This window comes from Phocoena sinus, chromosome 1 (genome assembly GCF_008692025.1).
Source record: "Phocoena sinus isolate mPhoSin1 chromosome 1, mPhoSin1.pri, whole genome shotgun sequence".
Lineage (NCBI taxonomy): Eukaryota > Metazoa > Chordata > Mammalia > Artiodactyla > Phocoenidae > Phocoena > Phocoena sinus.
This window is the reverse complement of record NC_045763.1, coordinates 151,639,392-151,707,487: the sequence shown is the minus strand read 5'-3', so window position 1 is coordinate 151,707,487 and position 68,096 is coordinate 151,639,392. Positions and strand designations below refer to the sequence as shown.

Below are 68,096 nucleotides of genomic sequence, written 5' to 3'. Positions count from 1 at the left end.
GGGCCTTGGAGCTCCCACCCCTATGCCCCTCCTGCCTCTGGGAGGTGCCAAGTGGAGAGTGTGTGAGTGAGAATGTGGGTGTGTGTGTCTGTCTGTGATGTGGGTGTATGTGTCCGTGATGTGGGTGCTGAACAAGAACAGGGATGCTTTCCTGAAAGGGAGTGGGACTCGGGGCATGTACACACCCTTGCTTTTGCTCCCTCCTCATCCCACACGTTCCCCAATGACCCTCTGCCTGTGGTGCTTTGCCTCGCCCTGCTGTAGCTGAGGGAGGGTGGGCTGGAGTGAGTCCCCTCACCCTCTGGGTCCCGGAGCCCTCCTGCCTAAGGAATAAACCAGACTCTCTAGGGCTGAACTGCACTAGGTGTGGGCAGCCCTTGCAAGAACAGAGTCTTGCAGCTGGGACTCCCCTCAGTTCATGTTGGAGAGAAGGGATGGTGGAGGGGAAGGTGTCTACCCTGAGTTTTTCCCCAGGGGCTGTGTTTGGAGGACAAGTCCAGAAAATTATCCCCAAAGTAAGCCTCTTTTGCTGTGATTTTTTTCAACCCTCCAAGGTCAGGGCACCCAGCACCCTGATTCCTCCCTCTCCGTCCCCAGAACCACTCACAACAGGCTCAGGCAGAGGTAGGAGCATGGTCAGGGGTAGGTTTTCAGCCCTAAAGAAAGGGCTTGTCCATTCTGGGTGGGGGATTGGGACCAAGTCAGGGCTTCAGCCTGGGACACATTCGGGGTTTCTCAGCCTGGTCAGTCCTGACCAGCCTGAACCCCATTCTTCCTCTGGGAGTCAGGGGGGTGTGGAGACGTTCATGGAGTTCCCTGGGAATGTGGCCCCAGTGTGACGGTGCAGGAGGGGACCAGGGGCCAGCCCGCTGGGACCTCAGCTGGGGGCACTTCTCTGGGTCTCCCAGCTTAACAGGCAGAGGTGGGTATGACGGAGGGTGGCTGAGTGGCTCTGGGGTCCAAGGCTCAAGAAGAACGCATTGTAGCCCTGGAGTGCAGGGAACAGGCCACAGCGTGAACGGGTTCTGTGGAGTCCTCAGGACAACTCAGTTGGCTGGGGCTAGTTCCTGTCAGCCCTCCAGGGCTGCGCTCCGGCCTGGGCTGCTCACAGAGCCTCATTGTTCTCCGGGAGCCTCTTGAGCATTTAGCTTGTTTTGTCCTGCTGGTACATTCGTTGGCTGTGATTCCCACTGAAGACATCTTCAGGGGCAGGGAGGGCACCAGGCTTGCGGGCAGGACCTGGACTGCTCCACTGAGAAGGGAGCTCAGAGCAGTGGGGCCTCGTCGGCCTTCGATGTGACCCTTGGGGCTGTTTGCCAAGAGCAGCAGCAAGTCCGCCTGGATGTTCTGACGCCACTGCTGGCCCTGGCAAGGAGGCTGAGAGCAGACTCTGCCACCAGAGTGGCCTGGGATTGGCTCTGGCTCCCTAGGAATAAGCGGTGTGATTATGGGCAAGTTACGGAACCTCTCTGAGCTCTCAGTTTCCTCATCTTCAGAATGCGAGGAATAACAGCATCTACCTCAGAGTGATATCGGGAAGATTAAACAAGGTAACGCACGAAGTGCACTTAGCACAGGGTCTGGCAATTTCCAGAGGGCCCCCCCCACCTTGTCCTTTCTCTTGTACGCTGTCCCCATCCAGCTTGAAATGTTCTCTCTTCCCTTCTCAGTTCTCCAGGTCTTTCGGCTCAGACCACATCTCCTCCGTGAAGCCAGCCCTGTCTGCTCTGATTGCACTCACACTCCTGTAGTTCTCTCAGGTGATAACCGCAACTAGACACTCGACCACTTGACCAGGTGCTCTTAGGGATTTGGCTCTAATGGCTCACAAGAGGCTACCTTCCTGGAGCGTAGGATTTGGGTGTTTTGCTTCTCTTGTGTCCTTCACAGACCAAAATCTACTAAGCCTATTAAAATGAGCGTTTACCTATTGACTGAGAGCCCATCCTGGGTCCTGCCCCGGGCACTTAGAGAAGAACCATCATTTATTGTGGTTTCAGCCTTGCCCTGTGAAGGTCCAAGGGTTCCAAAGAGGTGCTTCACTTGCAGCCACACCCACCAGCTGGTGAGCCCATAATATTGTGACTTACCCACATTTTGCCTGCTTGAACCCCCTCCCTCTGACTCAGGGCCTGAATCCCCTCCTGGGCTGCAGTTTCCTGCGGGTAGGCTTGGGAGTCTCCGGGGGATCTCTGGGTGGCTTTTTCTGCTCCAAACTCATCCCTGCTGTCTGTTGCCCCCTCACCATGGAGAGATGGCTCCTCCGGGGAGTTCTGCTCTGCGGCTTCCCGGAGCTCCTGCCTTCGAGGCTCCAATGTCTCAGTGCACGCTGTGTCTGGCAGCCACTCCATGGGTCCCACAGGAGCATGGGTGGTGGCTTCTCTCCAGTCTGTGTCACATTGTGTTGGCCCAACCCCGGTGATGCCGTGGTGCAGACTGTTAGCCCTCTACCATCAGAGTCAGCATTACTGTGAGGCACACAGCAGGAATCTGGACTCTATTTCCCAGCCTCCCTCACCACGTGACTGAGCCCTCACAGACGCAGCCTAGAATGAGGTGAGCGCCTTCCAGGTCTGGGCCTTAAGGTGCTGGGCGTGTCTTCTCCACGCTCTTTCCTCCACCAGCCATACTGGTGACCTAGCACCTACCACGCATGATGATAAAGGCCTGGCAAGTGGGGAAGGAACAGACGGAAGGGATCTGAGCTCAGGTATGACCTCGTGAAGCTGAGGGCTCCAGTAGCCTGCTCACCTTGAGACTGCTGTAGGAGAGAAGAACTCCTATATTCTGCCATCCACTGTGCTGGGGTTCTCTCTCCATTGCATGGCAGTTTGGTCTTTAACATACACATAGGCCCCGAGTGTGATGAGAACACAGCCCCTTCAGCCTCTGCTTGGAGTCCCGCACCCTGTCTGTGTAAGGGCTGGATTGATCCCCAGGGCTTGTCTCAGAAGAGAGGATGTAGAGGCCCATTTCCTGGGTTCTCCTTCTCTGCCCCAGAGACTTGACCAAAGGAACTCTTCCTCTCCTGTAAATAGAGGACTGGAGGGCCTCTGATTCACCAGCTCATCAGACACACCCAGTCTCTGGATCCCAGTTTGGGGCAGCTGGGACTCCCAGCCCTGTGTTTCACCGACAGCAGAATCTTTTTTTCCCTCTCCCTTTCTCTCTTTTTTGAAAAAAAAAAGTATTGAATTATAGTTGATTTACAATGCTGTGTTAATTTCTGCTATACAGCAAAGTGATTCAGTTATATATATATATATATATTCTTTTTTATTTTCTTTTCCATTATGGTTTATCATAGGATATTGAATATAGTTCCCTGTGCTGTACAGTAGGACCTTGTTGTTTACCAATCCTATCTATAATAGTTTGCATTTGCTAATCCTAAACTCCCAATCCTTCCTTCCCCACCCCACCTCCCCCTTGGCAACCATATGTCGGTTCTCTATGTCTCCAACAGCAGAATCTTTATAATTGATATCCCCAGTTAAGGAGAGCCTCCTTGGACGAGGGCTCAGCCCTCCTGCTTGCCTCACCTCTGTCTCCTGCTTAGAATGAGAAGATAGGGGAAGGGTTGGGAGTCTTTAGGGTCGAGAAAGAACCCTGTGGGTTGGTAGCTTCTAGTCTTGTAGTCTCCCTGGGACTAGCAAGTAGGTGAGAAATGGAGTTGTGTTACTAACTGAGATTAGGAAGAAATGGTGCTCGGGACTTCCCTGGTGGTGCAGTGGTTAAGAACCCGCCTGCCAATGCAGGGGACACGGGTTTGAGCCCTGGTCCAGGAAGATCCCTCATGCCACGGAGCCACTAAGCCCATGAGCCACAACTACTGAGCCTGCACTCTAGAGCCCGCCAGCCACAACTACTGAGCCCATGTGCCACAACTACTGAAGCCCACACGCCTAAAGCCTGTGCTCCGCCACAAGAGAAGCCACGGCAATGAGAAGCTCACAAACTGCAATGAAGAGTACCCCCCGTGTGTGGCACGCAAAGGTAACACATAATGGAGTTCAAATTCAAATCCAAGCAGTCTGTCTTAGAAGTCAGTCCTCTAACTACTTCATAATATTAATTTGCTAATTATATTAGACTACAACATTCACAAGCAAGATAGGTATACACAAATGCCATATTTTGCTTGTTTTCCTTATACTGTAAAATTATTACCATATGAATAATCAGCACCACCCTTTCTAATTTTCCTTCTAGTTTCCTCTAATTTTCTTTCTAATTTGCTCCAAATGAAACAAATGACAAATCAACTTATTTACAAAACAGAAACAGACTCACAGACATAGAAAACAAACTTATGGTTAGCAAAGGGGGAAGGGGAGGGGGAGGGATAAATTAGGAGTATGGGATTAATAGATACACACTGTATAGCACAGGGAACGATGTTCAGTGTCTTGTAATAACCTACGATGGAAAAGAATCTGAAGCTGCACACCTGAAACACAATATTGTAAATCAGCTATAGTTAAATATAAAACAAAATAAAAAAATAAAGTGAGGTGCAGACATCAGTATCCATCTAGGCCAATACGTCAGTCAGCATCATATCATGAACAAGAGGTCAATATTTGTTGTAGTTATCTTTTTCTTTCGTGATAAGTTTTACACACAACGAAATGCACAAATCTCGTGTGCCAGAGATGAGTTCTGACAAACGCATGTACGTGTGCAACTCAAATCCGTATCAAGCTGAACATGGTGATGACTCCAGAGAGTTCCCTCAGGCCCCTTCCTAATAAGTACCCCCCCCAAACCAAAACCAAACAACTCTTCTGATTTCTTTCTACCATAGATTAGTTTGGCCTTTCTGTAACTTTATTCACATAAATGAAATCATGCAATAGGTACTCTTGGGAAGGCTTCTTTCCCTTAGCATAATGGGTCCTGCATTCTTTGTGAAACAGTCTGTTTTATATAAAGTCAGACTTTTTCCCTAACCACCAGAAAACAAGTCCCCAAATCTAATCTTCATTACCTGCAGGGACACCGTGTTTACAAAGGCATGATCAACATCTCAGCGCCCATTCTGTGTGTCCTTGAACGGCTAAAGGTGAATAGGGCTGCCTCCCACCCCCACCCCCTCCAGAGACCTGAGCGTGCGGTGGAGGGAGTGCAAGCTTTCTCAACCGCAGCCTCCTCCTGCGGCTGCCAAGGAGCTGCCCTTTCGGGCACATCCACCCCTTACATCTTCCCACCCCAGGCACTGAGGACTCTGCCTTCTTCTCGCCCTCCCCCTCCTCCCTAACCCACACCAGGAGGATCTGATAACCAGTCATTTACACTAGATAACTGATAGTCGGGTTACACTGTAACTGGACCGCCTTCCACCGAGGTGCTGCCTCTACCGGTATTGACTTGTTCCGACTTTTATCTCCGAATGGGGCCGACAGGCTCCCAGCCCTGTGCCTCTCCGACTTCCACCGAGGCTCCCTAAGGACAGGGAGTCCTGACCGCGTCCCCGCAGGGGCCGATGTGCTCAGTGGGCGCAGCGTCTTTAAATACATGCCATAGATTTTTAGTCATTCTTAGAATTAATCACGGGTACAGCACGGAAACTCTGATGGGATACAGACAATGCTGTGATGGGAGAAAGATGCGCGGCGGGGCGCGGGGGCGGATTGATCTGTCGGGTGTCGGTTCCCGTCCTTCCCTGAGGGGAGGTGTGTCACTATCCAGGGCTGACATGTAAAAAATAGTCATACTGAATAAAGGTTTAAACATACTGAGAGACCTAAAGGCAGCTGCCAGAAGACTCAAAATAACAAAAGTTAGGAAAGGGGGGAGGGGGGACCCGAACAGGTTCAGGAGAAGTGTCAGTGAAGCATTGTGTGTTTCCTCAAAAGCTCATGTGAATGAGGCATCCCACTACCCCCTGTGTTGAGGTTTGTTTGTAATATGCGCCCCCCCCACCCCGGCCCCCATCCCCGCCTAACACCCTGCAGAATCGCTGAGTAAACACAAGGCTCTGGGATCTGCCAGGTTTTCCCCTTGGCTTGGGTTCTCTGACTCCCCGACCCCTACCCCCAGGAGGCCCTGTGGTTGAGACTTGGGCAAAGGCGTTTCAGGCACTGGCGGGAAATGGGAAGTGGGATCCGAGGGACCCAGAAAACCACTCTAAGTCCATTCTCCTGGCCCTGAAGGGAAATTCAAGTTGGCCCTTTTATCAGGACGTTGGTTGTGGGAGAGTGTGCTAAGTGGGCTGGTCCCCTCTCTGCAAACCCCACTCCCATCCCCACCCCCTCCGCATCATAGCCTCTGCTTCTGGTGGGAGGGGGCTGAATGAGCTGTGGGAAATTTCTTTCCGAAACAAGTCCGGGTTCATCTCAGCATCAGGAGGTCACCAGGAAGGGACACAGAACTCCCTCCTCCCTCCAGTCCTTCCCTCTCAGACCTGGGCTCCCTTCCCCCTTCTGCCCTAACCCAGTGGTTCTTTCCCCCAGCCTCCACTCTCACTTTAACCACAGTTAGGTTTGTCCAACTTGGCTGTACTTTAGAACTACCTGGAGGGTTCAGAAAATAAATGTACAGATTCTTAGGCCTTGTTCCTAGATATTCAGAGTCCCTGTGTCTGGGGGGACATGGTCATGAGTATTTTGTAAAGTATTCAAATACACAGCTAGGTAAGCGAAACCCCGCCTTACCCCTAATCCGCCCTTCTTCCCTCAATAGCCTCCCAAATATGTGTTTTGTCTCCTGGCACAAGTGATGTGATTTTGATCGGTAATGGATGATTTTTCACATCATCGCTTTTAAAATCAAATATTCTCTGAAACATCCCTCTGTCTCCTGTGCTGCTTCCACCCTGATACTGAAACTTGTCATCTCTGTCATCAGCAGTGTCATTGAATAAGACATGTCCCTGTCTCCTGGAGCTGATCCTCATCTACTGAGGCTCTGAAGGCAGACCTCCCCTCAGGGGAGAGGGAGCAGTTCCACCCAGTTCTAACCACAAGGGAAGTGATCATACTGGGGACTGTCTCTGAACCAAGCTCCTCCTCTGAACAACTGACCTCTCTCATTCTTTTCTTGGGACACTCTTCACAGTCCCCACTGGGAGGGGGGCATGGGTAAGGCACACCGACCCGTACCCCCGATCTGTCCCCAGGCATCCTCCCCCTTCTGAGCTCTTTAAGCAGGGGAACCAATAATACCAATTTGGTCTGAGATCTCTGCAGAGAAAATATGTACCACCAACAGACCTGTGTTAAGTTGCTGAGATCTAACCTGAGCCTAACCTTCCCAGGCATTTGTAGTAGGGGGGAAGAAAAAGGAGAAGCTCTAGGAAGAGGATGAGCAGTACCTAAGCCTAAAATAAAATTCTAAACACCAGTGAAGGAGAGTTTATTCTGGATTGGAGACATTGTTGTAGCCACTTCCTACAGACCCTGCTGAATGGATGAAGGAACTGTAAGTGTATGTGTGTGTTTGAATGATATACCTGAGTTACAGCTTGCAAGTTATTTCCTCCTTCTCTGGCAAAGAACAAATAGAGAAAGAGCCTACTAATACTGAGGGTGTTAAAAAAAATGATGTCTATAGAAAACTCCTTTGAAAGGTCAGTAAGATCAAAAATATTTTTTTGTTGTAAATGACCTTGTTTAAAGAGCTTCAGGTATTTTGTCCTTCACTGGTCTAGCCCAGTTCCAGGCTAGGGAGTGAGGTAGTGAAACAGAGACAGGGGCCAAGAGAAACACCCCGATTAGGAGCCTAGAACCCCTCATGCTACCAGTGGAACCACCTCTCCACCTGAGCCCAGCACGGCTCCCAGCCTAAAGGAAAGTGGGAGCTTTAGCTGAGGGGCACCAGAACCCCAGGGATCTGCTTGCTCCCTGGAGCTCTAGCTGGAATACATCAGCTCCAGCTGCCCTGAGCCTTCTCAGGAAAGGACTCACCCAGTTACTGAGCACTCCACGTACTGCCTGCGGGCTAGAGTCAGACCCGCTGCTGTTCCAGGCCCTGGGGACTTTTGACAGCTCCCTGTACTTTCTCCTCCAATTTTACACTCCCCAAACACCGTGCCTTTTCAGATCTATCATACAGAAAACATTCTTTCTTTGTGTGTTATTTTTTTCTGCTTATGAAAGTAATTCCTGCTCACTGTAAAAATTTCAAACAAAATGGTAATGTGCAAATAAGAAAGCAAAAGCCTCCGTAATCTAATTTTCTGAGATAACCAGCCTTAGCAGTTGAGGATACACCCTTCCAGATCTTTCTCTAAGTGTACACAAACAGCTTACACATGCCATGCTATTTGTTTCCCCACGCCTTTGCTCATGCTGTCTGCACCCTCTTCCTGGAATGCCCTTTCTTTTCTCTTGCCAGGCTTACCTTTACACATACTTTTGAATTCAGCCCACTTTCTCCATCTGTCATCCCCCAGCCTGGACCAGGTGCCCCTCCCTGGGCTCCTAGAGCCCCTGCACAGCCTTATCAGAGCACCTGCCACAGTGAATGGTCAAGTCCTTATTTATGTATCTGTCTCCCTCACTAGAATATAGGTTAGTGGCCAAGAGGTGAGGACCGGGGAGGACCTCAGCCCCACTAGGAGCTCTGCTGACTGTCCTAGTCACTTGAGCATCCTCAGTGCCAGCACACTGCCTGGCACGTGCATGGCATTCAGTAGGTGTTTGTTGGATGAGCAAGTGAATGAATAAGTAGGTTCTGGGTCACAGCAGCTGTCCCTGCCATGGGACTTTTACGTACAGGTGGAGAACTACAGAGAGAGGCAACCACCCAAGAACAGAAGATCTCCATGTTGCCTGGTTCCAAGAGCTACCACTCACTAACTTACAGGGGCTTTGTAACTTTGGGGACGGTCTCCTCAGGATATTGTGAAGGTAAGACTTTAGGGAGTGAGGTTTCCTCCCACCTCCTATAATGGCCACTCTCCCACTCCCACTTAGGAGGCAAAGGGCCCTTTTCCCTTAAGCCCAATGGAACAAAAGCGTTCAGGTCTCTAATACAGCTTGCCATGATGGGCTCCAAGGACAGAGCTCCAGACGTGTCAGTTGTGTGACCTTAGGCAGGTACCATAACTGCTCTGAGCCTCCTTCCAGAACAGTAAAATTAGAATGCGACTGATTATACCTACCTCACAGGTTAGAGGAGACTAAATAAAAGACAAATGTCAGAGTGCTTTGTACATTTCATAGCTCTTTAGCCTCTCTCCCTCCCAGTGGAGTTCCGAGTAAGACCAGAGTGCTAGGCAATCGAGACTTTTAGCTCCGTCCCAGTCTCCTGAGGTGACCTTGGGCCGGACACTCCCTGTTTCCTCAACTGTAAAGTGGAGGTGGGAGGGGCTGTGGGACCTGCTGGCCCCTAAGACTCCTTCCAGCTCTAACGTTCTATGTGCTCTGAAAAGTGAAGTAAAGTAAAATGCCCCAGGTCCTCATAGCCGGTCCATTTGGCTGCAAGCACAAAGGTCTCTGCCAGCGGCCAGCACTACCAGGGAGGGTCTCTTTCTTTCTCCAAAGCCCCCAAATAGGAATCGTGAACACTGATTGGCAGGCCACCAACTGGAATGCCCCCAACCCTGAATTTCCGTGCTGGGCCACCCACCATGAGATCACCTGATACTATAAAATCCTCAGCTAGTTTCCAGGTCCCTAGAGAGGGATGGATTTGGGGACGGTTTGTGTGATGTGTCTTTTATGACATTTGACTTCTTTGGAACCTGATCATTTAAGCTGGGATCAAACAGGCAAGTCGTAGAGTTTGCACCTGGGGAGCATGGGGTCTAGGTGGGGAGAGGAGACTGACAGGTGACCCTGATTTGGGGAGCAATAGAAGAGCTCCTTGCAGGCTGGAGTTTGCAGGCTTTGGGAGATGCTTAGGGTTTGGGTGTGTACAGGGAAGGTGTGAGGGTGGTGTAGAGGGTAGGGTATCTGAGGAAGAGTGACGAGGCTGGGCCAGCTGAGGCTGAACAGGGGCTGTGTAGTCAACAGAATGTGCATTTGACTGACCAAGCACTCATTTGATCCTCACGGGCACTCTGGAGGTGGGGATTATTAGTTCCACTTTACAGATGAAGAAACTGGGGCTCAGAAATGCCGGGAGGCTGCCCCAGCCCGCACCGCTAGTTAGTGGGCCAGGCCTCCCAACTCTAAATCCACCAGGCTGCCCAGAAGGCAGCTCCCCTCGGGTGCGGTGGGTTTGCACAGAGACTGACAGAATCAAGGGTGGATCGGGACTGTGGGACTGTGGTGAGGGTCCTGAGACCAATGGGGTGAAAGGGCGATGGTGGGGCGTTTGTTGCTCATCTGTGGGCTGGCGACCTGGAGGGGCAGTCAGGAAGCTCAGGAGCCTTGAGCTGGGCTGTCAGTTTCAGGGATCAGAATGACTCCAAAAGACAGAGAGGCAGAGACTGGAGGGATAACTGGACAGCCTTACAGGTCGCCAAGGGGCCACTCACTCTGGGTGGAGGTAGGCCATTGCCCCATCCTCCCCCATCACCCAGCAATCAGACTTCATCGACTAGGCAGCCAGTCTCTGCCCTCTCGTTGCCCTGGGATGGAGGAAAACCTCTGTCACTGCAGAAGCTGCACAGCATTTTTTCTCCTCTGGGGGCTTTCCTGCTCCTCCCTCCACTGTCTTCCTGATGCTCTGGGACCTGAGTTGGGGGATGGTGCGAGAGGGTTTCACTTTCCCAAGGGGGCCAGCTCCAAGATCCTGGCTTCTATTTGGCCCCCAGCTCGCCATCTGCCTCTTGCCTGGCATGGGCAGCAAGACTAGGTCTCTGCCTCCTTGTAGGAGCTGTCCACCTCTCATTCGACCCTTTGGTCTCCTGGGGAGATGGTCCATGAGCAGTATTCCTGGAGCGTCAGCATCTGGGGGGCTTCCTAAAACGAAGCTGGTTGGGCGTCACCCTAGATCCTTGGAATCAGAATTTTTGAAGATGGGGCTTGGGAATCTGCATTCTAACAGGCTCCCTTGGGGGAGTTCTTAGGAATGGTAAAGGGAGAGAGCCGAGAGCCAGGGCATGCGATCATCACGCTGTACCCTTCCAGGGAGGGACTCATCTCCCAGGATGCCGGGAAGGAGTCTGGGTTGGTGGCAGTTAGATAAGACCGGTTGAATGAGCAGAGTTTCAGAAACCCAGGCAGGGAGGCAATCCCCTGGCTGGAGGCCCTTGAAGCGGAAAATTGCTCTCACCTCCGGGTCCGTCCCCCCCCCGCACCCCAGCCTTCTTCACACAAGAGCTCTCTCCTTGGCAGAGCCAGCCAGGAACACTCAGGTTTGGGTCCAAGGAGGAAATTTGAGGAAGGGCTTGGAGATGGGCCAAGAGGAGAGCCAAGGAAGTGATGAAAGATATTTTTAGGATTACTTATTCCAGAGAAGGCCGAGGGGGCACCTTATCACCATCCAAGAACTTGGAAAGGCTTATTTATTAGACTCTTGACCCAACAATCAGAGATTAAACGGCAGCTGAAAGGACTGAGGTGAGATGAGAGGAAGGGACTTGTGAGGTCCTGACACGGGTCCAGGAAGAGGCTGTGGAAGCTTCTATCCCGGTGTTTTTTGAGGACAGTTCATTCAGTCATTCCTCAGGTGTGTTTTCTTGTCTGCTGTATGCCTGGTACTTGCTTAGCATAGGGGGAAGCCACGAGCAAGGACTTGTCCCCCTGAGCTGGAGGTCGAGTGGAGAGTCCCTTCTGTTTGGAAAGCCTTTCTCCTTGTGGAGCAAGCTTGCCCAGGGCAGACTCCTGGGTGGCGGTGCCCCATTCCCCGCCAACTACCCCCGTGCTCCTGCAGGGAAACATCTAGAGAGTTGACCGCTTGCCAGTTTTCAGGCGTGCCACCACATTTCCACAGGGGCCTCCTTCCATATGACTAAAGACCTGTCGGCAGGCTGAGCAGCCCAGGCTGCCCTCACCTCTGACAGTCCTGTTGGGGAAATCTCCTGTCTCAGAACCAGTGCCCCTGGCCCAACTTGCCATGCCTGTCAGGTACCCTCCCTGAGCCCCTGCGGCTGCCAGAGTCACCTGGGCACTGCTGTCCACCGCTGGACATCTGGGCTCCCAGACACCCCTGGTGAGCGATGGGCTCCATAGTTCAGCTTCCCTGGGGAGCCTGGTGAGACCAGGGGATTGCTTCTGCTTTGCTGTCCATCTCTCAATACGTCAGCCATCCCACTATTTATTTTTCGAGGGTGTCTATATCCCAGCACTGCTAAGAGGGTGAGAGGGACACAGGAGAAACCTCTGTCGCTGACTCATAGGGTGGCCAGGACTAATAGACATGAAGTAATGAGAGAATTTTATTCAAGTCTGAAACCACAAGGAAATGGGAGTAGAAACTGGGACAACTTAGGTCTTTGTCTAACTCCCTTTCCTGAATCACTGTTAACTTCTAGTAAGTTCTGGTTCCAGTGGAACCTCTCTAGGTTCTCCCTCTGTAAAATGGGAGGGTGATCTCTGTGCTTCCTTGAAACAAAGTGAGGGTGTGTACGGGGACAGACAGGAACAATGGCTTGTGTTTATGGAGAGCTTGTGAGGTGCTGGAAGCAATTCTCAATGCTTTATATAGTTAACTCAACTAAGCTTCTTAACAGCAACCTTGTGAGGTAGCACTGTTATTATTTCTGTTTTACAGAGGAGGAAACAGAGGCAAAGAGAAATGAAGAACTTGCCCATTAAGTGGCTGGATTCAGCCCCTGGCCCGTCTGACCAGGCTTCTCACTTACAGTAACTGGGAGAGTGAAAGGGCAGGTGGAAAAGCAGGGCCAGCTGGCTTTCAGACTCCAGGGTTGCCTCCCAAGGTTCCCAAGAGGTGCACGTGCCACCTTCAGACCTGGAAGCAGGACCCCGTGTCTCCAACCCAGCACCTGTTCCTGGGTGACAGCTGGGTGCCAACCTGAAAAACCGCTCTGCTTCCTCTCGTGAGGCGGTCCCCTCACCCCGAGCCAAGGTCCTTCACGTCCCTTCAAGTAACACTCGTGTATCAACTCATTTGCCGTTTTCGGAGCATTCTCCCACTTCACTTCCCCAGTGTTGTTCTTCCCATTTGCCAGATGAGGGGACTGAGGCTCTGGTGAGATCAGAGACTTACACAGTGTCTCTTGGTTGGTGGACTCCGTCCAGTGCCCTTCACTAAATGGAGGAGTCTCCGTAGAATGTACTGAGAGATTCTTGGTCCTTCCCCCACCAGGCTCCTTTATGGGGCTAAAACACCATTTTAGTCAGAATTCTGAGGACTCAAGGACCAGGCATAGCCCACACTTGATTGAATTCACTCAATCATTCATCTATTCAGCCATATTTACTTGCCATGCTCTAAGAGCTGTGCCACACGAGGGCGCAATGATGAGCTGCCCTGGGGACCTCAGAGGTCTGGGTGATGGAGGGACAAGGGAAGCAGAGAGTGAGCAGGCAGTTATAATACCATGTGCAAGTACTGAGGAAGGACACCTAAATTTGGGAAGCAGGGATGGCTTCCTGGAGGAGGTGATGAGACAAAATCTAAGGTGAGACCAGATGGATGAATAAAACTAGCCCCTGAAAATTAGGCTGGGAGAGGGAGGGAGGAATGTTCCAGGCAGAGGTAAAGCATCTGGGAGGGCCCAATGGCAAAGGAGCGCGTGGGGCACCTGCTATGTCCTCAGCTCCATCCGAGTTTCTCTCGCCCCAGATCTTTCCATCTCCCAACTGCCTGTGACCCCTTTCACCCCCAGAATGCCCAGCTCCCCACTTCCCCTCTGATGGGCAAGCCTGGGAGTGAGCACCATTGCGTCTGCCTGCCCACTGCCTTGCGCAGGGATGCCTGGCGTGAATGTGGATTATTTCTCTTTGGGGGTAACTGGAGAAGAAGCAGCAGGTGAGGCAGCGGGTATACTATCGAGGAACATCCTGGCACTGGCTCTGTCCTGGAGACCCGTGGGAAGCCTTTGTCCCGATGGCCTGTAATGGGGTTTCAGGAGAGAGCTTCAATATTTGCAGCAAACAGTGGCACAAAGGATATGGAGGGCTATTGTGGACTCTCCAAAGAGGAGCTAATCCTCAGGCAAGCCTCCTGGGCCAAAAGGGGTTCAAGTGCTGGGCGGGCTGCTGGAGGGTGTTGTCATTCATGAGCAATTGTAGGAGATAATAGCAGAGAGAGAGAGACAATCTCTATACAGATGGAGGGAGGTGGTGAGAGGCACTCCCCACAGGGAAAGAAGGGGACGGCACCTGTCCTGAAAGCACAGGGCACAGGTGGTATTTCCCCACCCCCACCCATCTGAGCTCTGTGCTTCCTCCAGGCGGCCTGGGCTGCCTTGTCAGCTGTTCTTTGCCCAGGGGTCAGATGACTTTGGGGTGGGGGCTGTCAGCCAGGGCTCTCAGGCCTCTTTCTTCCCTTTCCTTCTCTCTAGCTCTCTCTCTGGGCCTCTTTTCGGTCCACTGCACATAGACAAGTCATTGCTTGGCTCCAGGGACCAAGGAAAGAAAACCAACTGTATTTGCATATCATTAGCATAAAGAAGCTCTATTTGCATAAGTCTATTTTAAGCTCCTCCCTCCTTCAAAATTGCCCCATCATCTCTGAATATGGTACATAAATGTGCTGTCCAGCCACTAGGACAAGGGATGTCTTGGGGGCTGGGGGTTGGTAAAGGCTTTTTTCCTAGGTCCCTTCCAGGGATGCCTTGTGGCCTGAGTGGAGGGAAACAGAACCAAAGTAAGGCTTTGTGATGACCTAGACGGGTGGGATAGGGAGAGTGGGAGGGAGGCTCAAGAGGGCGGAGGGGGGGGGTGGGGATATGGTGATATACGTATGCATATAGTTGATTCACTTTGTTGTACAGCAGAAACGAACACAACATTGTAAAGCAATTATACTCCAATGAAGATGCATTAAAAAAAAAAAAAAGAAATCTGCAGTCTGGGAGTGGGAGAGGTTGGAAAACTCAAACCTGCAAGCTTTGCATCAGCACCGGGGGTTCTGCCAGGATCCCCTCACCCCAGACACCTCCAGGGGTACAAAGAGCTGAGATTGGAAATAGAGGAGGAAATGTGCCAGTACACTGATTTACATTACAATTCGCATAATCTTGTGTAATTTGCATGGGTGAGATTACTCAGTTGTCCAGAAATTTTCAAATTAGATCTTTTTGCTTCTTAAAATTCTTCCTTCTTGGAGTTTTCTTTCCTTTGCTTGTTGTCAGCTTCCTAAGATGTGGATCAGCTTCCTCTCCAGGAGGGAGAAGAGGACTGGGTAGGAGCATAGTAAAAGGGATGGGGTGGAGAAGACAGGCAGTGTAGACATCTGAACTGGAGAAAAGGGGTGGTGTAGGCATCTGAGGCCTCTGCCAGGTCCCAGCAGTACCATGTCCCCTTTCTGTTGTCCCTACTCTGTGGGGATCTTCTTTCTACTCACAAATTCATGGGAGTAGAGCAGGGATGAGGCTGGGTTTGTCTGCCCATTTCCCAGAGGGCAGTCAAGGCTACACAATAAGAACCCAGAAGGCCTGACTCCCAGGCCACATTCTGGCCAAGACTGAACTGAATCTAGAAATCAACAGCCTTGCTCCTGGGGAGAAAGGGCTGGTTTTAAGAAGCATCCTCCAAACTGCTCCAGACAGCAGCAGATGGGTCCCCTCAGCCCTGGGGTTCTAGGTCACCTCTCTCTTCGGGGTAGGAAGAGAAAGGGGAAGAAACCTGATCCCTCTCACAGTGGAGCCCTGGAAATCTAGTGTTTTCCATTTACAGCCCATTATTAGTATACTGGATTGGCCAAAAAGCTCGTTTGGGTTTCCCCGTACACTCTTATGAAAAACCTGAACAAACTTTTTGGCTAACCCAGTATATAAGATAAAGGAGGCTGAATTCTGCTGAAGCTCAGGCGAAGGGAAACACCTGCAAAAATCATTTGCTGAACCACTGTTCCTACTCCCTGCCTACGTCTGCCTTCCCTGACCTCTTCTCCCCTCTCTCTCTTGTCTTCTAAACATGTTTTTAAAAAAACATTGTTATAATTACTATTCGCAAACTCCAATGCTATTTAAACTAATAATAATAATAATAATAATATCTCTTCTAAAACATAATCACATTCAGATCACATTACTCTTCTGCCTGGGAGCCTCTGTCAGTCCCCATGCTCCTTTCCACAGTCTATGAAGCCCTGCACGGTGCAGATCCAGCCTTCCTTTCTTACTTCACCTCTTACCACTGTCCCCTTTCTCATGACTCTTCAGGCCCCTGGCTGCCCTACAGCTTGGAGAACATTCCTAGCACATTCACACCTCAGCTTCTTTTCTTTGTTGGCTCTTCCTCCAAGGTCTTCTGAAAGCCAGATTCTTTTTTTTTTTTTTTTTTACATCTTTATTGGAGTATAATTGCTTTACAATGGTGTGTTAGCTTCTGCTTTATAACAAAGTGAATCAGTTATACATATACATATGTTCCCATATCTCTTCCCTCTTGCGTCTCCCTCCTTTTCATCGCTCAGGGCTCGGCTCTGCAGTCCTCTCCTCAGACAGGCCCTCCTTTGCCTCCCCACCTGGATAGGACTCCCAGAGTATCAAAGCTGTGCCTCTCTTATTTATTTGATAACTTACCGGTTCTGTCTTCCATATGGGCAGATACCTCACCTGCCTCATCCATCTCCATGTCTCCAGCACATGGTAAAGCACCTAGAACGTTGCAGGTGCTCATTAAATATTTGCTGTGTGATGGATAATAACACCCAGTGACAGACTGGGGTTGGTGACAGATCAGAGATTTGGAGTCAGAGAGATGCAAATTCTCATCCTGGTTTTGTCACTCACTGGTGAATGGCCACGGGCAAGATACTCACCTCCCTGAGCCTCTGAGCCTCTTTCTGGGAACAGAGATAATAAGATATATTGAAGGTGAGGTGTGTGGCACTAGTAGGGGCTCACTAAATAGAGATTATTGATATGGATAATTACATCTTTGTTTCATACTTACTTTGCACATGAGTCTGTTCCTGCCCTCAAAAATTCAGTCTATTGAGAGACACAGTGATCTCCATGGCCAACTATGAAACAATGGTGAACATACTAAAACAGAGATATGAACCAAGTACCACAGGAACAGAGGAAATAACAAAAAATTCCACAATCCCTGCATTGGAATAGCATTTTACAGTTTATGTACCACGTACACTTCTGTCATTTATTTGTTTGGCTCCTAGACTGTTGGAGTAGGCAAGGCCTCAGCAGCTCCATTTTACAATAAGAGATCAGAGGCTCAAAGAGATGACATCATTGGCCCATGGTAACACTATATCTCCTTGCCCTGCTATTTGTATTCCCCCAAAATTCATATGCTGAATCCTAACCCCCAAGTTGATGGTATTAGGAGGTGGGGCCTTTGGGAGGTGATTAGGTCATGAGGGTGGAGCCTTCATGAATGGGTTTAGTGCCCTTATAGAAGACACCGCAGAGAACAAGCTTGTCCCTTCCACCCTGTGAGGACATGGTAGGAAGGTGGCCATCTGCAACCCACAAGAGGGTCCTTAGCAGAACCTGATCATACTGGCCCCCTGGTCTTGGACTTTCAGCCTCGAGAACTGTGAGAAATAAATTTCTGTTGTTTATTAGCCACCTAGTCTAGTATTCTGTTACAATAGCCTGAACAGCCTCAGACACCCACTCTATCCTTCTTCCACTAGACTCATTCCTCTGGACACCTTACGTGATTATCTGTGTATGTTCCATCTCCCAGGCTAGAATGCAAGCTCCATAACAGTCTATCTTGCTCACTGCTCCATCCCTAGTTCCTAGAACAGTGCCTGACACATAGTAGTCACTCAGTAAATATGTATGGAATGAATGAATGGAAGATAGAAGAAAGAATTAGTGAAAGGCAGGTGTAGGCTTCAAACCTCTCAAGCAGAAGGCAGAATATCTGGTTAAGAGCTCAGCTTCTGGAGCCTGACAGCCTGAGTTTAGATCTCAGCTTTGCCACATACTAGTGTGCAACTTGGACAAGGGCTTTAACCGCTCTGTGCCTCAGTTTCCCCATCTGTCTAATGGGGATGATAATATAACACCTAGTTCATAGGATTGTTGTGAGGACCAAATCAGTTAACGTTCATAAAGTGCTCAGAACAGTGCCTGGTACATAATAAGCCTCAATATATATTTGGTAGCTTAAAAACAACCAACCAACCAAGGTGTTTTGACTCCAAATCCAGCATTCTCTCTCTACACCATGTTATGTAGAGCTGTATAGTTTCCAAATGACTAACATATTCATGATTTTATTTTATCTTTCTATCATTTTTCTATCTTTCCCTGTGAAACGACCAAGAAATAATGATATAATAATTTTTTTGGCTGTGCTGCAAGGCATGCAGGATCCTAGTTCCCCTACCAGGGAAACTGTGCCCCCTGCAGTGGAAGCACAGGGTCTTCTTAACCACTGGACCACCAGGGAAGTCCTCAAGAAATAATTATTGTCCCCATTTTACAGAGGAGAAAACTGAGGCTAGACACAATGGCTCAAGACCACACAAAAGCTTGGTTAAAATAACCTGACTTCAAATCAATGATTCTGTCCATGATTCCACAGGTAACTCTCTCCCCTAGCTCTAGCCTGAAACAGGAAAAAAAATAAAATCAGAGATTGGCAGAGATTCTCAGAAGCCCTAAAAACATCAGTCTCTCCCATTTTCAGGATTTGGAAATCCACTTAATTTTCTCCAGTCATGGGCTGTCATTGTATACAAAACAAATGTCCCTGAGACTTTAAGGGCAAGGAAATTTCCCACAGATTCGAGTGATGGATCCAAGGCTGCAAATGTCTGGGGAGCTCCCTGTTGACCAAAGCCCTCTCCTCCCCAAAAGCAGCTGTTATGGGCCCAGAACTGTGCCAGGTACGTGGCAGTAGGGAGAATGCAGTGAGTTCTTCCCAAAGGTCCTCTCTTTGGTCCAGTTTGGAGGGTGGAGACAGAATCTTCCTGGGGCAAAACTTGTCAGCTGCCTGCTTTCAGATGCCCTGGGTAGGCATGAGAATTGGATTTTGTTTTAAGTGACCACAATGCTAAGCAGGCAACTTGAGTCCCAGAAGTCACTGAGGGGAGAAGATGTGGAGGTACGAATAGGATGAATGAGTTTTTTTGTTTGTTCCCTCACTCGTTTATTCATTGCATCCTCATTTATTGTGCTCTTAACCTACAATGGTGATCCCAGAATCCTATGTCTTTATTCACTTTATTATTTAAATAAGAGATTTAAACCAACACCCTTGCAATTCTTCCTGATCCAGTAATAACCACCATTTATTAAGCAACTACTACAAGCAGGCATAGCGCATGCATAACCCTTCAAGGTAAGCATTATAATCCCCACATACAGATGAGACCGTGGAAGCTCTGAGAGGTCAGGTGACAGGCCCAAGGTCACACAGCTAAGAAAAGAAGGTCAGGATTCAAACCCAGATGGGTGGGCCTGACGCCAAAGCTCAGGCTGTGGTTGAAATTTTAAAATTTGAATACTTGAGTCATTAAAAAGAATGTCTGTAACATACATCTAAGATGCAAGGTGTAATAATAAAATGACTGCCTGTGGCTCCACAACTCAATGGAGAAATAGAACATTCTCAGCATCGTCCAGGTGCCTTGTGTGTCTGGCCCCTATTGCATCCCTCTGCTTCCCCCCACTCCGACCCCCAATCAAGGTAACCACTGTCTAAATTTGGGGTCCATTAGTCCGTTGTTTGCATGCCTTTTGTTGCTTTATGTTGTTTTACCACATGCATTTGTGATAAATAAGTATGAAGATAAACCGTTTAGTTTTGAACTTTACATAAATGGTTTACAGTATGTCTTCTATGGCTTGCTATCTTCTATAAGCTTCTAAGATTCACCCAGTTGATATATGTGGCTTTATTTATTCCCACTGCTGTGAAATTCCATTGTTTGAATATACCACATTTTATTTACCCAATTTCCTGTAGGATATCTAGGTCATTTCTAGTTTCTTTAAAAATTTTTTTGCTATTACAAACAATACTACAAATAAAATTCTTTTTTTAAAATTGAAGTATAGTTGGGACTTCGCTGGTGGTCCAGTGGTTAAAAATCCGCCTTCCAATGCAGGGGACGTGGGTTCGATCCCTGGTTGGAGAACTAAGATCCCCCATGCCGTGGGGCAGCTAAGCCCATGCACCGTAACTACTGAGCACAGGTTCTTTGGAGCCTGCGTGCCACAACTGGAGAACCTCACACTGCAACTACTGAGCCTGCGTGCCACAACTAGAGAGAAGCCTGTGTGCCACAGCTAGAGAGAAGCCTGCGCTCCACAACGAAAGATCCCATGTGCTGCAACTAAGACCCGATGCAGCCCAAAACAAAATGAATAAATAAATATTAAAAAAATAAATCGACGTATAGTTGATTTACAATATTGTGTTAGTTTCAGGTGTACAGCAAAGTGATTTGGTTATATATGTGTATATCTATATCTATATCTATCTATCTATATATATATTCTTTTTTAAAATTCTTTTCCATTATAGGTTATTACAAGATATTGAATGTAGTTCTCTGTGCTATACAGTAAACCTTTGTCGTTTATCTATTTTATATATAGTGATATGTATCTGTTAATCCCATATTCTTAATTTATCCCTCCCCCTCCCCTTCCCTCTTTGGTAACCATAAGTTTGTTTTCTATGTCTGTGAGTCTGTTTCTGTTTTGTAATTAAGTTCTCTTGTACTGTTTTTTAGATTCCACATACAAGTGATATCATATAGTATTTGTCTTTCTCTGTCTGACTTACTTCACTTAGTATGATAATCTCTAGTCCATCCATGTTGCTGCAGATGGCATTATTCATTCTTTTTAATGGCTGAGTAATATTCCATTTATATATGTACCACATCTTCTTTATCCATTCATCTGTTGATGGACACTTAAGTTGCTTCTGTGTCTTGGTATTGTAAATAGTGCTGTTTTGAACTTTGGGGTGCATGTATCTTTTCCAATTATGTTTTTTACAGGATATATGCCCAGGAGTGGGATTTCTGGATCATATGGTAACTCTATTTCTAGTTTTTTAAGGATCCTCCATACTGTTCTCCATAACGGCTGCACCAATTTACATTCCCACCAACAACTGTAAGAGGGTTCTTTTTTCTCCACACCTCTCCAGCATTTATTATTTGTAGACTTCTTAATCATGGCCATTCTGACTGGAGTGAGGTGATACCTCACTGTAGTTTTGATTTGCATTTCTCTAATAATTAGCGATGTTGAGGATATTTTATGTGCCTGTTGGCCATATGTTATGTTATGTCCTCTTTGGAGAAATGTCTATTTAGGTCTTCTGCCCATTTTGTGATTGGGTCATTTGTTTTTTTGATATTGAGTTGTATGAACAGTTTGTATATTTTGGAAATTAAGCCCTGTTGTCTCTTCATTTGCAAATATTTTCTCCCATTCCGTAGGTTGCCTTTTCATTTTGTTTATGGTTTCCTTTGCTGTGCAAAAGCTTATAAGTTGATTAGGTCCCATTTGTTTAGTTTTGCTTTTATGTCTTTTGCCTTGGAAGACTGGACCTAAGAAAATATTGCTATGATTTATGTCAGAGAGTGTTTGCCTATGTTCTCTCCTAGGAGCTTTATAGTGTCATGTCTTATATTTAGTCTTTAAGCCATTTTGAGTTTATTTTTGGGTATGGTGTGACGGAGTTTTGTAACTTCATTGATTTACATGTGGCTGTCCATCTTTCCCAGCACCACTTGCTGAAGAGACTGTCTTTTCTCCATTGTATATTCTTGCCTCCTTTGTCAAAGATTAGTTGACCATAGGTGTGTGGGTTTATTTCCAGGCTCCCTATTCTGTTCCATTGATCTATATGTGTTTTTGTGCCAATACCACGCTGTTTTGATTACTGTAACTTTGTAGTGTTGTCTGAAGTCTGGGAGGGTTATGCCTCCGGCTTAGTTCTTTTTCCTCAGGATTGCTTTGGCAATTCTGGGTCTTTTGTGGTTTCCATATAAGTTTGAGAATTATTTGTTCTAGTTCTGGGGAAAGTGTCATGGATACTTCAATAGGGATCACATTAAATCTGTAGATTGCTTTGGGTAGTATAGCCATTTAAACTATATTAATTCTTCCGACCCAAGAGCATGGGATACGCTCTTCCCATTTCACCGAATCTTTGTTGATTTCCTTTATCAGTGTTTTATATATAGTTCTCAGCATATAAGTCTTTCACCTCCTTGGTTAGACTTATTCCTAGGAATTTTTTTAATGCAATTTTAAACAGTATCTTTTTTTATTTTACTTTCTTTTTCTGATATTTCATTGCTAGTGTAAAGAAATGCCACAGATTTCTGTATATTAATCTTATATCCTGCTACCTTGCTGAATTCATTTATCAGTTTTAATAGTTTTTTGTGTGGAGTCTTTAGGGTTTTCTATATAGAGTATCATGTCATCTGCATATAATGAAAATTTTACCTCTTCCTTCTGATTTGGATATCTTTTATTTCTTTTTCTTGTCTGATTGCTGTGGCTAGGACTTCGAATATTGTGTTGAATAGACGTGGTGAGAGTGAGTGAGCAACATTATCTTGTTCCAGAATTTAGCAGGAAGGCTTTCAGCTTTTTACTGTTTAGTATTATGTTGACTGTGGGAGAAAATTCTTGATCATGACCTCTGGTGCACCAGCAGGGGTTGTGCATGTGCAGGGTGGAATTGGAATTGGAGGGCCTGTATGTGGTGCCTTACTCAATATATCCCCAAAATAGTTGTACCAGTTTACTTTGGAGCCTATAAGCTAGAGCAGTGTCTTTCCAGGGGTCAGTGCTGGGTTTAGGAAAGGGGGTTCCAGGGTGTTGACAAACTGGTAAGCCCTGAGATTAACCTTGGAAATTTCTACCTCTAAGTGTGGTAATTCACAAAGGAGTGCACAGACTTGATAGTTTATCTCCAGAGCTGAGCTTCTGATGTTGGAAATGATCGCTCAGTTACTAGTTAACATCCCAGGAGACAGGATCCTCCGATAGGACACTCGAGAACCAAGAGAACTTGAGATGATCTCACCACATCCCAGGGGACTTGGCATCTTGGCCAGAGCATGTGAGCTTGGAGCATTTCTTAGTCGTGTACCCCTCTGGTGGCAGAATCCAAGTTTGTCAGCCTTGGATTCAAGGCCATAGGATGGACTGACTGGAGGCAGCTAGGTCCTGGTTGGAGTTTTGCTTCTTTCCCTGCTTGTACTTTTTTTCCACCAATATTAATTTTCCTTCTTTAAATTATTGATTATGTAATAATTCAATGGGGTTAAAATGATTAATCAAAACAGGCCCACTTCAATAGAAGTTAATTAAAAGAAAAACAAGCCCTGCCCTCAGGGACACTACAGTCTAAGTTGCAAACAGACAAACAATTATGATAAAATACTGCAGGAGCTCTTCCTTCCAAAAATATTTCTCCAGTCCCAACCCTTGTCAGGCATTGCTCTGGGCATGAGGGAGATGGTGGTGAATAAAACCAATGAAAATCCCTGCCCCATGGCACTTCCATCCTAGTGGAGCTACTGTTCTGGCACTGTGATAAGGGGGGCTGGGGGGGGGCACATGGTGGGGTCCCTAACCTGGTCTTGGTATCAGGGAATCCCTTACTGAAGGAAATGATGCTTTAGCTGGTAACCTAACAGCTAAGGAGGAATTGGCCTGGTGAATGGACCAGGGAGGGGCCAGAGTTCCCAACAGAGGTCCCCTGCCAGGTGGGGCGGGGAGGTGAGAGGCATCCCTGGGGACTGAGAGAAAGTCCTCCCTTTGCAGCATCGAGAGAGACTATGGCCAGAGCTGAGCCCTGACAAGCAGGCAGTGGCTGGTGGTGGGTGGGCCCTTGTAGGTCACAAGAAGAACTTGTCCTGTGGAGGCCACTGTGATGGCTGCCATGTGGAGTGGTTAGGAAAGGGACAAGAGGGCAGGCAGGGGGCTCAAGGGGAGGGAAGTGTGGTCTAGGCAAGGCTTGTGGTCGGTTGGACCCGTTGGAGCAGAGGATGAGGGGAGAAGGAAATGAATTCAAGACAAGGACGAGGAGGTGTTGACAGGACATGGTGGGATGTGAGTGGTGGGAGAGGAAGCCTCAGTCTCCTCATCTGAAAAATGAGGCCAATGCCCTCCTCCGTGGGCTGTGTGGAGGATTCACTGGTATGAGGAGGGCTCTTGGCAGGTTTCTGTCCCCTCACTGCCAGCATCCCTTCACCTGGTTTTTTTGTTTGCTCCCCTCCAAGCCTATGAGCTTAGTTACAATTTTTCTGTACTTCAGCAAGGGAAACCTACTGTCTGATCTTCTAAGCCCTTGCTCCCCCCACGCCCCCAACAGGCATGCACAGAGTGTCCTGGTACAGGAGGCTGCCCTCTACTGGAACTAAACTTCCTGCCTTGCCAGCACACACTGCAGAGGGAGCCTCCAGGTGCCATGCAGCAGGGCTGGCCTCACGCAGGTCCACTGTCGCAGCTGTGTCTGCTGTGCGCGGCAACTAGTTTTGGTGTTGTTGCCAGCGTGGCTGCTTTGAGGCTGCCGTTGGACTGTGCGCTCCTGGGAACAAGACCCCATTGTGGGCACCTGCCACGTGCCTGACTGCGGCATCTGCCTGTGGCTGTGGCTGCTGCAGTGGGAGCCTCTGCTGAGCAAAGAGCAAATGCAGAAACAGCATTTCCCCAAATCCCCTTGGGCACTATGGCACCCAGTAGGGCCTGGCCAGGTTTATTTGGTGAGGAGATCTGGGTTTGTTTTTCTCCAAGCCCCATGGGCGTGTGCTGCCCAGAGCCCTGGCCTGGAGTCTCTTGATTATTCACTAGCAGCCTGGGGCTGCCCCTCGGAGGAGGGCTGTAGTGGGTAGAGGAGCAGCCTGGTTGGAGCAGTCTTGTTAATCTAGGTCCTCTTCTCTGAAATAATGCTGAGGACAGGGCCCTGGGACATGCTGCCTGCCCCCCCCCCCCCCGGCCCCCGCCAGGCTCTAGTGGGCTCCTTTTGGCCAGGAGTTGCAGCCCCACATCCTGCCTCTTTCTGCGAACACCTGCCCCTACTGGCTGGGAACCGAGGGCCAGTCTCAGACTCAGGAGTTGGGGAGGGGGTGTGGAGCGGCCCACAGTGTTTTGGCTCAGTTCCATTTGCCCTGGAGATTGGTCACTAGCATGTCCCCTAGTCTTGATAGGAGGGATGCTGTGGGCCTCAGGTCCCCACTCTCCACCCCCCATGTGAACATTCAGTCCTGGCTCCTGACTCTGGGGAAGATTCAAAATGCATGGTTTGGGGCTGGTGTTGAATCTCCACGTGGCTTTTGCAAAGACAGAACCTTTTATCTCCGAGCGGCCCAGGTGGGCCTGGCCAGGGCTCTGTCATTCTGGAGGGCACTGAAAACATAGCGCTTACTCAGGCGCAGTTTCCTGGGTGTGTGCCACCTGCGCTCAGAAGGACCCCACGCTTGGTTTAATGATCCAGTGTCACCGTCTCGGAACTCTTCATGATTTTTGGCCAAGGGGTGGGGCATTTTCATTTTGGGCCCTGCCAATTACATCACTGTTCCTATTATACTCTTTGTTGTTGTCTCTGTCTTCCCTTTTATTATCTTTTGAATTTTGAACTATGGGGATATTGAAAAAAAAAAACTTCAAAAACGAAATACCACAAAAGATTAAAACGAAGAAAGACACACTTATTATTTGTTGTGCACATTTAGAATGGTTCCTACGTCCATTGCAGTGCACAAGCTGCTGCATAGACACCCACGCACCACACGTCCAATCCACAGTCCGACCGACTCCCAGGAGAGCCTGTGTGACGTGCAGGGTGCCACCCCCATGAAGCACGCAGGGTGCCACCCCCATGAAGCACACAGAGACAAAGGCGTGCTCCAGGCCACCTGCTCCTATGTCAGGTCCATGCCACTGCCCAGGATGAGCAATTCTTACTTCACAGCTGGGTGGGGAGAAGGGGTTCCCCAGACTTTCTTACTGACTCCCACCTCATATCTTCAGTGTCAGATGACACTTGGAAGTCATAGGCTAACATCCCCAGCTCTGCTGGGAGCTCAGGGAAGAATACTTCTGTGTAGACAGGAGACTTCTGTGGTGGGCATGGATGTGGTCATGGGAGACCCTGGGGGGTCATCTTGCCTATTCCCTTCAGGCTGGGCTCTATCTGTGTTGTTTATCGCCAGAAGAAAAAGAAGATTATGGCTGTAGAGATTGCAGGGACAGAGACTCCATGAGCTTTCCAGGCCCCTCTTCTAGTATTTGTCACTGATGCCGATTTCTTGCCTGAATCACCGATGCTGCAGTTTTTGCTCATCTCTCTGTAGGCTTAAGAAACTGGGATTTTCCTGCCCCACAAATCTCGAAGGGTTGAAAATGCCCAGAGCCCGAGAATAAGCTTTGAGCATCTACACAGGAAAACTGCAGCTCTTCATGGGCCCGTGGAGCTTCCGCTTTCTGCTCTTGCAGGAAGGAAAGGATCACTGCTGCCCTCTGGTGGCCAGTTGACAGACACTCAAGGAGTCATCCAGGGGGCGGGGTCCCCTTTGCTTTTCTCTGGGACAGCAGCTTTGAGTCCTCAGGTAAATTAATCCTTTCGCTGTTCCTGGAACACAAGTTTGTCCTCGACCTGGGGCCTTGGCCCTTGCTGCAACCTCTCCTCAGAATGTTCTTTGTCGAGTTCAGGTGGCAGCCCCTTTCTCATTCTCTAACCTTTGAGTCAATGTCACCTCCCCAGGGAAGCCTTCATGGACTACTTTGTCTGAAACAGCACCCAACCCCACCCCCTGTCCCTCTCTATCCCATTACCTTGTTTCACTTTGTTCAAGCGCTTACCTGCTATTTGAAAATACCTGTTTAAATTCTGTGTTTACTGACTCTCTCCCTCGCCAGAATGTCGGATCCAGGAGAGCAAGGTTGGTTACATTTGTCACTGGACCTCAATGCATCGTACGTAGTAGATACTCAAAAATACTTGTTGAAAGAATAGTAAATGTATCTCAACAAGAGCAACTGAGATTCAAGCAGAGGTTCTGGTCTTCAAAACCACACTGATGTGGGCAGGGCACATGTGACTCCCGTTTGACGGATGAATAAGCTGAAGCTCAAAGAGAGTTATGGGAGTTGCCTGAGCATCAGCAGGGAGAAATGCACCAGTCCCCGGTGGGTTTTCCTTGCACTCCCTCAGTCCTGCATTCTGGAGGGGACAAACAGGGGGTGTCCCAGGCCTGAACAGCTGCTGCCAGGGGTTGAGGTAGACCCTCACTCCCTGGCCCCGGTTACGAGGGAGCCTGAGCTGCACCCTTGTCCAAAGCTGTGCTGTGGCTCTTGAGGGCGGTGGTGGTGGATGGGCTGAGGAAGGCCAGTCCATAGGAGAACATAACAGGACTCCAGAGAGGGCGGCCTGTCTGCAGAGATGTGCGTTCTAGAGCAGGGGTGTGGCTGGGAAGGGCGCGTGGCAAGAAAGCTGGAGTCCGCGAGGGAATCGTGACTCTTCTGGGGTCTGGCTGTGACATCCGGAGTTTCATCCAGGCTCAAGGGCCCAGCCCCGGCCTCTCTACACTCAGCCTGAGGCAGGGCCACCCTCTGGTTCTGGGTCCAGTGCAGATGTGAGGGATTCAGGGCTCTGGCCGCAGAGCCTGGATTGCCATCTGAGCTTGGGCGGGCAGTGGGGCTGGTGGGGGGCCCAGGATGACCAGGCCCTGCGCGTGCTCTGTCCCTGGGTGTGCAGAGCGGGAGTCTGGAAGGTCAGCAGCAGCTGCTCTTGGACTGGTCTTCTGGTGAGAGCTTGATGGAGTCTGTGAGGTAATTCTCCAAGACGCTTCGATACTGGAGAAGGAAAAGAGTAGTCAGCGTTCGCATTCTGGCAGGCAGAGCTCCACCTGCCCTCTATTTCTTTTTTTTTTTTTTTTGCGGTACGCGGGCCTCTCACTGTTGTGGCCTCTCCCGTTGTGGAGCACAGGCTCCGGACGCGCAGGCTCAGCGGCCATGGCTCACGGGCCCAGCCGCTCCGCGGCATGTGGGATCTTCCCGGACCGGGGCACGAACCCGTGTCCCCTGCATCGGCAGGCGGACTCTCAACCACTGCGCCACCAGGGAAGCCCTGCCCTCTATTTCTTAATGGCCGATGGTGGTCGGGCTTTCTGTTCCCCCACCTTGTGCAGCTGGGAAACTGAGGCCCCGGGGGGGAGGAAGTCTTCCCCGCCCCCTCCTTCCTCACCTCCTCCTCCAGCTCCTTCCCAGGAGCCCAGAGCAGGTGGGCGGCTGCGTTAGAGGCCCAGGTCTCCTGACCTCCAACCAGGTCCCGTAACTTGCCATTCTCCAGAGGGGACAACTGAGGTGACGTTTGCCCTCAGGCAGAGATGATGACGGCCCACTCCTCATTTCTGCAGGAAACCTCTCCCTGCAAACGTCCCCACACCCCAACCTTCTCTCACCGTGCCCACCTCTCAACCTCCCACCATCCTCTGAACTTCCCATGTCCAGGGATCCCTCCCTAAAATAGACTCAATGTTTCTACTGGGGCTTTTTGCTTCTTTGCCCACCCTCCCAAAGTCTCCTGTCCCAACGAGGTCCAGAGAAAGCCCCTTCTCAGTCTAACAAGCCTCTCCCCACCCAGCTGGCCACTCCTCACCTATGACCCACCCAGCTTGGTTCAAGGGTGAGGGCATCCTTCCTCAAGGAGATGGGTTCTACACACTGAAGGGTCTCTTCTTCGAGGGATCACATCTCTTTCCTTGGCCAAGCCTCCCCCCAGTCTCCGAGCTCCCAGCTTTCATGTTCTCCCCGCAGCCGGTGGTGTGTGTGTGAGGGTGAGTGGGTAAGTGGACACGCTGGTGTGGACCTGGGCTGGACAGAGCCCCCTTTGGGCTGTCTGTCTCAAGTGCCCCTCTGAGGGGACAATTTCCAGAAGAGCGGTTTGTGCCTTCACTGATTTTTTTTCTCCTCCATGGCTCCTGGGCTCTGGCTATGGTGCCCAGCTGGTGAATGTCAACCAAAACCCTTAGTGCTGGTGACTCTGGACCCCAGGAGGCTGTGTCAGACCTGCCTGCGGCACCCTCATGATGGTCAACCCCCAAGACACATGAGAAGGTCCCATGATGCCCCATCACTCGCTGCCACCGCCAGACAGCAAGCAGTAGGTTAGCCTGACAGCACAGAGCTCAGGGCACCAGGCCTGGGACCCAGCCCTTCTTCCCACTGTTTTCTTCTTTTTTTTTGCTGTACGCGGGCCTCTCACTGTTGTGGCCTCTCCCATTGTGGAGCACAGGCAAAGGACGCGCAGGCTCAGCGGTCATGGCTCACGGGCCCAGCCACTCCGCGACACGTGGGATCTTCCCGGACCAGGGCACGAACCTGCGTCCCCTGCATTGGCAGGCGGACTCTCAACCACTGCGCCACCAGGGAAGCCCTTTGCTTCTTGAAGAGCCCCCATTTCTCACCCGCTCCCTGGTAGGGTGTCCGGGCCAGCAGAGCACCAGCTACCTTTAGTCAGCCGGGATGATGGGCTTTGAGTAGCCCTCAGCAAATTCTTTGGAGCTATTAGAATTTTATTTGTTTTATATATATATATATATATATATTTTTTTTTTTTTTCATTAGGAAAGATTAGTGTTGGGGAGTGGGGGGCAGTGTCTCCCAATGAAAGCCTGTCCCTCTGGGGATGTCTCCACACCCCAGTTCCATCTTCCCCTCCGCTGGGGAGGATCCTAGCCCACTGCTGGCAGAGCCGGCCCAGCGCACCACAGGCCTTCCCCAGCCCCTTGCCCTGAAAGAGCAGAGTCCTCCCCTGAGGTGCCTGAGGCTCCTTCCCCCAGCACTGCCCAGGTCTGCTGTGCGGGCTCGGGGCTGCACCGCCCGGGACACCATCCAGTCCTCCAGCTGGCCCCATCGGCAGGGCCCACTCACTCCACTGACACTCTGAGCCTCACAGAGAGAGACGAGGGGGAGTAGAGCATTGCTGTTTAAGTCCCTTTTTAAGCTGACTGATTCACTTCTCCCAGAAAGACAGGCTTTTGAAAAGATTCTCTTATTTTTTGTGCTTTCCTGGTCCCCCCTCACCATAAACATCAAAGAGACCTTGCCTCGGATCAGGAACTTTCCTAGCTGGGTCTTTTGGACCCAGTGGGCAGGGCCTGTTGATTCATCACCCCTGAGTATGCCTCACCCTCACGTCCACAGAAGGCCCAGCTGGGATCATGAACAGAACCTGTGCCTTGCCCTCGATGCCAGCCTTTGGGAGGGAGAGTCTAAGCTGAGGGCTTTCTGAGCTGCTTTGCACTTTATTCTAAAAACAAACAATGCTGCTTTTGAAGGTGTGAGAAATGCCCTCGTTCATTAGTTCATTACACACCGGCAAAGCCTGAGGTCTTCATGCCAGCTCTCTTCACCCAATAAGAGTCACATCCTCCCCAGGTCCAAGTCAGCCCCGAGCTCTTCCCATTTACGACATCATCTCACTCGATAATGGCATCATCTCCCTCCTCAGGTTTCCTGCAAACCTTCCAAGTCACTGGCAGTCCATTATTAGATTTCCTGTGTAATTCTCTTCTCCAGACCCCAGTCATCTTAGCAAGTATGTGCATGTCTAACTGTAAAGTAACACCATAGTATCCTAATGCATCATTCAGTGGGGATGTGACTGTGGGAGTCTGCCCCTCCAAGCCTGGTCACCTCATAGCCCTGACTTAGATCCTACATCCTGAGGACCTCATAAAAGTCCTATAATTTCACTAAGCTGACCTGCCTGTCAGCCTGCTTCCCTCCCGGATGTGGCAAGTTTGTCTTTCTCTAATTAATCCGAAAGGAACCGGCCTCCGTGCTGCAGCTCACGCTGGGCCCAGCAGGGATGGTATTGCCAAATTGGTAAGAGCAAAATCCCTTCATCCCAAATCCCCAAAGCAGGTGGGTGTCCCTTCTTTGATTATGAGGGCATTCTTAGTCATATTTTGGAATAACTAAATACCCTAATCCTGAAAGTGGCCAGATTGGGAAACTAAAGTAACTAGCTACCTTCTCTCCTTTCAAAATGTAAACCGAGTACCTCTTCTGGCGCTCTACCTGTAAGCTGCTCTTTCCATCCAGAGTCACTGCAGAACTCAGACATTCCAAGGAACCTCAAGGAACCCCAAATGCCATGTGCTCCATTTGCCTCCTCCTCTTGTGACACTTCTGCTTTCCCCTCTCTTTTCTATCTTGGTCTATAGCATCACTAATCAATCATCCCTCCATTTGCCAAGCTAGAAAACCTCGGTATCAACCTCAACAGCTCCTGATTCCTTCTCTCCTACATTTGATCATCATCAACCCCTGATGGTGCTCCCTCCAAAGTCTCTTTAATCTACCCCGTCCTTGCCGTCTTCATCCTCTCTTGCCTGGACCTTTCTGAATCACCCATCAAGCGCATCCTCCCTGAAGCATGAAACTTCCCTGCTGAAAGCCCTTAGCCATGGCTTTCATTTAAACATAGTTTACCTTTTATTTAATGCCTTCTCTGTGCTCCCAGATTATTTTATTTAGCCCTGGTAACTACCCCATGAGGAAGATACTATCACTTGTACTTTAAAGGGAAGGAAGTGATGGCTTAGGGGAGGCTGTATGACTTGTCAGGGACACAGTGAGTAAGAGGTAGAGCCAGGAAATAAGCCAGACCCACCCGGCTTAAGAGCCCAACTCTTCCCACCCCAGGCTGCGGCTCCCTCCTTATTCTAGCAGCACGTCCTCACGTCTTCCTCTCCAAATACTCTGGGCTGGGGTGAATGAGCACATGACCTCCCTAGGAAGGAGGGGAGAGGTACTTGTAGGAAATGTCCTTGAAAACTCCTGTTTGATTTTAAAGTATAGATTTGGAAACTCCAGTTTCACCTTAAAAATCCATGTGAGTTTTTACATTCAGTGCTCCAGTAGTTATGTTTATTTTAGGGTGAAATGTTTCCCTTCCAGATTTCTGAATAATAGAGACATTGCTGGAAGATGCGCCCTGCTGGCCTCCAGGTCCATACTGGGCCCCTGTGTGCCCTGGGAGTGTGGTAGCGGGTCTAGAGGTCATGGGCCTACAGTATGAAGTCCAAGGTCTGGTTGGGGCTCACCAGGCCTTCATTGTCTGGTGCTGTTGGCCTTGAGAGCCCCATCGCTCACCTCGGCCCAGCGGCCCCACTTCCCTCCATGCCACGGTTCTTCCTCTTACAGACGGAGCCCACAGTGGTCCCTCACGTGAGCCCTGTGGACTCACGCCTGGGCCTCTGCCACACCCTTCTCTCCGCCCTTCTGCGGCTCTTGCTTGTGCTTTCAACGGCCTACCATGTCCCCCCACGCAAACTGCATATGACCTTTCAACCTCCAACTCACATGTCACCTCTCTGGGCAGGCATCCTTGCCCGCCCTTGCCACCAGCACCTCTGAGTCACCTTGATGCCTTGGCCGTGTCACCTCCCCGCCCCAGCCCATGGCACTTACCTCACTCCATGGCAGTCTATCTGTTTTCTTTTTTCTTTTGTAAATCTATATTTTTTGTCTTTTCCATTATGGCCTATTACAGGATATTGAATATAGTTCCCTGTGCCATACAATAGGACCTTGGTGTTTCTCCATTCTATATATACGAGTTTGCATCTGCTAATCCCAAACTCCCAATCCTTCCCTCCCCTCCCCCCTCCCCCTTGGCAACCGCAAGCCTGTTCTCTCTGCATGACCTCCGGTTTTGGATGCCTTACTCCTTTACCTGACCGTGGGGCCACTGAGGTCCACATCTCCAGCCCTAGCCTGACAACTCAAGAACGTTTATGGGATGGAATTATTTCCATCTTATGAGGAAATCGAGGCTCAGAGAAGTCATATGTCTTGCCCAGGGGTCCACTTGAAAGCATGAGGGCGGGGTCAAACCCAGGTCAGTCTGACTGCGGGTATCACACCCGTGACTGACAAACTTCTCATCGGTAAATTTCCCCCATCATTGTGAGGGACTGACATGGGGTCGCCAATCCATTGTTTTGCCAAGTAAGGACAATGGAAAAGAAAAACAAGCAGACAACTACCATCCACTCACATCACTGTGTCATAAAAGTGACACAGCAGAAGGACATAGTTTCAAGAATGAAGGACACTCCTTCTCCAGAAAGGACAGATGCTAACTGCACACAGACACTGCTGTGGGCTGAGGGAGCTCCCTGTGACTAAGCACTTGGCAATCATTGCACTGTGCTTGTGGAGGATCAGCGATCACGTATCACCCTATGAGGTCAAACGGCATCCCTCACCTTCCAGGGAACGGCGTAAGCAGGCACATTTGCATCACTGAACTGTGCGATAGAGCAGCGCCTCTTGACCATGTGCTAGAGACAGACACCCTCTTCTTCCTTTTTAACGTGACACAGTGAGGGCTGGGGGCCAGGAGGGGAAGCATGAATAATAGCACACGGGGGCAAACTCTGAGATGAAGGCAACGGGGTGTAAGGGTGGCAAGCTCGAGCCCTCTCCCTGGGCAGCTGCTACGGGTGGCTGCTGTCCCTCCCCGTTGTGGACAACCCACAGGGCAGGGCCAGGCAGACCAGTGACAGCAGGCCCTTCCACAGAGGGGAGCCCTCCGACTGCCCATCCTCATTCGCTCCTTTCCTCAGTTCAGAATCACTGCCGTGATTGATCTCCCCATTTCTAAGAAGCCCACCTCGATTGCATATGGCAGAATAATGAAACATGCTGAGCCCCTCCCTGTGCAAATCTCTCACGGACCCTCTTCAGAGTTTCTGAACTCTATATCAGAATGGCATTAAACCCTGCTAATACTGCCAGGTGACCTCTGATCTTCCTCTTCTCTCTCCCCCTTCTCTCCCCTGCAGTGTGGGCTGTGTGTCCCTCCTCTGGGGCCCCATCACCAGTCCTTGCCCACCATGCAGTGCCTGCACTGCTGCCACTCCTGTACCGATCTGTCTCCCTTATGAGAGCAAGGGACCTCGGAGCCCTGGACGGGACCTGACACACGTGACATACTCAACACGTGCTTGTTGAGAGACTACACCAAGTGGTCTACATCTATCCATCATTTTGATTGGAGGATGTCAGCAACTCCCGCAGGCTTCATTATTCCACTTGGACCAATACTTGGCACCTTGGGGCTTCTCTCCCGTCAGTGAGGACTGAACTAGAGCATTACTTCTCAAACTCTTACTAAATTAGAGTCTCCAGGGTGAGGTATCGAACTGTATTTTTTAGAAACTCCACAAATGATAATCAGCCGGATTGAGGGACCACCGATGATGGATTCTAAGGAAGCTTTATGCCTCTGGTATTCTGTGGTTCCAGAATTGGAATGTTGAGCCCATTCAACAACTGATTAATGAAGATGATGAGCAATCCTGTCCCACCCTCGTCCCTCCCAATATATACTTTTCCGGACGCTCCTGAGTTGCCCCATCCTAGGGGGCAGCTGGCAGGTGCCACTCACCCTTGACAGAGCCCGACTGGCCAGCATCTCGAAGGCTTGTACCACATTGATGTCATTCTTGGCACTGACTTCAAAATAGGGAATACCCTTCTCTTACACCAGTCTTAGGGCTACCTCCTGTGGCACCTGCACGAGGGGAAGAAATGATCACTGTTCCTGTGTCCCCATCTCCACCATCCCCACCACGATTATCACCAATCATCACAGCCCACTTTCCCTACCACCACTCTCATTTATTGAGAACCTTCCACGTGTCTGTAAGTTTACAGGTGTTATTATTATTTTTAAAATTAATTAGTTAATTTATTTTGGCTGCGTGGGTCTTCATTGCTGCACGCAGGCTTCTCTCCTAGTTGCAGCGAATGGGGGCTACTCTTCGTTGCGGTGTGTGGGCTTCTCACTGCGGTGGCTTCTCTCGTTGTGGAGGGCGGGCTCTAGGCACATGGGCTTCAGTAGTTGTGGCTCGCGGGCTCATGGCTTAGTTGCTCCGCGGCATGTGGGATCTTCCTGGACCAGGGCTCGAACCCGTGTCCCTGCATTGGCAGGCAGATTCTTAACCACTGCGCCACCAGGGAAGCCACACATGTTATTTTTTAACATAACCAATGAAGTAGCTATTGTTAGCTCCATTTTACACATGAGGAGTCCGAGACTGGAGTGTGTGGGGCTGAGCAGGGTTTGAATACAGGCTTGGAAGAATTAGAGCCCTCTGCACTATGCCATCTTCTTAAGGCCTACACTAGGAGCTTCTTCCTGCCATTGACTCCTTCCTCAGTCCCTTCAAAGGGAGGTGGACATAACAGACACTAGCCAGGGAGGGAGGACTTCCTTCTCCTGAGCTGGCTGACCAGGCCCATGCTGCTGGGCAGAGACTCAGGTCCCTGTTAACCCTTCTTCCCCAGGGTAGAGTCTTGGAACAGTTGATAAGCTGCCACTCTGGCCAGATACTAGGTTAGACATCCGATCATATTAACTCACTTAATCCTCTAACAAACCTTGTGAAACGGGTCTTTTTAGCTTCACTTTATAGATAAGAACACTGAGCCTCAGAGAGGTTCAGCAGCTTGCCTCAGATCACACAGCTTAGGAAGGCAGAACTTGGATCCAGCCACGGCTCAGTACTCCCACGGCATCTGCAGTGCCCTCTTCAGGGCACTGCACAGAATTGTGCGGCTGGTCTGTCTCTCCCACCGGACTGCAGGTTTCTTGAACTCAGGGTCAGGACTTTTAGCTCTCGGCCTGGCACCATGAACACTCAGTACAGGTTGAATGAATACGGCTCTACCCAAATGCAAACGCCCATCACAGTTTGAGGATGTTACATTGGAGAATGCTCTGGCAGCCCTGTGGGTTACTTCCAAAGACAATCGGTTCAACTGAGTTTAGTCTAATCAATTATTCTGGGGAAGAGGGATGACCATATATTGATATTTGCTGTGCCTGATACTTTCTAACCATTATTTCACTTTAAGGGAGCCAAGGTTTTTCTCATGGAGAAAGAATCTTTCTGCCCCTTTCCTTGAACCCAGGGCAGCCAGGGGGAGATCTGAGACTGTTCCTTGTCACATTGTCTCCTGCAGGTTCTGGAAAGTCTAGCTTACTGGGATTCAAGGAACCATCACTGTCCCCTGTCTCTTTGGCCCTTGCTGTCCTGGCCTCAGGAGTGGCAAGCAGGCCCCAGGGGCTCACGGCTCTCTTTCACAAAGCCTCTGTTGTCCAGTGGCATTGCTCTGGTATTGTGAGGCTCGCTTCCTAAGACTGCAGGGTAGAAACTGGGGTAGCCAAGCAGCCTGCCCTCTGGGGAGCCCGGATGACACCTCTGGCCCCCCGCGCTCAGTCTCCCTGGAGCTGCTGCACTTGAGCAGAGCAGGGGGAGGGTCCAGGCCCTGGTCTTGGCCTCTGATCTCTAAGGTCCTCCTGCCTTTTGGGGCGAGGGGCTCCCGAACTGGCCACAACTGCTCTGTTCTGTGGAGCATAGATGTCCTTGATCTGGTGCACGACCAAGAAGCCTAACAGATCGGGGAAGATCCTGAACGATGTGGATGAAGAATCCAGGCTGGCCAAGCTGCTGATCATTATTGTCCTTCTAGTAACACACAAATAAATAATCATTAGAAATTAACATGTTATAATAATACCTTGATGGCATCTTTGGAATCCCAAAGGTTTTGCATCTTTTGAAGTTCTTTAAAAGACCTTAGGGTGGGCTTCCCTGGTGGCCCAGTGGTTGAGAATCCACCTGCCAATGCAGGGGACACGGGTTCGAGCCCCGTGTCCCACGTGCTGCGGAGCAACTAAGCCTGTGCGCCACAACCACTGAAGCCAGTGTGCCTAGAGCCCGTGCTCCGCGACAAGAGAAGACATGGCAATGAGAAGCCCGCGCACCGCAACGAAGAGTATCCCCCGCTCGCCACAACTAGAGGAACCCACACGCAGCAATGAAGACCCAACGCAGCCAAAAATAAATTTAAAAAAAGAAAGAAAGAAAGAAAAGAAAAAGAAGTTAAAAAAAGAGACATTAGGGCAAGGACTGGACTTACCCTTCTTATTGCTCCCCCTTCTTTATATCCTACCGCCACCAGCTAATGAGCATTTTTCTGGGCACGTTGTTGGTGCTCAGGAGTTGCAGTAAAAATGGAAGTAAATTGCAGTGAAGTTAAGTGTCTCTGCTTCTCCAAGAGGCAGGGAGATTTTTCATATGCTATGGCGTGAGAAGCTGAAGCCCAGACTGGTGCCCAAGGTCACCCAGAGACAAAGCTAGGGAGACAAGCCCACACCTACAGCCCGATGATCTCTCTGTCCCTTCTCTACCACTGACAGTGACTGGGCCTGCCCAGAGTCCGGTTATGACGGACGTTTTCTCTCACTCCTCCCCGATCATTCTCTGTCTGGTTTTTATGGAGTGATTAAATACACACTCTAGAATATCAGTTGAGGTTGTGTTGCAAATGAACATTCCTTTTATATCCCCTCACCTCTCCCACTCAACCTCAGAATGTCGCCCTGGGAAGAAAATGACCCACACAGCACTTTTCCCTTCCAATTCTAGTTACAGCTTCGTGATTTTTAAAATCATCTTGTCTTCTTTTATTTATAAAATAACAGCTATTTATAATTTAGGCTCTGACTGTGGAAATAAACTCAGGGTGTCAGCCGTGGGGACATGGGAAGTATGAAAATCTTGAAAGTGTAACTTCCATTGATTTTGTTTTGGCTGACAATATACTACTTTTTTTTTTTTTTTTTTTTTCGGTACGCCGGCCTCTCACTGTTATGGCCTCTCCCATTGTGGAGCACAGGCTCCGAACGCGCAGGCCCAGCGGCCATGGCTCACGGGCCTAGCCGCTCCGTGGCATGTGGGATCTTCCCAGACCGGGGCACGAACCCGTGTCCCCTGCATCGGCAGGCAGACTCAACCACTGCGCCACCAGGGAAGTCCTATACTACTTTTTAAAAATTAATTTATTTTTATTTTTGGCTGTTTTGAGTCTTTGTTGCTGTACGTGGGCTTTCTCTAGTTGAGGCGAGCAGGGGCTACCCTTCGTTGCAGTGCGTGGGCTTCTCATTGTGGTTGCTTCTCTTGTTGCGGAGCACGGGCTCTAGGCGTGAGGGCTTCAGTAGTTGTGGCACGTGGGCTCAGTAGTTGTGGCTCGCGGGCTCTAGCACGCAGGCTCAGTAGTTGCGGTGCACGGGCTTAGTTGCTCCATGGCATGTGGGATCTTCCCGGACCAGGGCTTGAACCTGTGTCCCCTGCATTGGCAGGTGGGTTCTTAACCACTGCGCCACAAGGGAAGTCCCAACAATATACTATTAACATTTTACTTTCCCTGTTACAATTTGGCTTGTTCATTAAAAGTCAGATGTTTGACAAAATTAGTCCACTTTGCAGACTTTTATTTATGATGCTTTTCCATCTCATATGCATTTAATTAATTACTTTGTTTGCCTTTGGCCACACCACATAGCATGTGAGATCTTAGTTCCCCAGTCAGGGATTGAATCTGTGCCCCTGCAGTGGAAGCGCGGAGTACCAACAACTGGACGCCAGGGAATTCCCTAATATGCATTTATTTATTTATTTATTTATTTTGCGTACGACGGGCCTCTCACCGTTGGTGGCCTCTCCCGTTGCAGAGCACAGGCTCCGGACGTGCAGGCTCAGCGGCCATGGCTCACGGGCCCAGCCGCTCGCGGGCATGTGGGATCCTCCCGGACCGGGGCGCGAACCTGCGTCCCCCTGCATCGGCAGACGGACCTCTCAAACACTGCGTCACAGGGAAGCCCCTATTTATTATTTTTTTTTAACCTCTTTATTGGAGTATAATGCTTTACATGGTGTGTTCGTTTCTGCTTTATAACAAAGTGAATCAGCTCTCCATATACATATGTCCCCATACTTCCTATGCAATTTAAAATGATCAATTGTGTGTGTTAAGAGTAGTGTACCGATACATCTTAAAACCGATCAAAAATAGCAAGAAAATATAATCGCAATGTTATGAATCAGCAGTAAGTTAGAAACTGCCTGAGTGTAGAGCAAAGAATTCACAAGCCTAGTGAATAAATTCCTTGTAGCACAGGTGCTAGCAGAACTGTTCCTTCCAATAAACTATTTTTTTTCACTTTTACCTTGTGTAGAAGGTGTAGGGGTTTTAAGAAAAATCTAAGTCAGTAATTTCTTTAAAATTATCCCGGTGAGGTATTGATTGATTGATTGTGGTAAAATATACATAAACATAAAATTTACCATTTCAACTATATTCAAGTGTACAGTTCAGTGGCATTAGTACGTTCACATCTTTGTGTAACCATCACCACTGCTCATTTCCACAGCTTTTTCATCATCCCACATCTAGCATATATGTTTTAAATATTCATTTTCGTTTGGTTAAGTAGGAAGAGCTTCCCGATCTTCCCAGCCCACACCTTGGAGATATTAAATTAAGGAGGGTAACATGACTGTTCCATGTATTAAGACTGCCACGTGCTTTGTAGGCATCATTGCCTATAATCCTCAAACAACCTCATGAAATCTGAGTCTGGTCTCTATTTCACAAAGAAAGCTGGAACTGGCCAAGGACACACACGAATTTGAGCATGAATTTGAGCCCAGAGGAAGGTGCCCCTTCCGGTGGCCCTCAGCACTTATCCACTCAACCCTGTGCAAGCGGGGAGCGTCTCCAGCCTGGATCTCCAAGCCCATGGGTGTGCCTCTCAGCGACTGGCGGTGTCCCCTGCTGGGTCTGTGCCGTTTGAGGGCAGCCGCTTCCCAGCCTCACCTCTAGCTCCACGATCCCTGGGTCTCTGGATGGAAGTCCCTCTGCCTCTCCCCACTTCCAGTTCCTCCTCTCCACTTCCCTGTGCTCATTTCATGGCTGCGAGCACTTCCTTACCTCTGTTCCTCCTGCCTCCCTTCAAGCCCTTCCCTTGTCACCCTCTCCAGTGCGGGTTATTTCCACATCCTACTCAGTACAGACCCCAGAGACCTGGATGGGCTTGCCTGGGTCTTTTGCTGCTTCTTTCAAACTTCTATTCTTCCTCTCTCTGCAGAACAAAGCTCATCCCCCTGCAGCTGGGATTGGGGCCCCCTCTACCCCTCTGAGTCATCACCTATGCCTCCCATCCTGCCAGGTACCCCCTGGTTCACTGAACACTTGCAATCTTGTGAAGCTTCCTCTGCATGCAGCCCCCAACGCTCACGAGAGCCTCACACTTCCTTCCCCTGTAGCCGTCTTCACCTTCTCTCCACTCAGCCTCTCCTTCCCAGGGCCAGACCCAGGGCCTCCATTGTCTGGTTCTCCTTTCCCCTCCCTCCTTCTGCCCTGTTCCTCAACCTCTGACAGCCTCCTGGTTGTCGGACTCTCAGTCTCGAACTCCCTCGACTGTCCACCCCACGACTTGCAGGTATATGAAGCAAGATGTGAAATGGAAGTTTTGGCAGAGACACTACAGTGTGATTGATGCCAGGTATCAAGTTGGTTGGGAGACAGACCACCCCTGGGACCGTGCACATTTCCAAAAGTTCATGACCAAGAATCTGCTAGACGACTCTAACACCCCCGGCATGGAATAAAAGGATTGAAAAGGAGGGTTAAAAAGGATTTTTTCTGTGGAGGGGAGAGTTGTGTTGGGGGGACACCCCTCCCAAGAGGGAGACCATGTAAGGCCTCACCTCTGGCCAGAAGGGGGCTTCAAGGAGGCCACTTGGAAAGGTTAACATATGACCCCTGGAGTTTGGTGGCTACAGTGGATTGGTATCTGATTGCATCTGAGGGATTTAAGGCAAAGGCAACAGGGCAGAGAGAGGACAGACTGCACTGAGAACGAATTACCCTTGGCCCTACAGTGGAGCCAGAATGCATGCGTGTGCCTTATGAAAGAGAGGCGGGCTCCACAGAGAGCTAACCAGCCTGGAGCTGTTGTAAACCCCATCAGGAAGCGTGTCTGCAGGAGGAGGGGACCCCCACGGAGTGGAGGATGGCTCTTAAGCTCCTACATTAGGAGCTGAGGAAGAATATGCAAGACCCTTGTCAGGGGAGGTACAGTTAAATGTTCCCAGTGGAGACTTCTTAGGACCCAAAGGCGTAATCCACCAAGAGACAGCTTGAAATACCTGTTGGGTCCGGAGAGCACAAACTATCTTAAGACAGTACCCGTCAAATAAGCGTTTTTTCACTTCTCCTGACCTCTTGTCCCTCTTTTTGCTTCATTCCTGATGGGGTCTGAAACCAGAATTATCCTGAGAAGGGGAGGAAGTGTGGACACATAACGTTGGCAATGAGATGCCCCTGCTAGACCACAGTGCTCTCGCTTGCAGCTGGCCCAGTGGAAGAAGAGAGACCCTTGGCTGTGAATGAACTTAGGACTTTGAATCTTATTTGAGATCGGATGTTCGTAATTAGACAATTGACACTAAATTTGCAACCTGAAGTTACCACAGAATTGATGACTTCTAGATTTCTGTTTCCAGCACAGACTTCTCCTTTGACGTTTCATTCTTATGTGTTCTAAAGCCTACTGGTCATTTCCAACTAGTTGTTCTCCAAGCTCCTCCAACTCAGCATGTCAGAACCAAACTCATCTCTCTCTCTGAACAAGAGGCTCTTCTCTATGGTGGTAATAGTTTAGTTGGAAGCACCACCATCCATTCATCCCCCACCCATCCATCATTCCAAATGATGCCTCAGTTCTCCTATCACTTTTCTCCATTTGAACACTTCAGATACGAACCCCATTTATTTTCTCTATTTGAAACACTAAGACAACTTGTTCAGATGCTCTTTTTGGGGTCCTTTGGGCTTCGTTTGGCACAAGAACATCTTTTATAAATTGTCTACCTTTATTCTTTTCTCATTAGTAGGCAACGGCGAACAGAGCTCTACTCAATGCCACTGCAGTGGTAAACACCTACATAAGTGTGGTCACTGCAGCCATGGAGCAAGCCGATCATTCGTCAAGTGGCTGGCCAGATGATACAGAATATGCTTAAGCTAATAAGAAATAAATACCGTATTACTACTTTCCCAGAAAATTTGTAGTTTCAAGAATTCATAACTGCAGACCCCCTATCTGACCTGGGTAGAAATACTGTTCTACAGGTTAATTCAAATCCCACCTGCCTACTTCTGATGCCTTCATTCTTCCATTCCCTGTCTCTAGACAAAATTGCCTTCGGTTCTCAGCTCACATCATTCTATTTCTTACCTTTGTTCTTGCTGTTTCTTCAGCCTGGAACCCACTTCCTTATAGGAAGCCCTTTCTATACTCTGGGCTTAAGTCGATAGATGCCCTTTCACTATGGTCCCAAATATCCAAGGTGTATCTCTATGATTGCTTATGATTTATCTTATTGTATCATAAGTGTCTTTAAATTATCTGCATCCATTACTCGACTGTGAAATTCTTAAGGTAAGGACTCTGCCTGATTCAACTCTGTATGTGTGGGACTTAACTCAGTGCCTGGCATATAGCCAGTCCTCACATGTTTGGTAAATGAATGAATGAATGAGTCAGCGGTACCTGCCGGTCTGCCAGATCGATCTTGTTCCCAGCACCACCATGGGGTAGGACTGCTCCATTGGAATGGTTTTGGCCAGAACTTCATCCCTCCAGGTTTCCAGGGCTTCAAAGGTCTCCAGGTCAGTGACATCAAAAGCCAGGATGCAGCCATCAGAGCCTTTGTAGAAGGTAGACACCATGGAGCGGAATCGCTCCTGTCCTCCTGTGTCCCAGATCTGGAGGGGAAGAACAGAGGCTCCATGGGGCTGTGATGAGTGGCTGAAGGTATGCCCAACCAGGTCACATCATGTCAAAGCTTCCTTTTCTGGGTAGGGGGCAGATAGTCCTGGCACAGGTGCACGAGGTCCTTTCACACACGGGCATCACACACCCTGTCACCCATGTACACTACAGAATCTCTGCAGTAATATTTAACATCCCAAGAGTACTTTCACATCTGAGTCCTCATTTTCCACCTAGGGCATCAGGACAGGCATTGTTCTTCCACCTGATAGATTTGGACCTTGGGAGTGACTTGCACAAGTCCACTTGGCAAGTTTTCCACGGAACCTGAGCCTTAGGGTGGGGCCTCTTAATTCTGGATTAGTGCTCTTTCTTCTAGATCAGGGATCAGTAAATTTTTCCGTAAAGGGACATATAGTAAATAACGTAGGCTTTGCAGACTATACACCGTCTGTTGCCACTACTCTTCTGCTGTTGTACTGTGAAAGCAGCCAAAGAGACCGTGAGTAAACAAACGGGCAGGGCTGTGTTCCAATAAAACTTTCTTTTCAAAAGCAGATGGCGGACCAGATTTGGCCCATGAATTAAAGTTTGCTGATCTATGCTCTAGACTCTTCTAGCTCCTGGTGCACATTGCTATGTGAGTGGCCGTCCAGGGAATGTGGGGTGATATTCAGGTGTGTATGTTGAAGAGGGAATGAGAGGGCAGCTCACCTGTAGCTTCAAAGTTGTGTCATCCAGTATGATAATCTTGGAGAGGATGCTGGCTCCCAGTGTGGTCTGATAGTCCTCGTAAAATGTCTTGTGCACGAATCGGTGGAGGAGGGAAGTCTTTCCAACACTAAGGAAAAAACCCAGACACATGTGGACATACACACACACACACACACACACACACACACACACACATCCATACCTTTCTCAACATCTTACCATGACCCTCTCACCACTGTCTCTCTCTGAGATTTTGAATTTCTAACATTTGCAGTTTGAGTAGCTTGCTAATACTAGGGAATGGACACAAGAAGCAGGGACCAAAGTGAGCAGAGAAGTTTGCAGAGCTGAGTGCCTCACAGCAAAAGGTTCAGGTCTTTCCTGTATGTGGCAGGAGGTAGGAGGGCAGAGAGATGCTAAATGGCTTTTGCCCAATTCACACACCTAGTTACTGCAGAGTTAAGTGCAGAGCTGGGGTCAGAAACCAGGTAGCCTGACTCCCAGTCTCTTTCTCCCATCTCAGCTCCCTTCCCTGGGGTGGAATGCCCTCCCTGGTGCCACTCTGAATCAGAAAGGGACCCATGCAAGGTGGGAACACATACAGGACGTCTCACTGTTCTTGGGTAGGGGCTTCTTCCCAACCCCCAGACCCCGAGCTGAACTTGGCTTACCCCAGGGCTCCGATGATGATGAGCTTGAGGTCCACCTTCTTTTGAGGATTCATGGAGGGGCTTCAGAGCCTGTAGGGAAACAGAAGTCATCTACATGCTGGCCGGAGTAACCCTGTGGCCATTGTCACTGGGGCTGGTCTCTACTTTCCCCTCGTCATGTGCAGAACTCTGTCCTGGGATCGGATGGGTTTGTTCTCCAAAAGAGGCGGATGACTCAGCAACCCTTACACACCCACCTCCTCACCGCCCCCTGCCCCCGGGGGTCTCCCTGAGGCTGGAAGGATGGTGGCCCCGCCCTGTAGAACAGGCACACCTCTTACCTTTCAGCTCTACCAACCCCGTGGAGCACCAAGGCTGGACTGGACTGAACAGAGGCCTCGCAGACAGCCTCTGTTCCAAGCCTGGAGCCAGGGATGGAGGGAAGAGGAGATGGGGGTGGGACAAAGGGCCCATTGTTAGGACTGCTGAGAGGCTTTGGATGGAAGAGTGGCCTTCCTTCAGCCCGAGGTGTTGCTGCATTGGCAGAATCAAAAGACTCCCTCTAATGCAGCTGGTGGGGGTGTAACTGGTACATGTTTCTGGAAAGCTGCTTGGCATCGAGTATTGAGAGCCTTAAACGTGTCCCTGCCCTCCACTTCTAGGAATTTGTCCTAAAAACATAATCTGAAATGCAGGCAAAGACTCTTCTTTAAGAATGTTCTTTCCCAGCGTCATTTATAAACATCCAACAATAAAGAAAAAAAAAATCATGGCACACGATGAACTATTAAGCAGTCATTAAAATGGAGTTTGTGAGCATATTATAATAACGTGGGAAAATGCTTACGCCACAGGATCTAAATGAAAAACAGAAGACACTAAACTGTACATACCATACCGCCCCCCCCAAGTATTGAAATGAATTCCTACTTGCATGGAAAAAGATCTAGAAAGGAATATATTAAAAACGTAAGTGGTTAATTCTGGGTGGTAGGAAACTATGATTTTAATTTTGTTCTCTGTACTTTTTAGTACATTCCAATTTTTTTTTAACAACACACATGTCAAACATGTATTGTTCCTATAAGAGAAAAATACTTGTATGTCTGTTTTATACATATAAATTATATATGTATATATATTGTGATTATTAACAAGATAAAGCAAAACTGTCTCAGGGAATTATGCTTAACTGGCTCTTTGGTTCTACCCTTACACGCACACACATATATACTATTCCCAACTCCTGGGTCTTCTGATCTTGGATGCGGTAGATGTATTGAGTTAGCCTTGATCTGACTCTGCCTGGTTGAGGTAGCAAAAGTTGGTCAGCTTGAACTTGCCTGGTACTGGGAAAAAGCTCTCAACTGGACGTCCTGAGGTTTTGGTTCTAATTCTCACTTTGCCACTGCGTGACCTTGGGCCAATTACTTCCCCTCTTTGAGTCTTGGCTTTCCAACTAGAGGAGGAGCCATCTGGGCCCCAAGGCCCAAGGCCCCTTCTGGTTGAAAAATGCTTTATCTACTGGAGTGTAACTCACTGGGCCACGAGAGCCTTGCCCAGGGCAAAAGACAAAGCAAATAGGAGCCCACTCCAGGGAGTCATCAGGGGAGAAAGGAAAGGGGTGAGTGATAACAGCAGAGAGAAAATGTCAAGTGCCCCGACAGAGGCCCCAAGAAACTGCTGTGAGAATTCAGGGCTGGGGGAGAAGCTGCCAATCCAACTGGGCCCTGAGGAAATGACACATGTAGTTGGGGGTGATATTTCCAAGGAGGAAATGAAATATCAAAGCTCTGGGAACAGGGGAGTGGAGAAGGTGGATGGTCTGCTTCAGCGAAGGGTGAGGCGAAGGGTGTGGAGAGACAAAAGCCTAGAAAGGAAGCAAGGTTAAGATGGGTCATGAATACAGACCAAGGATTCTGTCATTCATTTATTCATTCGTCAAACATTTCCCACGCTTCAGACAGGCAGAGGAAGAGAATTCAAAGTATTAACAGGGGCTGGTATTTTGTAATGGGTGTCACCGCCCACAAGGAAACCAGCCAAGGGAGAAGTGACTCAGAAGCTTCTGAAAGGCATGTGTCTCTAAGCATCAGTTACCAGTCGGGAAGGGGAGCAAGGGTGAGCTCTTTCCTAAAGGCTTTGGTACAACCCGCTAACTTAGCCTCAAAAGCCAATAGAGTGCCCTGGAAAGGGAGTCAGAACAAAAGGAAGGCAGGGGAAGTGGGAAGGGAACCAGCATTGGCTGAGCACCTGCAGGGGCTGCTCTGTAGGGCTTAGGAAATCATGAGCTATGAGATGAGTACAACGGGGGCTCAGAGAAGCCAAGTCACTCATAACTCATCTAAGGCCCCACAGGTAGTATACGGATGAGTTAATGTGTGAGTCAAAGGCCAGAGAAGGCTGCTTGCTCTGTGCCATGTTGCCCCCTGACGTCCTGAGTTTGAACCGTAGAATCTGTGTGCACAGGATCTAGGGCACTGGGCTCAGGTTTGGTGAACCCCAACAAGACCCTGGTAGAGCTGCAGGGGATCGAGAGAAAGGCAGCCAAAGTGACAAGAGCCACAGTGGAAGCCAAGGGAATGGGCTGCTGAACAGGAGCCGTCGTGTGTGGACTGACCACAGGGGTCAAAAGAGCCTCCTGAGGCAGAGGGGAGCAGATTCACACGTTGCCATGCGGAGTTGTCAACGCTCACACTATAAGCTAAGGTCTACTCGCCTGGTGGTGTGGTAGAGCACTTTGCGAATATGCAAATAAACATATCATCGGGAGGTTAATAAATGAATACATTATTATACTACATTTAACACACATAGTACATTATTATAATGCATTTATGGCACAAATTAAGGGCTCAAGAAACGTTAGCACACAGACATACCTTGTGGGATTGATACTACTCTTATCTCTGTTTTACCACTGAAGAAACAGGTGTTTAGAGAAGTTAAGTATGTAGTTCATCTCTAAAAGCACGGTCTGTAAGTGGCAGAACTGGGACTTGAATACAGGCCTGACTCCAGAGATCACACTCTTAGCTGCTAGGTCCTACTTACTGCCTTCTGTGAAACTAGAATGAGGATCACACACCCTGCCACTTGGTGCCCCTGTCGGAGAGTCTGGGGGGCTGGATGGTTTGGGTTTGACATGGTGCGGCAGAGCTGGTGTGCGTATGAAGGGAAAGCTGGGGTTGAGGGCGGGGTAGGTGGAAAGTGCATGCGTATAACAGAGGATCAATATCCACTATGTGTAAAGCACTCTACAATCAAAGACGACACAGAACATAAAAACGGGCAAAGAATATAAATAAGTAACCAGTAGAGATCTTATAAATGATAAGTAGTAAGCTTTGGGAGACACTTAAACTTACTAATTTTTAAGGACATGCAAAGTTAAAAAATACCACTCTTTTACCCACCAGAGTGGCAAAAATTCAGAAGATTGATGATAATATTTAGTGTTGACAAGTGGGTGGGGGGAAACTCTTGTTTACTGCTGATAGACTATGAATTGGCACTGTCTTTTTTGGACAGCAGTTTGACAGTATCAAAATTTAATATGCATATACCCTAGATTCTAATTCTAGGAGTCTATCCAACAGAAATACACATATGCTCAAACATACATTTTTACAAAGGTAATTGCTGAAGAACATTGTAACCTAAATGTCCATCAATAAAAGACCCTTGGCATAAATTATGATCCATACATACTCTGAAATACTAGGCAGTTTTTAAATGAGTGAAGTAATGAAGTGGAAAAATATGACAATTTAAGTGAAAAAAAATCACTGGACATTTTGTATAGTATGATCCCAATTGTATAAAAACAACAACCCTATGTGTGTGACTATATGTTTAATATTATATGTATGCTTGTCCTGTATTACACAGAAAGCTATGGATAGATACATACTAAATGATTAATAGGAGGTGGGGAAAGGTAGATCAGAGGCAAGGAGCTATTGTTCTATTTTATATATTCCTTCTGTTAAAATTTGTTACACAAGTCTAAGTTGTTACTGTAATTAAAAATATCAAGTAGGGCTTCCTTGGTGGCACAGCGGTTAAGAATCCGCCTGCCAGTGCAGGGTACACGGGTTTGATTCCTGGTCCAGGAAGATCCCACACGCCACAGAGCAACTAAGCCCGTGAGCCACAACTACTGAAGCCCATGCGCCTAGAGCCCGTGCTCCGCAACAAGAGAGGTCACCGCAATGAGAAGCCCGTGCACCACAACGAAGAGTAAACCCCGCTCACCGCAACTAGAGAAAGCCCGCGTGCAGCAACGAAGACCCAATGTAGCCAAAAATGAATAAATAAATTTTTTAAAAATTAAAAAAATAAAAAAAGCCTGGTGAGGACTTTTCAGTGTATGTGGCATGAAGTCCAGTTTCCTGGCTTAAATTCCTGGAATTCCTCACCACGTCTAAAAAGATATATATATATCAAATAAAGACAACATTTCTTTATAAAGAGCAGGTGGAAGGATGGCAGCCCAAAGACATCTGAGTGTGACTTTCTGACAGGACAAGTCACTTTTGTGTCTGGGGCAGGAGAGAGAGGCCTCCTGGGACTCTGGAGTGATCATGAGTTTTGGAGTCAGAGTTTTCATCCCACCTCCATATATTTGTGACGGTGGGAGAGTTTCTTAACCTTGGTGAGTCTGTTCCCTTGTGGGTAAAATAGACATCACTCATGGCTGTGGCTGATTCTGCAGTGTGGCATGTGTCATGCTCTTAGAGCAAATTGGAAAGACCTGGCTAAACGGTTAAACACGGTGGGGGGCAGATACCTGATTTGTAGTGCCTGCCGCTTTCTGTGGTGTAAATACTCCCACCGTGGCTGATTTCAAGCTACCAGTGCGGATCATTCTCCAGTTCACTACAGAAGGACCCCAAAGTTCATCTAGTCTGACCTCCCACCCAGAGCTTGAGCCACCTGCACCATATTCATGGAAAGATGGCCAGACTTGCCCCACAGAACTTGCCTCCACTAGGGGTGGATTTCTCCTGGAAGCCACAGAAAAAATGCTCAGTTCCTCTACTACTTGCCAGCCCTCCTGAGATTTAAAGCCTTGCAGTTTTACTTGAGTCTTTTCTTCTCCAGATTCTTATAACTCACCTCAGCCTTTACTCTGAGCCCCCTTCACCCACCACTGCCCTAGTTCTTCCTCTGGATGAGCCCTCAAAGTCTGCTGCCATGCAGATTCCCCTACACCCCGCCAGAAGGGCAGGGATTTGCTGAGGCTGCTATTTACAATAGCCTGTCTCTCTCTTCCCTTCTCCACCACCTTGGTGTGTGTGGTTGACTCTGTTCCTTGCCATGCCTTCTCACAAGACATTCAGGATCAAGCAATTCCTGGCCAGGAAAAAAAAACAGAATTGTCCCACTCGCCCAATGGATTTGCATGAAAACTGGTCATAAAATCAGGTACAACTCTAAGAGGAGATATTGGAGAAGAGCCAAGCTGGGTCTGTAAGGAATCACACACGAGACGGCCCACATATCCATGCTGTATCAAGGTCGCTGGCATCTTACCATATCTAGCTGTCCACTGTCTGGACAGCAGGACATGTTCTATTGGGAAAAATGATTTTCCTCTTTGTTTCTATGCTTCTGCACTAGGAGGTTGGTTCAGTAGTAAATATGTGAGCCCTTTTGCTTGAAAAATAAAATAAAATAAAACAGCTTGGTCGTTGGTCCCAGGATAACTAGCAGCAAGAGGACTATGTCACTGGCAATGGAGGGTGGCTTGAGGGTAGACACTGGATGGGCTCACCAGGGAACCACATGCAGATTTCAGACTGTGGCTGAAGGTCTTTCTTGTATACTTTGGGCTCTGCCCTTGGCTGGGCTTTGGCAATGTCTGTCCTTTTAAGCCTCCTTCCTCCCACTCAGCTGACTCAGATACTTTAAACCAGTGCATCCTCCTAGAGGCCAGACTGAGTCATCACCCTCCACCGTTAAATAACAGTGAAAAGCAGGTTTGCAATGCAGGGCCCCCCTTCAGCCGGCTCAGGTCTGAACAGAGCAGAGTCTGCCGGGGACTGTTCTCCACTGCACGTGACTAACTCTCCTCCCCATCTTGCCTGGCAGGACTTCTAAGCCCTAGCCTTGCCCATCTGCCAAAGCTCAGTGTAGCTCAGTGCCCAGGGAGTGAGAAAGATGGAGTTGATGCCTCCTCAGTGTCCCCACCCCATGCAACACATTCTTTTTAAAGTCAGTCTTCTAAGAACTCTTGGACCTGCTGTGCTTTTACCTTCTCACTTTGCTTCTCTCTACCCTCCTGGCCCCAACCGGGACGCAGACACAACCTTCCGCCTAAAAGAGGTGTTGGGTGAGGTGTCATTTCTGCTGATGGGGGGGAGGGATGAGAGGCAGTGAGCAGGGGGGCAGCTGAGATTTCTGAAGCAGGCAAAGCCTCCCCTCCTCATACCATCTTACCCCATGTCACTGCCTCCCCTCTCTGCTCCCACGCTTTGGAAAATAACAAATGTATCCACCCTAAAACATAAATGGGATTTACAATCTTGAAGTAAGTTTGCCTTTGAAAAGAGGCTATCGGGGAGCATACGTCTTTATTGCCTCTCAGGAAGGCTTACAAGTCTGCCTCACCCACCCAAATCCTAGCAGGTTTAGACCTGCTCTCTTCGGGAAGTGTACCCACAGCCCTGGTTTCAGGAGGCTCAGCACTCCTGTTCTTTAAGTTCCTTGGGGGTATTAGTTCTATTTCCCCAAGTAGACTGTCAGTGTCCAGTGGGCAGGACAATGTTTCACACCTCTCCGTATCCCCCCAAAGAGTCTGACCCATGCTGGGAATACTGAGTCTTCAATAAATAGTCATTTATCCATCCATCCATCCATTCCCATCCATCCATCCATCCATCTTTCTGTCCATCCATTCATCCATTCATCTGTCCATCCATCCATCAATCTATCCATCCATCCAGCACATGGACTGCATGCCTACCACACACTATGTAGGTCTGAGGATATAGGTAAGTTACTATCTCCATGTGACCTGTGGTGGGGGATTGATCTGTAAGTCCAAAGAAATTATTTTTATTAATATACAATGCTAGCAACTATAGGACACTTTGCAGTTAAAAAAATGCCATCATAGCCCAGTGGATTTCAGAGTCAGGAACAGCTAGTTTGTGGCAAGCTGAGACTAACATCTGGGCCTGTCCAACACTGTTCATTGGCTTCCCAAGCATCACAGAGCTGTGCTGAGAGGCGTATTTACAGTTTAGAACAAGAGGGACACTTTCCTACTCCAGGGGTTCCCCCTTCCCCGACGAGACCCTTGGGTTGACACGGTTCCATCCCAGAAGGTGCCCTGTCAAAGTGGCGAGGAGACTCTGGGTGCTAGCAGGACACAGCCCTGCTGAAGGGCTCCGGTCTCTGTCTGGCCCTTCTCTGACTGTGCTGGCAGCTGCATGGCTTTGCTGCTGACAGCCGGCCGTGCAGAGCCCCGAGCCGGGCCCCAACTCCCCTGGCTGGGCAGGGAGTCCTTTCTGCCTTGGCTCGCTGCCACGCCCTGGGAGTTACTCAGGCGTGGGTGTTCTTTGGGCTGGATCTAAACCCTGCAGCTGACAGATTCTAAGCCTCCCTTGCCTCCACTCCTCTCCGCACCCCAAAACCCAAATACCTCTGGGGCTGCTGGAATAGACAGGAACCGAGAAAAGCTTCCAGGGCCCTTTCAGCCTCTGACGACAGGCGGGGAATCCCTCTGGGTCGGGGTCTCCTCTTAGAGCAGCAGTCTCAGCCGGGTTAGAGGAAAAAGGCTTTGGGAGTAAAAAAGAGTTTGTTGAGGCTAAGCCACTTCCTTCTGAGTTTTCCTCCTCTCCCTCTCATGCACAAACTTGGGAAAGTTGCAAAAGAGGCTGGGCTGGGGTGACCTCAGCCGTGTGGGTGGAGGGAGTGGGAGGGTGGGAAAGCCAGGCTTCCGAGCTGAGTAGATTTGGGGCCCCTTGAGAATTTAGTTTACAGGGACTCTGGTCCTGGGGGGAGTGAGGCATAGGAGACATGAGGGTGGGCCCTTGTGGGTCAGAGGGTCTGCAAGGTAACGTACCAGTTTGTGGGCACCATAAAAAGCCTCTGGCTGCTTTTAGGAACTTCTGCCTCTGTTGCTGGAAGCCGCCCAGTAAAGGGGCCCTTTTGTTGGTTGAATTATCAGACTCACATGTGTAGTAGATTCCCTCCTGCCATCAGCCTGGTTGGGAGAAGCTCTAGTTCTCACACCTTGCCCTCACTTTAATACCGCACACACACACAACATCTACACACACACACACACAAGTACACCACATCAACACACACACACACACACACACACACACACACACACACACACACACAGAACCAGATTTGTGAGATGGGAGGCAAGTCCTGACATCTCCCTGTGCCTCTCAGATGAGAATGTGTGACCCAACCTGAAGTTCTTGGGAGACTACAGTAAGTTAAAATGTTAGTGTGAGACAGATTTGAGCTGCCTGGAACTATGCCTTGGGTAACTATGGTTGGCAGATTAAACGGGAATAAAGTGAGTTTAGACACGCCCAAATGGATCCCTTTAAGGCTTATAATACGTTTGATGCGCCCCTCCACTCCCACATTCCTCCTGAGGTGGGGTTTTTCCTCCTTGGAGTTCCATCCTTTGTTTAATAATCCTCACCGTCAAAAAGTTCTTCCTTTTCTCCAATCTGAGTCTCTGACGCTGCTTCTTTGCTACAGTCTAGGTCTGTCTGGTCAGGTAGACTATACATTCCTCAAGGGTGGACTTAATATCCCTCAACCCACACTAGGCCACATGCAGTGCTAGATACAGGCCCTGGAGAGGAGTTTTTGGTGGAACAAAAGCTCCAGTTGAAGCTCATTTCTTTGTTTCACTAGCAAACATGCCTGGAGGGAGGGTGCAGTGATTTCCATGAAGTGTAGTATTGGACAGGATACATTAAATTTGGAAAAATTCTAGGGCATATTCCACTTGGTTTACTTTGGAAAGGGTGCCTCCATTCGCCCTCAGGACAACCACTAGTTTATGACAGCCAGTTTGCCCTTAATTTGGTGCCCTTTGGAATCCCCCGCCCCCCCATTCTTCTGCTTTTCTGAGATCAGGTTTTAAATGAACGTGTGTGTGTGTGTGTGTGTGTGTGTGTGTGTGTGTGTGTGTGTGTGTGAGAGAGAGAGAGAGAGAGAGAGAGAGAGAGAGACGGGTATCTGTAGAGGTATAGAGGCACATTTGAGCCTCTTTCAGAGAACATGTAAAAGTTACCATGGGCCCGACGGCTGCTGTGGGTGCTTTTGGGTAGGGGAAGTGAACTGTCCTCAGCTAGTCATTACAGCCTCTGAATATGGGACTGAAATTTATACTTTTAGGGGATGTTTGCAAACTACCCTTAACACCTTTGGAAGCCAAGTCACTAACCACCTTCAGGCTCTAGTCCCCACTTCCTCTGTCTGCATGGATCAAAAGTCAGCAACTTCCCTTCTCTTCCTCTGACACATGATCCACTGGAAAATGGTGTCCAGCTTCTACTCTGCAGGGGAGGCCCTGACACTGTGTTCATTGAAGTTCCTTCCTTTCTTCCCTCTTGCACACATTCATTCAATAATCTGAGTGTGTCAGACCCTTTGGGGGACACAAAATGGATACTTGTATTTTATCAGTGGAAATAAGACATGGTTCAAACTCACCTCTGGCCCTCACCACCGCCCTGCCAATGGTACATTCTGAGCTGCCCTCAGTCTACCGCCTTGGTGGAGGTGCCTGTGTTTGCTGCAAATCTGTAGTCAGCTTGGAAACTCACCTTGTATCTATTCCCCTTCTCTTTCTTCTTCACTTCCCTTTCCCCCTTTCTTACTTCCTTTGAATTGAACTTCCCAATAAAATGTTAAATATAAGCTTCTGACTCAGGCATTTAAAAAAAAATTTCCCCTTAAGGAAACAGGCCCAAGATAGGACTCCATAAATATTTGTTGGGTAAATGAATGAATTGTAGGACAAGAGGTCAGGCTAGATAGTGTAGGATGAGAAACAGAGATACAGGAGCTAATTTGGAAAGGTCATAAATTGACAGGTCATCTGCTTAGAGATGTTGACACAGGGGTTGTCTCCATTGCTTGCACACAGCAGAGACACATCATCCCCGATGTGGGAGAGGGGAAGGAAATGGAGAGAGGAGAATGAGAGAGGGAGAAGAGGGCTGAGGCAGAACTTGAGACACACTCACATTTAAGAATCAGGAGAGGGCTTCCCTGGTGGCGCAGTGGTTGAGAGTCCGCCTGCCGATGCAGGGGACACGGGTTCGTGCCCCGGTCTGGGAGGATCCCACATGCCGCGGAGCGGCTGGGCCCGTGAGCCATGGCCGCTGAGCCTGCGCGTCCGGAGCCTGTCCTCCGCAACGGGAGAGGCCACAACAGTGAGAGGCCCGCGTAACGCATTAAAAAAAAAAAAAAAAAAAAAAAAAAAGAATCAGGAGAAAGGAAAGGATCCCAGCCAGAGGCCTGGTGAGGCAAAGACGACCAGTGTTCATTCAAGCCCCCTTACACCGCCAGGCCACAGCTCACTGCATTTCCCACCCCCTATAGACAGGCATGGTCATGGACCACATTTTAGCAATGGACAGAATGGTGAACAAGACAGAGCCCCTGGTCCCATAGAGCTCAATTCAAATGGATATAGAGAAGTGTCCCGCTGGTACTGGGCCTCTTTCAAACCTGGCCTGGGAAGACTTCTTACAGGAGCTGCCATACTCTATCCCTGTCCACAGGACAGTAGAATGACTCTGAGGTCCTAGGGGATGTGGGAACCACCAGGCAGACGGATCCCAGGGTTTTGAATCATCGACTCTTCAACTGGCCTCTCCATGAACGAGGAATACACTTTGATTGTGCTAAGGCACTGTGATTTGGGGGTTTCGTTGTTATAGAAGCTAGTGTTATGTCATAACCTGGCAAGTGTTGAAAAGATGAGGGCAGATGTTGAAGCTGAGGAGAGGGGGCACACGATGGTCCTGAGGCCTGGACTTGTAGCTCTAAACCCTGATGTGTTTTACACACCCCAAGTGTGTGGGGTGTTGGGTAAGTTCTCACATAGCTTCTCTCTCCTTACCATCCTCTTAAGCACAAGTTCTTCTTTTAAGGGCTCCCCAGCCAAAGTCACTGAGACATGCTTTGGGACTTTCCTTAGAGAAAAGAGCAGACTTCACAGTCCTGAGGCCACCGACTCTCACACAGGACAGTCATCCCAGCCTCTCTCTTACAGTGAGATGCACGTGCTGGAGTTCTTTAGCTGAGAACAGACACAGTAGGAAGGACAGAAGCAGGGTACCTTGCGACCTTGGCACTGGGAACTTGGGAGCTCTCTCTGTGTGCCTGCCATGCACGGCTCAGCTCCAGGTGCCCCTCTGTCCTGTGGGGTCCCACTCAAGATTCCCATTCCCAGGAGAGAGAGTCTGACAGGTGTGACTTGAGGCCTGTGTTCTCCCCTGTAATGTCACTGGTGATGACGGGAACCCAGGAACCACCAGGAGAGGCCATAGGACTTAGAACAGGAGGGGAACAATTCCTCAAAGGAAATGATGCCAGACACACAAAAATAGCAGCCTCCCCGGAATCCTTTGGCAAGGTCTTATCTCCATGTAGGAGCAGACATGAGGACGCTGTTTGAATCCTTTTGGGGGTCAGCAGCCATTAACTTTTCAACAGCTTACACATTTTTATTTTAACAAGTAAACATTATTAGGGGGACTGTTTAGAATCTACCTTTCATCCTTGCCTTTGAGATATCCTGAACTGGCAACTACCTGGGTGGGGGAGGAGGATGAATCAGAAGCAATGGATTAGGAGCTGGGAGACATGAATTCTACCTTCATCTCTACTTTTTTTTTTTTTTTTTTTGCGCTATGCGGGCCTCTCACTGTTGCGGCCTCTCCCGTTGCAGAGCACAGGCTCCGGACACGCAGGCTCAGCGGCCATGGCTCACGGGCCCAGCCGCTCCGCGGCATGTGGGATCTTCCTGGACCGGGGCACGAACCCCTGTGCCCCGCATCAGCAGGCGGACTCTCAACCACTGCGCCACCAGGGAAGCCCCGTCTCTACTTCTGACAAATGGTTTCATTGTTTTATAACCCAATTTCCCCATCTACAAAACAGGGTAAGAAAACCTCCTCTGCTTAATTTACAGATTTGTTGTGAGGGAAAGAAGAGAAAAGAAAAGAAGAGAAAAGACAAGAAAAGAACAACAAAACACCGAAAACTCCTAAAAGGATTTTAAGAAGCCAAAAGTCAAATATAAGAGCAATTAGTTAGCAGAGCATCTGTTATGGGTTAAATTGAGTTTCCCTAAAAGATAGGTTGAAGTCTGAACCCCTATACCTCAGAATGATCTTATTTGGAAATAGGGTCTCTGGAGGTGCAATTAAAATTGAGATGAGTTCATACTGGAGTAGTACGGGGCTTTAATCTGATGTGACTGGTGTCCTTATAAGAGGGAAGGGTCACAGAGACAGGGATGCATCATGGGATGACAGAGGCTGAGATTGGAGTGACGCAGCTGCAAGCCAAGGAATGCCGAGGATTCCAGCCAGAAGTCTGGAATAGGTGAGGAAGGTTTCTCCCCTACGATTTTAGAGGGAGCATGGCCTTGCTGACACATTGATCTGGGTCTTCTAGCCTCCAGAACTGTGAGACAATAGATTTCTGTTGTCTTAAGAAGCCACTAAATTTGTGGTACTTGGTTATGGCAGCCCTAGGAAAGGAATACAGCATCCTTTAACAACTCCCAGGGCACAGTGAAGCTTTGGCCAAACTTCTTGGCCCATCCCTGAGAGGTGGTGAGCTAGTATCAGACGTGGGACATGGGACACGGTCCTGGATTTCAGAGGTAATAACCACTGATGTGAAGGTCACAAAGAGTCAAGGTCAGTTGTGGAAAACCCAAAGCAGCTATTAGGGTTAAGTAGGTTTACACGGGCAGCAGGATTTTAGTCCACATTGACTGAAAGCACCACTTCTGCCTTGAGGGACCAGAGTGCTCAGAGCAGAACTGGGGTCGGGCAGCCTTGGGACTGAGCCTGATTTCACTTCCTACAGATGTGATTGAAGCATCACTTTCATACTTCAGCCTCCACCACTCAGGCTCCTGGACCCTCAGGCTCCAGGCCAGCACATCAGGGTTGCTGCCCATGTAGAAGTCACCCTTGAGGAGAAAGTCTGCAGGGATGCCCTCTAAAGGTTGGCGCCCCGCCCTCACAGAGCTTGTGTTGTTGACCGCTCCACTATGCTGCTTTTTTTTTTTTTTTTTTTTTGCGGTACGCGAGCCTCTCACTGTTGCGGCCTCTCCCGTTGCGGAGCACAGGCTCCGGATGCGCAGGCTCAGCGGCCATGGCTCACGGGCCCAGCCGCTCTGCGGCATGTGGGATCTTCCCAGACCGGGGCACGAACCCGTGTCCCCTGCATCGGCAGGCGGACTCTCAACCACTGCGCCACCAGGGAACCCCACTATGCTGCTTTTGACTTAATTGCTTAAATATTGCTCTGAAAGCAATAATTTAGTTAAAAAAATGTGTGTATATATATACATATATATATAGGCAAAAAAAGAGTAAAAACAAAGAAAAAAAATAGTGTGTGCATGTGTGTAGCTGTGAACTTCTTGGATCCTGATGCTTAGAGGGAAGGGATGCTAACATTATGACCCAAGTGCTTCCATCCAGATAAGCTCAACTCTTCCCAAGAGCTCTGCAGGGAGAATATCCCAGAGACACAAAGGAATTAGCCAAGGATGCCAGATTGGTGAGGGGTGGAGCACAGAGGTGGATACAGGCTTAGGGTTAGGGTTAAGCCTGGTGTGTTTTCCAGGACCTCTGCTGCCAGAAGTGACAGCCAGGGCCCGCCCCAGTTGTCTTGCAGGTCTTGGGGTGTCTCTCTTAGCACCTGGCGCAAAACAAATATTTGTTAAGAGAGGGTTTGATAAATAAATTGACACTGTGCTGAATGAGTTAGAAGAATGGACTGATGGGAAATCTGCTGTTAAATGAGAAAAGAAAAAGCTTTCCTTACCAATAGCCATCTCTGTTTATATATGCAAGGAAAAACGTCTGCATCGATTGATAGTAATGCTTATCTCTGAGGAGGAGGCTCACGGGGGACTTTCACATATTTTAGAATAAGAAAAACACTGAAGATATTTCCATTTTGAAAAAAGCAAAATTGAAAGGAAGGAAAAGAAAGACAAGTTGTTCCTAGTGGCAAAGGATGGTCCTTAGACCCAGATTCCCCGTATCAGCTCCCTTAGGATGGGCCCTGGTTCCCAAAGGTGAAAAGCGCTTGTTCAGAGCCTCTCTCTCCCTCTCTCTCTCCAACCACACCCCTCCTATGTACTGTGAAATATTTTCATTTACAACAAACACATGAACACACCGCAAGGAACCAGAACTGTGGGAAAATGGGCCCAGGACATCTCTTTGTATTGAGGTCAAGTCAAAAGTTCACAGGAGCTAAATTGAAGGGGCGCCCACTGGCTAAACATGGGGTGATCCGGGCATTAAAAAATGGCAGGAAAGTTGAAACATACTCATTATTCTGAAAACTGGTAAATAAAGGGAAAGAAGCAGGTAATCTTGCCTTTCTTGTATGAGCTGTACCTCATAGTGGACGATAGTTAATGAAAGGGTTGTTTTTTATAGAAGAGTTCCAGCTAACAAATACAGGAGGAAAAATAGAACTAGAAAAATCCCTGTTTTCAGCCCCTAGTGATAGTGTGGATCTAAGCGAGGATCATCAATGGCTGCTGAAGCCTTTGGGTCAAATGCTGAAGGGAACGTTATCGTGGGTGGATGAGGCTGACAACTCGGGAACCCACCCATCGGTCCTAACGTTACAAATTGAGCGGCGCCCGGCATTATCTGTCCCCGATGGGACACAGTAGAGGTACCCAGCACCATTTATGAAGTGTTCTTTCCACGAAATAAGGCCTCTAGATCTGACTATCATTTTATAGGAACAATGAACTCAGACAAACATGTTACGTGACAGCTCTGGATTTCAACCAGTGAAATTCAGAACGTGCAACTATGGATGAAAAGAGACATTTCAAACAAATGTACTTTGTGAACCTTTGAATCCTGACACAAACAAGTCAACCGTAAAAAAGACCAAACATTTATGAGGCAATAGGAAACATCTGAACACTGACAGCACCTTTAAGAATACTGGTTTCCCACACAGGGACCTGTATTCAATATTCTGTGATAAATCATAATGGAAAAGAATATGAAAAAGAATATATATATGTATAACTGAATCACTTTGCTGTGCAGCAGAAATTAACACAACATCGTAAATCAACTATGCTTGAGTAAAATTAACCAAAAAAAAAAAAAAGAATACTGGTTTCCCTTGCTATCTAAAAGTAGAAGTTTCCTATGAAACTATGCTAACGGACACACCTTGCTAATGGACACACAAATTAAATCAAGATAAAGCTCAGATGCTCACAGATACAGTTCAAAGCTATGGAGGCTTGATGCCCAGATACTGAGTATAGTTCCCATGAAGGAGCTTGCTGGTGCCACTCTCACTGCTGGGGTATGCCCTGCCTCTACAAAAGCTTGCTGCAAAACAAACACTGACTGCTTTTTTCGATTTCTGTCTTTTTTTCATAAGTGCAAAAATCCTCTTTGGATTCCTTTAGTTTAGGGAAAACAGGTACTAATGTAGGTCTTTCATAAAAGCAAAGTGGTATAAAGTGAACTTTTGAAAAGCAGGGGATACCTGTATTAGAAGGGTTTATGGATAAATATTTGATGTGGTGATTTACGGTGTGATGCTAAGAATTTTACTTCAAAATGATCCAGGTGTGTGGGGCTGAAGAGAGGAGTAGCTGGTGAAACAGAGAAAACAGGTCCTGCCATGCGTTGATGGGTTGTGGAAACTGAGTGGGGCTGTACAGGGATTTGTTGTACTATAATTTCTGCTTGTGCACGTGTTCGGAAATTTCCGTAATAAAACATTAGCAAAAAGCGATAAAAAGTATGGGCATACAACTTAATTCTTCCATTATGATGTTGGTGGAGTTGGTGTGTATGTGGGTGTATGTATGTGTGTGAGTGTGTATGTGTGTGTTCTCATGCTCTGTTTCATTCTAATTTGGGTTGCAGGTCTGGAAAAACTGCATTCTATTGAAAAGAACTTTGACAGCTGTGGAGAATGTCCCAACCTAATAGGCCCAGGTGAATTTCCAGGGGGGCTGGCACAGACACAAGGCCCCTGCTTAGGGGACTGCTGGGGCCAGCCCCACATGGTTATTCCCATGGTCAAAGGCAATAAAACTGTTTAATGATACATTGCTTAGGGTCCGGAAGGACCAAGCTGGAGGTTGGATGTCAGAACCTTGAAAGCCACTGATTAAGAACTTCATGCCATCCATGAATTTCTGGAATTGGAAAGAAGAATATAAATGACGTATAGGGAAAGAAGGAAGTAGTGCTGTCTAGAGGCTGTACTGTGTAGTAGTGGTAGCTATACCAAATGGCCTTGGACAGCCGCTTCACAATTTTGGCTGGTTGGTTCTTTCTTCCGTTTCATATACCTATACATGTTTACTCCAAAAAGTGTTTGCACAATTTCTTATACGTGGGTCTTGGCTTCTAAGTTCTACAATTTTGATACTTGTTCATCTGTTATACACCTCCACTCCTTACCACCATCTTAACGATTGGGAAAACTGAAACCTTGTTGCATGGCTGGAACAGCAAAAGGTTTGGCATTAGAAGATCTTGGCTTAAATTCTGGTTTCTTTAGTTTCTAGCAAAGCTCAACTTAATTTTTTAAGGGAGAGTAATTGCTCTGTAAATGGCTAGCCACTGCCATTCTCTTGTTTAAGTTCTGGGAAGAATCATTCGAGTGGCTCCTTCAAGTTATAAGGCAAGTAGGTATCCATTGATCCGTGAGAGGAGTATAACCTCTCCCAACCTTATTTGGTTTGGTAAAGACTTGGGATCTAACAGGCAGAAGTTGTCTTTCCAGCAACTATTTGAAATTTGAGGTTGCTGATGAAGGTTTGGGAAAATTCACTGAGAGCTTCAAGAGTCTTCTTGAGAGGAAGGGGACAAAAATGCAAAGTTATGACAGCATCCTTGATGGATTAAGGTGGCTCTGATTGAAGACTGCTAGCGTAAAAGGACAATAGCACCATAATGTGTACAGGGAAGGGTGTGCATGTGAGCAGGGACTCACATAGGGTGAAGGGGAGAGAGTGTGGGGTGTTGGAGTGGGGAAAGGTATATAGACTAATGAACTTAGCACAGTTGAAATGTGTAGCTTGTCCTCAGCATCACAGTGGCAGCTCTACAATTCCTTTGTTGGAGGAGCTTAGGAGACTTGACATGAAGCTTGTGTTTTAAAGCAAAACACTTGTTTTCACTTGCATTGTCTGTTTATATTTGTTGGCTTTGGGAAGGGGTGTGAATGGAGATCAAGTTATGGGGGTAGGTAAAGCCTTCTGTCTACACCTTAGTGCTTCCATCCTGGTGCAGTCACCCTGATGCTGCAGGAGACTCTTGGGCAAAGTTGGTGTGTTAAAGTGTGTCGCCAAAGAAATGCGATATTGAAAATTTGGGATCATAGATTTCCAAAACACCTGGAAGTTCCCTTTCTACCTCATTCTCCAAACTTACCGATCGCTTGCAACAAGACATTTTCTTGCGTGAGGAGAATGTTAACTTGAATGTTAGAAGAGATATAACCTTATTCTGTATCCCCCTACCTCTAGCAGCTCATATCTTGAACCATTTAACTCTCTGAGTATCCTCATCTATCAAATGGGCTAATAATATCCCAGTCTGACTTGGTGGTTGAAGAGATTAAGTTTTGTCAGTTGAAAAGTCCTACCTGACAATGTCAGAAAACCTCGTTAAATGGCTTGTCCAAGGTTTGCTGCTGCTTCGCGGCAGAACAGGAAGTTAGAACCAGCCCAGTGGCGTTTCCGCCATCGGCAGTACCACCCCTCCCAGGGGGAATGCTTTCAGAGCTGGATAAGATGGGAGGGGGGCAAGGGGTAAAGGCACCCTGAGTACAGGCGACTGTTTGGAAAGGGGAAGTGGCAGCCGTGTGAGGATGGTCCTGTGACTTGCAGAATAAGGAAACAGTTCTCACCAGCAGGGTGTAGGCAGTTGGTTGGTGGGTGTGGGGGACCCCATTGATGGTGAAGGTGACATCCGGCAAGACACCGATGTTGGCGCACTCCAGAGTGTACAAAAATAGAACACAGAGGATCTATTCAGAGGCCTCCCAATTCCCCGACCGTGGGCTCTGCCCCAGTGGTCTGTGCAGTTGCTTGCTACCGCCTGAGGGGCCTGTGATGAGGGAGGTCCTTGGGTCCACAGTGGCCTGCAGCCTTCGGAGAAGAACGTCATGGTGCCTCCCACCTGGATTCTGAGGACAAAGGAAGCATCGTCAGCTACTCCTACTCGTTCCTTCCCCTTTCTCCCCCTAGGCTGCCCTGGCACCCCAGCAGCTCTCACTCTCTGCTGGGTTCTCTAATCTGCTGAAGCACGTTAGGAAATTGCATTTTGGTCTCTCTCACCGCATGAGTGTTTCTCTCTCTCTATATATATATTTTGTTTTTTGACTGAGATGAATAGCAGGAAATATATTTACTTCTTGACCCAGTACACATACACACATGCACACACACACGCAGGAAATAAAAATTTCATGACACTACTTAACCTTAATATGTGGAGTGCACTCTGATATTTTCCACTTTAGCCCATTTCATTAAAAAATATAGGTCACGATCCCCTAAAATGATGTCGTGACCCATAAATGGGTAAATCCTTGCAGTTTGAAAAACCCTCAGCAGACAGGAAACATTGGAGCCTTTTTGGCTTTTGTATCTCTGTGCCTAGCACATGCCTGTCCCCTTGCAGGAACTTATCTTCAGCTGAATTGAAATGTGAATTACATTTCTTTGAATTCCTGCATGGTCTAGTGCAGCGCTAGGTATGTGGCAGGAATCTAGTTCCACTTTCCCTGATTGCTCCGCGCCTCTGTGTGTGTGTGTGTGTGTGTGTGTGTGTGTGTGTGTGTGTGTGTGTAGACTCAATCAATGCCACCTCCTCCATGAAACCCTTGAGGAGTTCTTCAGATAGAAGTGGTCTTGCCCTTTCTGGTCTGGGCCACTTTGGTGGTCCATCTCATGGAGTACTGACCACCTTCTACTCTACATGGTAGTAGTTTGTGTATAGGTGTCATCTTCTGCAATGATTTGTGAAGGCAAAATCTGAGTCCAATTCGCTTTTGCACCCCGGTATCATTCAGCCCTTGCCTTGCATGTTAATTAATGTTGAATGAGTAGTTGGCCGGGTGTTAGTATTTACTGTCTGTTTGAAGATACACCACATGTACAAGAAAGGAAGCTGAGAGTTGGTACCATGTGTCTGCTGCCCCGTCCTGCCCCTCTGCTCAGCACCTCCATATTCTAGCCTCATGCAGCGAGCTCCCAGCATCCTCTCTCAGTGACCAGCAGTTTCATTCAGGTCAATTTAGTTAATCCAATTTCACTTGAGCCTGTTATGAGCTCTTCCCTCATCCTGTAACTACTCAGTGGAGGATACTTACGTGTCCACTGCAATCTGCCAGTAGACTTGTTTGGTGACTGGGACTCAATCTATGTTCCCAGAGAGATGGGAGTGGTCCTAGCCTCTGAAAATCAGCTTGCTACCTGCACCACCTCCTGTGTCACTACATGGAAAGAAAGGCAGATGGTCAAGGAAGGGCCACTGGAAAATCTCAGGGGCGAGCCTCAGCCAGGCCCCTGCTTCTTGGTCTGGTCACTCACACCAAGTGCCTAGATAGGTAGAAATATCAGCCTGCGCTTTGAGACCAGGGCTTCCGACTGCTGCAAGTTGATGAGTCGGAGCCTCTCGGGCAAACAATAGAAACAACTCTGCTCAGTGATTTGTGAATATCCTCCTGCTTCTTGGATAGAAGGGGTAAGGAGGTGAGAAATGGAGACCACAGATCTGATCAAGCAGAACTCAGGCAGCACCAAGGCCAGGACCATCATGGGGTGTGCATTCACCATGCAACTTGAGGCACCCCCAAAGACTCCTTTGCCCCAAGTATCTTCTCCACTATTATGGTGGTGCCTGGAATTTCCACAGTATTCGCTCTTTTGTGTTAGGCAAAGACGCTAATTGAACGTGAAGTGACTTACTGGAGCTTGAATATTTATTAATATTGTGTTGATTTCTCAGAGTATGTTCTGCCACCTAGCAGGATCCTGCAGAAGTAGGACCTAAAACTGATTTGTTTTCGGGAGGAAAAGGATCAGAGAAAGACAAAACTTGGGGCCCTGTATGCAGGGCAGTAAAGGGGAAGGGAAGTGGATATCTGTGGGAATCCAAGGAAAACAGTTTTCAAGGCACGAGGCGGGAGGAGCTGATGTTTGTTGATGGCCTTTATGCAAGGTGTTGTGCTAGGAATTTTCCCTGCCTCATCTTATTAATTCTCATGTCAACCTAGTGTCCATTTGAGAAAAATGAGGCTCATGGAGATGAAGTAATGCAAGAGGGGGGATTTCTTTTTTTTTTTAATTAATTAATTTATTTTTGACTGTGTTGGGTCTTTGTTGCTGCATGCAGGCTTTCTTTAGTTGTGGCGAGCGGGGGCTACTCTTTGTTCTGGTGCGCGAGCTTCTCATTTCAGTAGCTTCTCTTTGTTGTGGAACATGGGCTCTAGGCACGCGGGCTTCAGTAGTTGCTGCACGTGGACTCAGTAGTTGTGTCTTCCATGCTCTAGAGGGCAGGCTCAGTAGTTGTGGCGCACGGGCTTAGTTGCTCTGCAGCATGTGAGATCTTCCTGGACCAGGGCTCGAACCCATGTCCCCTGCATTGGCAGGCGGATTCTTAACCACTGAGCCCCCAGGGAAGTCCCAAGAGAGGGGGATTTAAATCCAGGTCAGTCTGACTGCAAAGGCTTTGCAGTTTTCCACCACAGTTCACATCTTTCTAGGCTGAAAGGGAGCAGGAAACTCTGAAGGGAAGAAGCGAGGTGTCCAGACGCCTGCCCTCTTACTCACAGTTCCGTCCAGGCCTGGTCTCCACTGCAATCAGGCTGGAGAGGAAGCCATGTGATGGAGGAGATTCAAGGCTCTCCATGTGAGAGAGGAGAGAGAGAAATGCGCTTCTGCTGAAACAGGGTAAGCTCAGGCCAAGTTTCCTTGGGAAGGAGTCGGAGAGGTAAGAAATCTCCTCCCTGACCCTCCCAGGACCCCAGGTAAACGTGTCCGAGGGCTGGTGAGTCTCATGACCTTTTCCAGCCACAACATGCAATTAAAAAAATTGTATAAGTTGGCAAAGAACGCATAAAATCGACCCTCTTAGCCATTTTTAAGTGTGCAGTTCAGTAGTGTTAAGTATGTTCACATGGTTGTGCAACCAATCCCCAGAACCTTTTCATCCTATAAAATTGAAACTCTATAACCGTTCAATAACTTCCTGCTTGTTCCTTCCCCAGCCCCTGGCAGCCACCGTTCTACTTTCTGTCTCTATGAATTCCGCTACCGTTAGAATTTTCTTCCTCTTTCAGGCTGAATAATTTTCTGTTGTATGCATCTACTACATTTTGTTATTCCAGCCATTAATGTGTAATTATTTTATTGTCAGCTAACATTTGAATTTTTTTTCCCCACCTCCTCTCCCTAGAATTAAGCTTTTTGAGGGCAGGGACTGTCTTTCTTGTTCCATTGTGTTCCCAGTGCCTAGCAGCATGGTGAGCACATAATAGGGGCTTGATAAATATTTATTCACTGCAGAAATGAATGTCCAGTCCCAGAGATTCTTTAATTACTCCAGTGTGGTATAGTTTAAAAAGTCCTTTCTTCAACGACTTTGAGGCAAACCCCATTTTCTCAATATTCAGAGAGGGCAAGTGTTTTGCCCCAAATCACACAGCTGATACAAGACCAAGCAAGAGCTCCAACCCAGGTGTTGTGACTGCTGAGTCTAGACGTGTTGTTTCCCTATAGTCATAACCTTAACCTGGTGGGGCTGATGGGCCTTACCTGCTCGTGTACACAGAAAACATGGGTAGATCCACCAGCTTCTGGGCCATTGTGTCGAACACTGGGGTCACCCTTTCAGCAGCCAAGCAGGGTTATCCCAGGCCCAGAATGCCATAAGACTCTGCATTCATAAAGGACTGGTCAGTCTCTGTGACACTCTCTTCAAATTGCTGACCGACCTCAGTCAGTCCTTCTACCTAAAGGTGGAGCCTGAAGGAAAATCACACAGATCTTTGGCAAACGGGCTCAGATTCTTGAAATCTTCCTCTGTCCTAAAGCTAATTCTTCCCCTACTCAAGTTTCCTTGGTTAAATGGATACAACAATTTTTGCCATGTTCCCATCCACTTAATTTTTTCTATGTAAACATTTTTTATTGAAGTATAATACAGAAATCACAAGTGTACAGTGTTTTCACAGACTGTACACATCCATGTAATCAAGCTCCTAAATCAAGAAACAAGACGTTACAACCCCATTGCCAGAAACCCCTTCAACTACCCTGCCAGTCATTGAGACTTTCCTCAAGAGTAACCAATCTCAAAAGAAAAGACAAAACAGCAAGATAACCCATCTCTTGGCTTCTAACAGCTTATACTGTCTTTGCCTATTTTTGAATTTTATATGAATGGAATCATATGGTATGAATTCTTTTTTATCTGGCTTTTGTCACTCAACACGATGTTATTGCATGCTGTTGTAGAATTTTCATTGCCTTTAGTATTCCGTGGTATGAATATATCATCATTATTTATCCATTCTACCACTGATGGATATTTGGGGTGTCTCCTGTATTTGACTATTGCTAATAGAGCTTTTACTTGTCTTTTGGTGAACATGTGCACTTATTACTGTTGGATATATGCCACGGAGTAAAACTGCTAGATAATGGGTTTGCAAGTGTTTTGCTTGAGTAAATACGGACAGATTTCCAAAGTGATTGTATCAATTAACATTTCCAATATCAATGTTTTGAAAGGTCCAGCTGTTCCATATCCTCACCAATACCGGCTCTTGCCTACCTTTTCCACTTTAGTCTTCTAGGGAATATGCAGTGGGCAACATTGAGGTTGTAATTTGTATTTCCAGATGACTAATAAAATTGGACATTTGGATATCCTCTTTCGTGAAGTGGGTTATCTACAATTTTCTTATTGATTAGTAGGAGTTCTTTATTTATTCTGGAATAAAGTCCTTTGTTGGATATATGTACTACAAATACCTTCTCCCAGATTGTGACAGATGTTTTTACTCTCTTAATGGTGCTTTCTGATGAACAGAAGATATGAATTTCAGTGTAGTCAAATTGATCAGTTTTCCCCCTTATAATTAGTAGTTTTAAAAAACTTGTTACAAAAATGTTTGCCTACCTTAAGTCATGAAGACACCTTCCTACGTTTTTTCTAAGAGCTTTATTGTTTTGCTTTTCACATTTATATATATCTACAATCTATTGGAAGTTTGATAATGTGTGAGTTAAGATCCATTTTTTCTTTATTAGAAGTCAGATTTATTGAGATATGATTTATACACAATATTTCACCCTTTTAAGTGTACAGTTCAGAGATTTTTGAAACACAAATAGTTTCTGTTTGCTAATATTTTGTTTACAACTTTTGTGTCTACGTTCATGAGAAAGAGACTGGTCTGTAATTTTCATTTCTTGTAATGTCCTTTTCAAGTTTGTTATTAAATTTATGCTGGCCTCATAAAATGAGTTATGAAGTGTCTCTTCTTTATCAATTATCTGGAAGAGTTTGTCTAAGATTGGTGCTATTTCTTCTTTAAATGTTTGAGGGAATTTACCAATGAGGCTACCTGGACCTGGAGTTTTCTTTGTGGAAAGGTTTTTAATAATAGAGTCAACATTTAAATAGATACTGGAGTATCCATTCAATGTTAAATAGATATTGGAGTATTCATTCAGTGTTAAATAGATATTGGAGTATTCATTCAATGTTTAAATAGATATTGGAGGGTTATATTTTCTAATTTTTTTCTTGTGTCAGTTTTGACATGC

General features: G+C 48.1%; 2 protein-coding genes and 1 pseudogene across 2 annotated transcripts; 1 reads left to right on the top strand and 2 right to left on the bottom strand.

The window, feature by feature from the left end:
• Positions 1-25,575: 25,575 nt before the first annotated feature.
• Positions 25,576-51,851, bottom strand: RAB7B (RAB7B, member RAS oncogene family). Its single transcript, XM_032608385.1, is given in 7 exon segments — positions 25,576-27,787; positions 34,398-34,523; positions 42,417-42,448; positions 42,451-42,631; positions 43,353-43,479; positions 44,024-44,092; positions 51,654-51,851. Coding segments are annotated over 6 exon segments (600 nt in total). The 5' UTR covers positions 44,077-44,092; positions 51,654-51,851; the 3' UTR covers positions 25,576-27,706.
• LOC116741592 lies at positions 49,325-49,481 on the top strand (annotated as a pseudogene).
• Positions 51,852-60,281: 8,430 nt separating the features above from the next.
• Positions 60,282-66,915, bottom strand: CTSE (cathepsin E). Its single transcript, XM_032606404.1, is given in 6 exon segments — positions 60,282-60,443; positions 62,165-62,400; positions 62,403-62,443; positions 63,632-63,754; positions 66,078-66,274; positions 66,898-66,915. Coding segments are annotated over 6 exon segments (777 nt in total).
• Positions 66,916-68,096: the final 1,181 nt, after the last annotated feature.